Source organism: Arachis hypogaea, chromosome 10, assembly GCF_003086295.3.
Source record: "Arachis hypogaea cultivar Tifrunner chromosome 10, arahy.Tifrunner.gnm2.J5K5, whole genome shotgun sequence".
Classification (NCBI taxonomy): Eukaryota; Viridiplantae; Streptophyta; class Magnoliopsida; order Fabales; family Fabaceae; genus Arachis; species Arachis hypogaea.
In genome coordinates, this window is record NC_092045.1 from 2,998,852 (window position 1) to 3,067,360 (window position 68,509).

Here is a 68,509-nt window from a genome sequence, read left to right on the forward strand (position 1 = left end):
AAGAAGACGGCGCAGTGGCTCGCAGTCTTAACTCTTTTAACGGTTCATTTAACTAATCCGGTTGGATACTTTAAGCTTCAATTCACAGGCATCAGCCATTTTTATAGGCATATAACTTAGTTTGTGTAGTTGAACACTTGATTCATTCAATTTAAAGGAAAAGAAATCACATCTTTAGTTATATTCTTTTTTGGTGTTATGGTCCAGATTTTCCTGATACCCTCTTTGTATGTAATTATCATGTATTCAGCTTCATGTGTTATCAATATATAGATCAAAAGAAGGGAAGAAAAATGTTTGCCATCTTTTTGTAGTGGTTGACTTTGGTTCTGGCGATATAATGGTCATAATGAAATTAAATTGAGGCATTGAATTTGGTGTTTGCCTTGTTGAAAAGAGAAGGGACACATTTGCAATCGTCTAGAAGGACATGCAATGCATGAAGGGCGTAAAGGGCACGTTTGTGTGGCTGCCACGCGATAATGTTCATTCATTCATATTAAACTTCTGGTTCAACCATTAAACTTCTAAACCAAATCATTATCTAGCTTAATGTTAATGGATATTATATTTAATTGTTTCATAGTATAATGTTCAACCATATTTTGTATACTCTGAAGATTAATTACCAACTATTAGTATAAAATATATATTAAAATAAGAAATATATAATGAAAGTATGTGAGATAACCATGTATATATGCTGCTGTTTGTTTTTTATAATGTTCAATATTATGTTTGAATATATATAGATAAGACTAAAATATTATATGAAATAATTAAAATAGTCATGTGATTCTAAATTTTTTGTATTAATTATAAATTAATTTAATAAAGAATGAGAGATTACAAGAAGAATTGCTCTATGAACTAACAAAGTAAAAATGATATTGAAATAATATAAGAAGGAAGGAATTATCCAGTCAAGTAAGAAATTCTAGATGTAGAGAAGTTTAAATTAGAAAAAATAAAAAGAAATAATAGTAGGATAATAAAAAATATCTTTGGACAAAAGAAACAAAATTCATAAAAAAGTTTGTGACTACTTTTCTAAATTCGGTCTTTATTATTGTGCTTAGTATCAGAGTAGACACAAAAATATAAAAAACTGTCCTGGAGACAATGTGTTCAGTATTCATTTCTCTTCTCAAATTCTTTCTCTATCATTGTCCTTCATAAAAAAATAGATACAAAAATATAAAAAACTGTCCTGAAGACAATGTGTTAAGTGTTCATGTCTCTGCTTTCAAACACTCTTTAAACATTCGTTGTTCATGTCTTTGTCTATGGTCTCCAAAAACAAATGCTACTTATGTGTATATCTATTATGGTCAATTTTTTTTTGTGTAAATGACATAAAACTTTTGATAAGTTATAATTCAAATGACATAGTCTTTCTATGCTCGTCTAGAGATCTCAAATTCAAGTTTCACTTTTAATTTTAAAAGAAAAAAAAACATAAAACTCGTATACTTAGGTTTGACCAAAATATTCTGTTCATATTATACCTAACAATCTGCACCATAAAAAAATAAAATAAATATGCATGACAATGTTTTGAATTGAACAGTTGAAAAATTATGCAATTACATATTAGCATCCAATCAAATTGCAATTTGTGTATGTTTTAATTCTAACTTCATTGCGGAAAGTCAAATTTAGACTCTTGACCCTTTCTTTTTCTTCCATAAATTCTAGAACATTTGAAACGCTTAATGTCGCTGCCCAAAAAGCCATTTGAACTGTGCGAGTTTCAAATATTTGACAGTAAAATCAAGCCAAATCCTCATATTCAGAAAAGATAAAATGTGCAAATCTCGATTTCAATTTTCTAATATACTAGAAAATTGGAAAGTTCACTTTCTTTGTTCATAAATCTGTTATATAATTAATTAAAATCCTTAAAAATGCTTAAACTGAATGAATATCCATAATGAAAAACAGAAAAATGTAGTAGTAGTTGACCTGTAACGTGTTTATAACCAAAACAATTAATTCATAATAAAAAAAGACTAACCTAAAGTGAATTGATTATATATAAAAGATTTAAATGGTTTAATAAAACATTTTTTATTTTTTATTATTGAGATTGTGATGGTATTTTTAAATAATATGGAGAAGTGATGTGTTATTTTTTGTATAGATAATCACAAAATTGAAGCATAGTTTTGTGTATTTTAATTTTTTTTGTTATACTATAAATTTGAGGGTTAGATTTATGGTTTATCATTTTTTTTCCACAAAACTGACCCACTAATTTATTTATCTTTTAAAAAAATTTTCAGCTCACACAATTTTGAGGCTCAAATTTTTCTATTATCCTAAATTTGACCCTAAGTTTTGTTTCCAAAAACAAAACTGAGCCTTCGATTTGTGAGTTTCAATTTAAAAAAAATATCTCCATATCTATAAAAAATACACCATTTTTTTATAATTGAACATAACAAATTTTAAACTTCCATAGCTAAAATAATTAGCCTCAATAAAACCATGCTCTATTTTTATTATTTACACAAATCACACAAGATGCCAAATACATATGAACGATGAAATCAACAACTAATCCGTGTAATTAAATATTTTTTAAAAAACATATTTTTCTTTTCTATCTTTTTAATGACAACGAAGTTGAAAACAGAGTCTCTCTCTCTCTCTTCTCTCTGTTTCTCTTGGAAGCTGCGTACTACGCTGACCAAAGACCATTCCTTTGTCTAAGTTGCTGCCATTTACTTCTTCGGCCTTTTCAGCCATTCCCTTGCATAAGAAGTTTCAAATTTTCTAACACCACCCCCAAATTAAAAAAAATAAAAAAATCCATTTTTTTATAGCCCTATTGACTTTATTCTCTGTTTTAGATCTTTGCATTTCTGTAGTTCCAAATTCCAAAGCTAGTTTCTTGGTAGCACCCTCCTCAACCTCCTCTCACAATGGCTGGTCGCTATGACAGTAACCCTTTCGCCGAAGAAGAAACCGAAGTCAATCCCTTCTCAGTAAGTCCTTTTCTGAAATTTAGTTTCTTGTGACCTGGGTATGCAATTTTTTTTATTCTATTTTATATTATTTTTGTGAAATTTTACCTGTTTCAGTGATGTTTCACACTCAACAATTCATGTATAACCCTTCTGGGTTTTGGGGTTTTGGAAATTCTTGTGCTTGGTTGATTTGTCCGTTGACTTGTTTCATACGATTGTTGATCCTTTGTGTATATGTGTTAGGAAGTTCAGTTTTTATTTGGTTTCATAATAAATAATTCTGTGAAGGATCTCATGTTAATTGCATATGTTTTGACCTCATGTTAATCCCTTGAGCTCAAATTCTACGTGATAAATTCTAGGCAATCCTTAACATAAACAATAAGGTCAAACATTAATGGTATCTGTGAGACTATGGTAGTCAGATATTAACATTGATGATTTTCTAATTTAGCTGTTTGGTGCTTGGGATATCTTATTCCTAGCTGGAGTAGTTTTGTGTTTACTTTCTTCTTAAGTTTGCTCTTTTTCATGGAAAAGTTGACTTATGGCATATATATTTGCTCCATATGCTCCTGCTTGATCCTTCAAATTTGGTATACACTAACAGGATCCGGCTGTAAGGGGTAAAGCACCAAGCCCGTCGAGTTATAGCGGTGGCGCATTTTACACTACAGTATGTTAAAATGCATGATTTTAAAAGTTGTGATTCGTGACCATAGGTGATTGATTATTCATCAGGGAATAATCTTGTTTGTTCAATTTTAGTTGCCTTTTGATGGTAATATTGTTCAAAGACTAGGAGGATCATGGATTATTTTCTAGTAAATGTTGAATGTTTCCGGCACACTTATAAGGGAAATTAGCTTAAAGAAAAATAGTTATCTTGACTATTTTTCCGGCTAAACTTCAACTTGTTTCCTATACCTTCATCCTAATGATTTGAAGTTGCAGAATCCTGGAAGTGTTGCCCCTGCCACCAATTCAAGGCTCAAACCACTTAATCCTGAACCTGCTGATTATAATTATTTTGGTGCGACCGTCGATATACCTCTTGATGCATCAACAGTAAGTAATAAAATCGAGATGTTTGAAATCTCCAATAATCTTTTTCCTCATTTATAATTATATCTCATGTATGTTGAAACAAATTTAATGTTGGTTTTCTAATTATGTCTGTTCAACATTAGGACTTGAAAAAGAAGGAAAAGGAACTTCAAGCCAAAGAGGCTGAATTGAGAAGACGAGAACAGGTTTATTTTGAGAATCTCATATCTTTCTGTACATGTTATCCCTGAGAGTTCCCTTAATGATTATGTTGATATTTATTTTCAGTTAATTCTGACTATATGAAACATTGTCTATTAAATTGGTGATTTCTTACTAACTATGTGTGCCTCAAAGTTTGCCTGTAATTTAATTTATATTGTTCTGTCAAATGTAGGAAGTCAGACGGAAAGAGGAAGCTGCTGCACGAGGTATTTTGCATTTCTTATGAGGCTTTTTGCGTTTTTTTTTTTTGGGGGGAAGGAGATAAGTTTCCTTGTCCTTGTATCTGATTGTTGCAATGTTGCCACTTCAGAATTCTATGAAGCTTAAACTCATGTTTCTTGCTTGGGGAATAATCTTCCATTACATTTTGTTTTGCAGCTGGAATTGTAATTGAGGAGAAGAACTGGCCACCATTTTTCCCAATCATACATCATGATATTCCAAATGAAATTCCAGTTCATCTTCAACGAATGCAATATGTTGCATTTAGCTCATTGTTAGGTATGTTTGCCTATCTTTTGACGGTATTGCTTTAATTTGCATTATCATGTTGTTTTCAGGCTAGCAACTCTTGAGGCTTTTTTCCTTTTCATCTCTTTTATGGCAGCATTGCTTTATTACATTTTGACCTTAAATAAATGTATCTATAATGTGTATTCTGCATGTTATGTTTTAGCAAATAATGATGAAATATTATTGATGCGATACAGGTCTAGTGGCATGCCTTTCTTGGAATATTATAGCTGTCACTGCAGCTTGGATTAAGGGGGAAGGTCAGTTTAGATGGGAGCAATAACCTTTCCAGGTTAACGAATAAGCTTGTGTTACATATCTGACTCTGCAAATTCCATGTGCATGGAACTTGTTCTTGTTTCTTGTAGGTGTAAAAATATGGTTTCTTTCTCTTATCTACTTCATAGCAGGCGTTCCTGGAGCATATGTCCTATGGTACCGCCCACTATATCGCGCTTTCAGGTAATTATTTCCTATGCTTACATGCATTAGTTCCACGGTGTTCCCCATTCTGATAGATCCTTCTGTTTTGCTTATGCTCTTGATTTTGAATCTGCCTTGTTTCTACTTTTGCAGGAAAGATAGTGCTTTGAATTTCGGATGGTTCTTCATGTTTTACATAGTAAGTTCACTATTATGCATAATGGTTAATGCATGTAGAGCTATGCTTCCAACATGGGATGGATTTCAATATTACTATCATCTTTTTTTTTTCTGCAGATTCACATTGGATTCTGCATCTTAGCTGCAGTTGCTCCTCCTATAGTATTCAAAGGAAAATCCCTGACGTATGTTTATATGTGTATACACTTCATATAACATCACTATGCCTATATTGCATTTTTTCCATGTTTTCAAGAGCCTGGTGTTACTCTTATTGTTTTGGTCTAATGTTTCGCGCTGTTTACTTGTCGATGCAGTGGCATTCTGTCTGCCATAGATGTGATTGGTGATCATACTTTGATCGGAGTAAGTAACCATTTCTTTTTCCTGCATGCTGCTTAATTAATTGTCATCTGTTAAACATTGCCAACATCATGTTTGACACAAACCATGTCACGTTGTTAAAGCGCATGCTGCGAAATCCAACCGATCAAAATCGTGTCTGAATATTTGTTTTGATCCATTTGCTTGTAGATTTTCTACTTCATTGGATTCGGATTTTTCTGCCTTGAAACGTTGGTCAGCATCTGGGTTCTTCAGGTTTGTTTATGCTCTTCAAAATTTTGAATCTTTTTTTTTCTTCTTTTAGGGTGACTATGTTCTTAGCACATGCTCACTATATATACTCCTTTGGTTTGAATACACAGCAAGTGTATATGTACTTCCGCGGCAGCGGCCAAGCCGCCGAGATGAAGCGGGAGGCTGCAAGAGGAGCAGTCAGATCTGCATTCTAAACACACACACACAGAGATGATATAGGCCTTGTTTGCATTTGGATTCATATTGTAAATTACTTAGCTGCAGAAAATGATTTGTGTGTTTTTTTTACACGTTGATGATGATTGTTAATTTGTTAGTGTTGTACTTATATAGTGGAATAGAGCAAACAAACATAAAGCCATGGCTATAATTTATTTTGAGTGAATCCCATATGTATATGTAGTTTTGGTTTACCATCAATGGATTGGTCTGGGTCGTGCATTTTCTCCCTTGCACACCAACATTTACTTCTCCAGCTGTGTACTGAGGTGAAACTCAGGTACAATTAACTTCGTATGAAGTTGATAATCAAAAGTCGATAAATAACAATTTAGTCAAATTTATTAAATTATTTAACAATTTTCAACTATCAACTTCACATAAAACTAATCTTACCTAAGTTTTCACTTTTTCAATTACCTCCAAATATTTTCAACTCGTCTTTTTGTGAATAAATACAACTCTATCGATGACCATAGATATTGGTTAGAAAAATTATTACCGGCTAAAATGTCAGTATAAAATTCTTTAATCATACATAAAAATTAAAGAATAATATGATTATAGATTAATTATATTATATATATATTAAAATCAATTATTAATATAAAATATATATTAAAATATAAATATATATTAAAAATAAATTAAATCACAAGTATATTAGATACAAATAGTATTTTTTATTAGGTGAAAACTCAAGTGCAGTTGATTTCACATGAAGTTGATAACTGATTAAATTTTTATCTAACTGTTCTCAACTATCAACTGTAGTCAATTGCAGCTGAATTCCACCTTTTTATTATCGATAAAGGTGTAGTTGTAGATATTTTCTGCCGGAAAAATTTTAAAAAAGAAAAATGAAAAGAAACGCGGTCTCTCATTTAAAGCCCTTCATGCCTTTGGTTGGAGTAGATACGTATATTCAATTATTCACATCGTTCAATTATTGAAGAAGATAGTACTAGCAGTACTTACCATTAAATTCGCATTATGATATCTCTATTCCCCCAAAATCCATTTAACATTGAATTAAAAAAAAGAAGAAAATGAAAATGAACGTATTAATATTTCTATTTCTTAGTTTTTGATAGTAATATGAGTTTTAATATATTTGACCGGTCGTTAACGAACATGGTCTAGAAAGTTTTATTCCATTAATGGAAAGAAAGAAAAGATAAAACCTCAAACAAAACGTGCCGTTTGGGAATGAAGGTTCACATATCACATCTACGACCCAAAACCTTAGTCTCTCCTCACATGCAATTTACAATTAATTATGTTTTAAACAACCAACAATAATATCAACTGATATGTTATTTTTATTTTAGTAAATAAATATTAATTTTATTATATAATTAATTAATAAAATTTATTTAAATATTTAAATTAAAATAATAAAATAATATAAAAAATTATTTAAATTAAATCTATTTTAATAATTTTTTATCTAAAAATAATTTTGAGTAATATAATTCAAATAACATTTATTTTATTATAATTTATTTTAATATAAAGATTGTTATACATAAATCGTTTAACACAAATTTATTTTTTATCAAAATTAAATTTACAAAATTAATTTTATATAAACTTTTATTTATAAACGGTAATCCAAACACATACTTAGATGTTTAACACACAAATGGAAATTAAAAATGACCAAAGTTTACATAAAAAGGAAGAGCAAATCTACCTCTAATATATCTGTCATATATATATAGTAAGCAAAATTACAGTAGTGAACAACCATATATATAAAAATAAAATCTCCTCATCATCCACAATATATTCTTTTTCCAAACCTATATAAAGCTAGAAATATCCAAAAGGGCACTCCCAAAACAAATCCACCGGTACCATCATAATTCATACATATATGTTTATTTATCTAAAAAGGGACTATGCATGCAAGAAATAACCATATATATGTAATTAAGTTTCATACACGAGAATCATTTTAAGTGATCTTAATGTTTAAGATATTTTAATAAAATTACTAAAATACCCAAGACATTGAAACACTTGAAATGTTTCTAACAGTATTCATGTATGATATGACTCACTCAGCAATAAGCTATGCACTTCTTTTTGCAGTCAATGGTGCAACCGCCTCCGCCGCCGCCTCCGCCGTAGCCCTTGCCGGAGCGGCTGTAGGAGGTGAAGCACTTAGCAGGACAAGTGATCTTCTTCTGGAAGCAAGGGCCTTTGTCTTTGCAAACAACGGTGGGCCTGACAACACCACCTCTGGAGTAACCACCACTTGGTCCACCGTATCCACCGCCATAACCTCCTCCTATTCCATTCCCAAACCCGTTTCCAAATCCGGGTATGCTGAACCCACCTCCTGGCCCAAAGAAGGGCCCAACACCACCTCCATAGTTGGGGTCATCGCCGCCACCACTCTTGGAGTGCTTCTTCTGTTGATCATCACCGGAAGGTTTGGATCCGGGTCGGGTTGCCAAAGAGGGTGAAGCTATGAGGAGTATAGAGAGCAAGACCAAGATGACTTTAAGGGTATTCATTTTTAATTTTTGCATTGTTCATTGTGTGAAGGGACTTAAGTATTTAAAGAGAGAAAAATGATGTATTAGTAGAACCATAATACTAAGTGTATATTAAAATCACCTATTAAAATCAGATAAAAATTTAAGTGTAGTCAATTTCACATAAAATTAATAGTTAAGAATTTTTAAATAAAAATTTAGTCAAATCAATCAAATTATCTAATAACTTTCAATTATCAATTTCATATGATATCAACTATATCATAAAATATATATTAAAATATAAATATATATTAAAAATAAATTAAATTATATATATATTTATAAATAAATATATTAATAATTAATTTTAGTAACTAATTTTAATACACTAATAAAATTTTTTGCAAGGGCGAATTAGAAAACTATGCATTTATTGGGAGGGTGTGTTATGGGTGACAGGTGGGGATATTTATCATCTTTTGGTAGGTTGGTTGCAATTATTATTACTCTTTTTTCTCTTTCTCTCTCTTCCCTCTCTGCCGTTTTTGGTTTAAGGACAATTGAAATTTTAATGTTAATGAATGATGTATAACAAAACATGTGAAACCAATATTTAGTAGTGTGTCATCTTTCTACATATATACATACATCTCTTCATGGCGCTCAAATTAGTATACTAATAATTTACATTAATTGGAAATTAGGCAAATCTTTTTTCTCAAATTTAATTTGTTGGCTTAACTTTGAAATTTACTGCTAATTTATCATCCAAATAACTTATCTCATACAAGAGGAATAAATCATAGATGTGAATTCAAATTTTCTGAGTAAGATGGGAGAAGCGAAGTCATCGATGAAGCGTTAATTACTTCCCCACCAAGTTGTACTAGTACAGCTTATGTACAGAATAGTACTATAAATGGTCTTGCTAAAAAATATTGTAGATATTAAGGTATTTAACGGGAAAAAATATAATATAATATAGATGTATATGTTGGAAGTTTTTGAAGTCTTTGATGTTAAGAAAATGGTCCAATTAAGTACAAGGTTGCCATAACGTTAGGCATCTGAATTGTGAAGAGGGATGGATAGATATTTGCAGGGACCAAGGGCTTGAAGAATTTAATGGAATTAGGTAACAAGCCATTATTGATTCATCTTAATTATGCATTACTAGATCATGGTCATGATGATGATGATGTGATAGTCATGAGATGCGTTGGATAATTAAGTGCAACCCACATTTAGTGGTTGCTAGCTCGCCCAGCTGTGTAGCTGCTTCAATTCCTCATGAACCGCTTGCTTAACCGTACATACATATTTAATTAATTATAAGAGCATAAAATCTTTGACGAAACACCATATAAAAATCCACATTTGTGCCTCATATCTCAGAAGTAATTTGTCCTTAACTATTAAACATCATCTCATCACCTCTTCCGTGTTAATCATCGGCTTTCCATGATGTCAACCTTTGAGGCATCCCAAATCTCACCTGCCACCCAACATTTATATATTTTACTTAGGAAGATGTTTGTATAAAGACGTGTAAAATATCTTTTTGTAAAAGTATTTATGTATCGTATTATTATTGAATGTATTAATAAATTGATTATTTTTTAATTTTTTAATAAATTAAAATAAAATTAATTTTTTTATAATAATAACAATAAATCTAATTGTTATCAGATTCGATCGAACTGATTAATTTACATAATCTACTAAATTATAATTTTTTTTAAAATAAAAATAAAAAATATATATATAAATCAATCTCGTTAAATCATATCTAATAATTATAGTGCAAATAATTAAATTTATTATTGTTATAATAAATTAATTTTATTTTAATTTATTAAAAAATAAATTATTAATTAATTTAATAAAAATATCTAATAATATCATGAGACATTAAAAAAGTAATTAGAAGTGGTCTCTTTTTACATATAAAAATACATTTTTAATTTCTCGTCCACTGTTTTATTATTAGAGTAGAAGATATATATATGGTTAAATTATTCCTGTAGATATAATTTAATGACGCACATGGCACTGGGCGAAATAATACATGTCTCACATACCTATTTCACGCACAAATTAACGCGTTCCCAATATACGGTATATATTAAAATATAAAATAATATATTAAAAATATTAAAATTTATTTTTATTATTAATAATTAATTATCAATATTTAAAATATAAATTAAAAATAATTATTAAATTAATAATTATATTTTAATACTTTTTGAATATGTTTCATATTATAAATATATAATAATTAATTTTAATGTATAGATGGTAACTTTTGTAGTGATAATATTATAATAGTTTAAACAATAAAGATAGGGATGGTTGGGTTGTAATAATCCTAATCCTAATAGAAAAAAAGAGAAAACCGACTCTTCATCCTTAGCTTATTCATTCACACAACACGTATACAATTTTACGATACATACGTATTTTCAATTTGATGGTTTTGACATTGGTGCATCATCATGATTCATAAGTCATGAGTCAGAAAGTCGTAAACCATATGTACTATATATTACATGCATGAATAATATATATTATCAATTGAGAACAACTAACACTGTAGAGTTATTTTGGATTCAGCCTTAACTAAATACGTACCCTAGCTAACATAATTAGGTTTACAACCAAATGAAGAAAATGACTTTGGTTTGATTTAAGAGTACGATTACAAGCTAGGGTACTTTGACGTATGACTTCAAATCAATCAACTAATAACATCTTGTATCTTGTTAACAGCAAATTAAAGGCATTAATGACACAAATGGATCTTGAGGAATTAATTGCCTCCCATACTGTGGACAGATAATAATAGGACAGAACAAGATATTAATAGATGAAGACATAAAATTTTGTATTTTTGTATTTTGTTTGATGATAAATAAAAATAAATTATAAAAATTTAATTTATTTTATTTTTTTATTTAAAAAATTTGAGATAAAAATTATAACAATAAAAAATATAATTATAAAAAATTAACAAAAATAATGAAAGAAAAAATAAAAAATAAGTTGTATCCTTTGTTATTGTCGTTGTCCTTTCTGTCAAGATGGATACAAAATACAGTAAATCAGTGTCTCTAGACACATTGTCTCTGTTTATGTTTCCTCTGCCAAATACGATTTTTTGTTTCACTGTTCCTGTCTCAGTGTCTCTCTATAAACAAACGCAGCCATACTTACTTTCCATCAACTTTTTATTTTATTGTAACATCAGTTAAAATAATTAATTTTCTAAACTTAAAAATTATAAATTTAATTAAATGATTTTTCTAAATGAATAAACAGAACTTGAGGATGAAAAAGCAAATTGTTTGTGTCTGCTGCTTCTTTTCTTTAATTTTCACATAGGCAGAATCTATGGAGGTGGTTGTCCATGGAGTGCGGTAGAGTGTTCAAAAAGTCAAGAAATTCTCATGTGAGTGAGCTTTCCACCACTTAAAGTTGAAAGCTGTGAATCATTCTTGGTCGATCCTGTGCCAGACACTCCATCATGGGATGGGAATGGCATCCATATATACCTTAAAAAATTGCAAAAAATATTTCTAAACTTAAAGCTAAAATGAATTATTACAATAAAAGTTTTTAGTAGCTAAACCGTTAATTTATTTATTTAATACAACTGGAAAGTGAATAATTAATATCACAGCTTTGCAAAAGCCAGAGTCATGAATGAAGAAGCACATAGTATATATAAGATAAGTTTCATGGGAAATGAGGCTTTGTTTTTGTCAATTAGGCTCTCAAAAAGTCAAAAGAAGATAGAGTACGTGGTGTAGCAAAATCAACGGGATATTGAATGCATTGAATTGACTTGTGATGATGAAGAAAACAACCAATCTTCAAACACTGTGATGCACTTGCACCCTCTCATTAATACTCTTTAACTCTTCACATCCTTATCTTGCAACAAACATCTCATTTTCAATATTACCTCTTCTCTTTGCTCTGTACCCTATTTTCTATCAATTATCAATATCACTTTTTTTTTTCTTTTTAGTTACCTGCAGTATCTCCTATCTTGATAGGTCAATGACTAATTCGTCGCGAATTTGAACTTTATTTAAGAGTGAAAACTTAGGTGCAGTTGACTTCACGTGAAGTTGATAGTTGAGAACCGTTAGATGAAAATTTAGTCAAATTAGTCTAATTATCTAATGACTCTTAGTTATCAACTTCACGTGAAGTCGACTGAATTTTCACCTTATTTAAAGGCCTATCGCTGGCTAATGGATTGCTGCATGTATAAGGTAAAATTTTAACTCCTGACATTTACTTATGCGAACGAGTAAGCTGTTAGTTATCAATATCACTTTATTGTTATTGGGCCTCCAATCCTGTGACCTTTTCTGGCATAACATGGACCCAATTTTTAGTCTCCATATAAATGGCATCAACATCAGTACACAAAGAAATTATGACAACTTAGCATAATTAAAGGGTGTGGCATCAACACCACACAAGAAGAAGAATAAAGGTGAAAGAAAAAGCAGGGAGGGATTCTAAGAGAACAAATGATAATAGTATTATTCACATTATTATCTGATCTGTATGTATAGTAACAGTGTATGAGATTACTCACGTGAAAACTGTTAAATGATTTGACATATAACGAAGTTAGCTCAAAGGCTAGAAGAGCCCCAGCTAGCATCAACAGCTTCAATGATCTTTCCATGGAGTGTGGTTCCAGAACAAGCAACTATACCACGATCAAGCCCTTCTAAATATATACCTTTCGAGAAATCTAGCGGCCGTCCGCCGGCATCAGTCACCATGCCACCCGCCTCCTGTATGATGATAACACCTGCAGCATGGTCCCATATCTTCTCCTTGTAACCACTCCTTGCAAACTTCATGAATACTTCAGCATCTCCACGCGCTATTGCTGCATATTTCACCATGCTGTACACTCTCAATGGCTGTTTCCTGCATATATTTATATGTATGACACTTGAGAGGAATGTATGAATCATGATATTGGAATGAAAAAGTTAAGAAATGCACCTTAGACCAACACTATGAGCTAGTCCTGCAGTGAAAGAGTGGCTTGAATTGGCCTTCTCAACCGGTTCACAAAATGTAGCCAGTGCTGGATTGTCAATGGAAGACACACAAACTTGTTTTGCATTGTTTGGCCACAAGAACTTATTATTGCCATGAAGCAGAGGTTGCATCCATGCCTTGCCACTACCTTTTTTTGCATACAGCACACAACCTTTGTTCCAAGTTTCAGAATTTGGAGGAGTCAACTTAGATATGATCCTATGATAACGGTGCTGATAGCTTAACCACTCCTTTCTCATTGGATAGTTTGGACAACCAAGAACTCCAAGAACAACCTCTCCATCTTCTATCAGTGCTAGAGCTACAGCATACTGATCTCCTCTTACAAACCCCAATGTGCCATCAACAGGATCAAGCACCCAAAATCTTCCATTAGCACCGCCTCTCGAGTTGCAGCGACTAATTATTTCTAGAACTTCTGAAGTGCCAAGAGCTGACTTTGGCTTTTGAACTCCAAATTGGGATGCTTTGCTTAGACATTCATTCACAGTTTCAACCACAGCTTCTAACAGCTCTGATGCATTAGCCTTGGACAGAGTTTGAACGTCCTCTTCGGCTACAATTGAGATATTTTCGCTCCCCAAACACTCCGACAATATCCAGCTGACAATTGCTTGCACACTCCAATCTACATAACCAAGACTACAATTTAAATTTCATAGTAAGAATGAATGAGAATTCTTCATCTGCTAGGGATAAACTTATCAGTTATCACCCATTTTCAAAGTGCTGAATTCACAAATCTCAGATAAATATGCTTCAATCATCATGTGGCTAAAGTTGTAAAGAAGCATAATGTACACAACATAAGTTGATCATGGCTTTTTAGTGTAAGTCAGTGTAAGTTGAAACTTTTACATAGAAATAAGAGGATATGATATATAACCAAAATTTACCACAAAGATTGTAGTTAACTGGTTCTGATCACAGATTTACACCCAATTCAATTCAATGCTTAAATTGAGTACTTATCCCCCCCTACATTAGCAATCATTCTTTTGTTCTAATAGAATTTCTAGTTTTGTAGAAATTTATTTAGAAGAATAAGTTTTATATATCTTTTTTCCTTCTCTTGGAGGACAAATTAGGAGCAGAGAGTAACATATGAAAAGTCATATTTGTGAACATGAACTGATGCAACCAAAATTATGGCTGTGGTTAAACAATCCAGCTCAGTCAAAGATGGCTAGTTATTGAACAAGTTGAAGTCACTATTAGATATTTGGGAATATAAACCTAAAGTGAATGAGATGACTTACAACCTAAACTGGAAACAAGGTCCTATATAGGGAAATTTGTTATTGTAATGGACAATACCAATTACCACAGTAGAAAACCTTTAAGTCAAGCAGCTGAAGTGAGCAATATATGGACACCAGCAAAATCTCCTCATACTTATTCTAGATTTGTTGCCTCTTTAATGGAAAATGGAAAATATGGCATAAAAATTTGTAATACAAAGGTTTTATCCAGTTTTACACCCTTTTGATAGCAGTAAAGAATAGAAACGTGTACCAAAAGAGTATGAAAGCAGCTTGTTTATTTCCCCTCCATTAGAAACGTGTACTCTTGGAATTCCATGAAGCCTCCAAAATTTAATTGTCACCTTCCATGCTAAGTATGTTATCATTGACTTAATTAAAATGCATTGATTACATTGTGTCCTTGTGTATCAGACAAGGTTTTGCAATTGCATTGCTATCATTTTACTTTTATAATAAACAAGGAACAAGCCACTTGTCATAATTTGACAGGATATAATGCATCTTAGGGTGAATTTGTGTAATTTCACCAAACCTATTAAAGAGAGTTTTTGTATGTTGGCAAGGTCACAACATTCTCATGCACAAATTGCACAAATCCAAATAAACCCACTAATCTTGAAAAAGATACAGCAGAGAATTCAAACAATTTAACACAAAAAAACAGAAGCTTTACTGCTAAACAAAACTACCCAATTGAGGAAAAACAATGATTCACTGACCTGCAACAGTAACAGGAGAATTATCATCTTTGGAGTGGACCTGATGGTTGGTTCTAGAAATCAAAGTGTCTTGAACTGTCTGACAGAGTGAACATGCCATCTGCACTGCTCTCACAGCAACATCAAGTTCCTTGGAATATTCCTTCAGTTGTTCTTCTTGTTCATACAATAATCCCAAGTTGTTACTCTGATTCTCCTCCTCCATGACAGGAAAAGAACAAGTATGGTCGAATTTTGAGACACAGCCAATGTAATTATGGGGTTGTGCTTTATAGTGAAGTGAAGTTAAGGTAGAAGTAGAAGTAGAACCTACTCCTCCAACAACATAGGTGAGTGTGAAAGCAGAAAAAACATCATGGTATCTCTTCCTTGCTTGTCCCAAGATACGTGGGATAATGGTACCCAAGCTTGAACAATATAAAGACATGGCTGGTAGTGCTTATTTAATGTGACATTGAAAGGGGAAGAAGAAAAATTAGAATTGGATTATGGTAACAAACACATAGTAGTAGTAATAATAATAAAGGGTTCATTCATTCAGAAAATCATGTATGATTCATTCATAGAAGAAACAGAAGTAGAGAGTTGAGAATCAATTCAATTTGTAGGTCCATTGGGGCTGCTGCTTTTTCAATCTACTGTTGTCGTTTTTATTATCCCGTATCAAATTAAAGTGGATTTGTTTCTATTAATGTGGAACGTAAACTTAAAATATTATTCATAGATTCCTTACTTTATCGATAGATAGAATTGTATGCGTCTGCTGAATACTTTCTTATTACAATTCAATTAAGTATTCTTAAAAAATGGTATAATATTCAATTTTTTATTATAATAATTAAAAAAATAAATAAATATATCTAAAAATTATAAATAAATTTAGTATTTTTTTAAGTTAAATATATATTTAAAATACAAATCAAATAAAGTTAAAATTTAAAAATTTTAAATTTTTGTTTCAGATTTAATATATTTAATTATTAATACATTACAATTTAAATATATATCTAAAAATTAAATTAATTAAAATTTAAAATTTTAATTTTAAAATTTTAAAATAAATCTTAAACTATCTAATTATTAATTAATACCATACAAAATCTTGAAAGAAATAAAGCAGTCACCTATTATTATTTTTTTTATTATTCTTTATAATATTCTTTTTTTAATTAAAAATTGAATAAAATAACTTGAAGAGATTCTCATATATATTACAATGTTAAATTATTTTTGCATTCGAATACGCAATCTCTTAAGTGAGTATGAGAAGATTATACCATGTGAGCTATAACTTATTAGCATGCAAACTTGTGATTTGAGTTGTGTAAACCTATAATTTTGTATATATAATACTATAAATTTTGGATGTGTAATAAGAATGAATTTGAAGCATCATCTTCAAGTTCTTAGATGAAGTTATTACTACCACTACTAATAAAAAAAAGCACTCGATTCGATGGTCCAAAACGTTTGGACCATTAAATGGTCCATAATAAAACATATTTTTAAAGTTTTTTAATAACTGATAAATAGTTCTTATCTAATTTTAATTACAAATTAATCCCATATATTTTATTTAATCATAAAAACTATTTTTTATTTTATAAATTATTATTTTATCATTAATCTATTATGTTTATTAACAATAAAAAATAAAAACAATAACGAATTAGATCTTCCATTGATCGTAATAAACTTTTTGATTATTCCAATCGATTAAAAGATTATATTTGATCCGTGACGTTTGTCTAACCAAGTTGGGTTGGTCTAGTGGTTAGCTCACTAGTCCGCTTAAGCAAGTGTCGGGGGCTCAGTACCGCGACGGATTAGTCTTTGACTTGTCGGGTTGGGGGATACCGTGGGAAACCAAAAAATTCTATTTCTTTGAAAATCAATCGATTGGATTATCAAAACAATCCATTGAAAAATTTTAGCTTTTAAAATTTAAATTAATCTTAATTACCAATGTGTATCTAAAAAATAGAAATATATTTTAATTAAAAAATAATTAAATAATATTAAAAACTGGCCAAAAATTAAATTTTATTGTACAAATAGTATTTTTCTTGTTATTAATAATGGGATAAAGAGGAAAATTCCAAAGTCCACATAAAATTTCAATTAATATAAAGATAAGTAAGTTTAATAATAATAAAAAAATCTCTATAAGTTCTAAGTCAGTTTTTAAAGAATCTTTCAGTATATAGGTTTCGGAAAAATATTACCAACAAATCTTAAAATAAATAAAATTATGTTAACTGGGTCAAATATTAATGCATTTTGAAAATATATATTTATATTTGTATAGAGCGTAATGTTTTTTAAAAGAAAAGATATTAGATATATAAGTTATTCAATAAATTGCTGTATGTATAAGACGAAATTCCAATATTTATTTAAAAAGATTAATAAGCTAATTATTAGATCAACCCAATTTGATTAAAGAAAAATTAGAAGAAAAAATATAATAAACTTTGAAGTGGGAAGCCCACTAGATGAAGGATTATGGTTACATCATATGGTCCAACTCCAATCCAATTATGCTCAACTGTATTTAAATAATTAATTTATTGTGCTTAGGCTAAGTATATAGTATATATAGGCGTATTATGTACGTATCATATGGTTTTTATCCTTAAAACTCATCTTGAAGGTGCATGATGAACCATAAAAAACAGTGCATTGCAAGTAGTGACTATATTACTGGTAAAATAAATGCTTTGGTTTGGATTCAACTTGCTCCAGAAAGGTTCTTGTGCAGTGTAACATCTAATCTAAGACATACACCGTATAAACTACTGCAACTTCTACACTTCACACTTTCTTATCATAAGAATAAAGTTGTTTATGGACCACAACATGTGCCTTCTTGTGGTTGTCAACTCAAAAGAAAGAAAAGAGTGTGAAACTTGCAAGAATAGGTATCAAAATTAAACTTGGATAAGAAATAAAGTGATATTAATAATAATGATTTATCAGTTTGGTTTTCGTATTCCTAGTTTGTGGATGTTACTTCCTTGAACTATAATATTATAGATAATGAGGATCATGGATAATTGAATATATCCAAACATTTTTGAGGGAGTTAGTCAGAGAATCATGCATGCATTTTTTGATGAAATACAATCAAAACTGCTTTCATTAACGAAATTGAAAAACCATCAGCACAAACAGTTTTCACCTTGAACAGTGACCAGTGTTTCAGTTCTCTACAAATATGAACACAAGCACAACATAACATAACCTGAATAGAACAAGAGGAATAGTGAACTCCTAAGGTATTTTGTCTTGGGAACTTCTTCAGCAATCAGCAAAGTTTAGCTTTTGTCTCAACTTTAGGCACACAAGGATCTACTACCCTTTATTAAAGACATTTCCTTTTCCACATAGTTCTACTTCATCTCTCAGAATACAACAAGATTTTCCACTATAGGCTATAGATACTTTGTGGCAGGAAGCACTGATTACTTCTACCACTTAGGAAAGGAGAAATGATCATGTTTTCTTCTACTCACTCTAGACTTATTAATGATTCAACTGGGCTTGAAGAATTTCAACTTGAGACCATCATTGACCATGCTCCAAATACCTCCAATGGAAAAGGCCAAGCTGAAACCAACACCTAACCAACCAAGAATCCAGTTGAAGTACCAGTTGAAGCTGTACTTTGTTGGCTGCTTTATGAGAACCCACATGAAGCAAGGATATGCAAAAGTCACCGGAAGAGTTAGTCCTCCTAACAAACCGGCAAGGCTTGAGAGGAAGGGAAGTGCCACTCCTATGAAGAATGACACAAATCCATAGAATACTCGAAAACCTGACCTCACCCATATTGAGCATGGCCGGTTAGTCCTGCTCGTGTAACCGGCTTCAAAACTGTCGAAAGCAGGCATTGAGTATATCTGGAAACTGCTTAAACAGTTGAACACAACAAGGAGGAATGTCAATGCTAGAAGTCCTCTTGATATGTCATGACTGTGAAATCCATATAAAGCAGTGAGAATCCCTCCAGAAGGCATCTGTAATATGAAAACAGCAGAAAAGTTTTAAGGATGCTGCATGATAGCAATCATGAATTTCTTAATGGAAATGGATATGTCTTCTATGGACATTTTTACATCTCAGTTCACTTACTTGGTTTCCATAGGCCCAAAATCCTCCAATAGCAATAGGAAAGAGGCACAATGCAATGAAGAAATAAGCAACCTTGGCACCTTTCCACATTGGCACACGAGCCGGGTGCTTAAAAGTCGAAGGCATTGTAGCCTGAAAAAGAAGAAAAGCTCATATTTTCATTAACTAAAGAGAGAAAAATCAGTTTAATTAGACAAAGTTTATGGCAAGGCATTATTAGTACCTGAATCTCTAGTGCCAAATTGTGGCCTCTGAAAGAAAATGCTACGATTCCAAGAGCATTCAAGGCAAGAAACAAAGATGCAGAAGATGATGGCGATGACAAAGGTTCATAAGAGATGGAGGGTGGCCTTTGTTGGCTCACAGATAGAACCCAAACCATGGTGGAGTAAGTGATTGCTGTCACAGCACCTATGAGTGAGAGCCCTGCAATTGAATTGAGGTTTGGAAGCTGAGACAGGACAATGGATAGAGAAGTGAAAACCAGGTACCACTCCACTGTGGTTAAAGGATTTGAGGTACACGTTGGACCACAAACTATTTGGAAGAAGAGTTTCATGGTTTCCCCTCCTATAAGGATCAATGCAGTTGCAGTTCCTGCTGATAAATAAACAGTTGGGAAGAGAGCAAGCCACACCCCTAATCTTTCCCCTGAAAAAGCAAGGTTGAAACCTTTTCAAATCATGCAATGATAGTTTTAGGACTGTTACATGTGTATGAATCTTCAATTAAATTGGTTTGAGTACCCAGCATGGTTTTTAAGGATCAATTATATGTAAAGCATTCTTGCATTGTTAATTATGCAACTTTACATAACAATGTGATATAATAAATAAAGTATATCAAATAAACTCACCAAATGCTGCTTGAGCAAGCTCCACATATCTGTTGTACCTTTTCCCAGGAACAGCTTCATGCAGCTGAACCAAAAGCCATAAAGTGTACAGTTGCCAACAATATGCTATTGTTAAAGAAAGGATTCCCCAACTCCTGAAAAAAAAAAAAAATCAATGTTTTTGGATCAAACTATTCTAAGATATCTTTCATAATGACATTTTATATTCTAATCAGCTTATTCGGACTAAATCTGCATTATTCTATGTTATACTCCCACCCTTACTTTTTATCTATCATTTTTTACAGGAAGTGCTTCTGGAACAGTATTAGAAATTAATCAAATTATGATGAAAGGATGTAAGCATGATGGTCTGTTTTGTTTTTATTGTTTCTTTACCTTTCTATGTAGCGAGTACCAAAAGGAAACTTTCAAATGACCAACACAAGGCCCCCCCTAAATCACCCAAGAGTGAATATGGACATTTTGCAAGTGGTCCCTAGAACCTAGCAAAGGACACTACAAGCTGACAAGTTTTTTATTTCTAAAAGTGAAAGTAAAGTTTGAAAATATAGAGACTTCACATGCTTGTGCAATTACAAAGAAATGCATGAGATACCAATTCACATTGAAAATAATTGAATGAACTTTAGCTACAAATGAGTGCTGCAATTTTGCATTTAGCTGATTTTGGACACACTTAACAAGAAGGGGTCAGATATTATGATCAGGAATATAATGTTACACAAAAATTGTAAGGTAAACACACATACCAGCCAAGATAAGCAAAAGCAACAGGCAAAACAAGGGCCTGGAAACCAACACCAGCATTGAGGTTGTGGAATGCAGCATAGTGAGCATTTCCATTGCGAGATTCAGTGATGGGAAGCCAAGCATCTTGAGGATTGAGCTTAGTGAGATGGCCAACCTCCTCCAAGTAGCCCTTCATGTTTATGAGCACTCTCTTCATTGGGGTCCCTATTGGACTCAGAAACCTTGGTGATATGAAGGAGGTTGGTGTCCATGCATTTGATGATTTTGCTTCCTTTGAAGCTGGTCTTGGTGACCTCTGCCCGGACGGCGTCAGTATCTCCGGCGTTGACACCCTTGGCGTCGCCGGTATGGATATCAGTTCTGTCTCCGGTCTCTCGTCCATTGAATGAGTCAAACTAAATTATCTAACCATAGAAAAACAAATTTTAGGAACAGCATCATAAGTGACAGTATAGAACTGCATGAATTATGAATTTGATGTCTTACAATTGTACTACTAACTTCCTAGTTAAACCTCATAGACAAAAATGTAAATACTTGGTTACAGTCAAGTGTTGATTAAACTTTTTTAACGGTTGTGATTGCAATAAATGAAGGTGACAGTGACACAGACATTAACACAATATACAGAACTACAGTATCAGTGTTAAATGTTCAATTGACTCAGGCATGAAACAGAAATGGCATCTTGAAATTGATGATTGATGACAGTGATATAAAACTAGTCTTTGATAAACAGTTGGTTTGGTATTCCATAGTTATAACATAATCTGGAAAATGCTTAAACCAGATTAATCAATGATGATATTCAAAATTTATTTAAAATGTTTTGTCTAAGTTTAAAGTAAAAGTTGGAAACAGCATTACAATCAGCTTAATCATTCTTTTTTAACAGGTCAAAAAGGAATAGTGAAGCGTGCTACTTTTTGCTGATTAGAAAATTTCAAATACAGACAACATCTACTCCAAAAGGTGCACCAATCATATCTATCATCTTCCAGTAAATTGTAAATTAATCCACATAAACAACAACATTCAAAAGGGAATGCATACTTACAAGATTAATACAAACTAGCTGGAAATATTGGCAATGAGATTTTTCAACAACAGCTTCCCCAAAAAAAGTAGTCAAAGGGAAAAGCTCAAATGTCCTGAAACAGAACAAGTAAACATAAAAAAACAAATCATCATCATATCACATAACAGCTGAGATAACTTAAGTTTCATAGTTTGGAGCACACAAGTCAGAAATTTTAAGCATTTGAAGATTAACAAGCCTACAAACTTGGAATATACTTTGTGAAAGATTTGAGAATACTGGAGACAGATCAAATTGGACTCATCTGAAGTGAACTGTCAAGTTCTCTAAGTATATATCCAAAATCTAAAATAGACCCTTTGAGATACACAAAAAGCCATTCCAAAAAATACTTAATTGTAAAGCCTCTTTCTCATATACACTCGCATAATTTATGATGACTATTATGTAGACTAGCTAGGTTGGAAGATGAGACAACTCTTGTTTCATTAAATCTTGCTTGAACAAGGACAAGCTTGGATTTTTGCAGTGATTTATCAATCAAAAAATCACATGAGGGTACAAAATGCACTAGGGGCATAAACACTGTGTACAAATGTTAACAAACAACAGCAAAGCCTTATTACATAGACTAAACGACTTAAAATAAAACATATAATTATATAAAATAATGCTAACCACTTAACCAGAGTCTATAGTCTGCGAGTGTATGGCTCCAAAATCAGAAAGAAGAACATTTGAGTGAGAGCAAAAGCAAGGTAGTGAATGTAATAATGCAGGAGGAAGCTTAAAGAAAGAAGAAATGATGCAATGTAATCAATATTATGAAAGTTAGTACCTTGATATATGGGCACTCCACCAAGTATAAGGGTATGAGTAGTGCTACAAGTTCAGTCTTCAAAGAGAATCGAATCTCATGAATGCAGCCTTCTTCTTCTTCTTCTTATGCCGCTGCTGCTGCTGCTTCATTCACTGCACTGAGCAGACCAAAGTAGTAACAGTTATTGGAGTAGCTACTAATTTTTTAAAGCTCTTATTTATTTATTTATATATATTATTTTATTTGGGAACTTGGTATTGTGAGTCTCCAAGTGTGGTTATTTAAAATGATGTTGGTACGAGAAACCATGATGCTTTGGCTTTGTTACTTATTTATCACTTTTTCTTTCTTTGATGAGAATAATAAGAATAATGAAAAGGAAGAAAATGTGTTGGAAGAGTTGAATGAATGAATGTGTTGCAGAGACAGAGGCACAGTGAGTGTCGTGTGGTGGGTCTCCTCTCCATGGAACACACCAAAGTAGCCGAAAGAAACAACTGCCAATGTATGAAGAATCTGGCCGTTCATCAATCAACGGCATTCATGTCTGACTTTGAATTTGAGGTGACTTTGTTAATCCATCAAGTGCAAGTGCCCCACTCCTAATCATTTTGATTTTCACCATGCTTAATTAATACTTGCTTCATCCAACTAAACAAAGTATTAAATAAAATAAAACAACATGCTTATAAATCTAAGAAAAGCTCTGCAAGTGTAAGTTTTTAAAAAAAACTTTCCTAGAGAATTATAACTTTTTGAAAAAAAATAATAAGTAAATTTTAAAAATTTATAGAATTGTATTTATAAATCTATAAATGATAGTATGAAAACTGACAAAAAAGCTAGTTTGTTTACCGACACAAGACACAGAGACAACAACACAGAAACATAAAATCGTATTTGACAAACGAGACATGAATATAGATATTGTGTTTAGAAACACTAAATTAGCATATTTTGTGTTCATTTGATAAGAAAGACACAGAAACACTAAATTTGTCATTTTTTTATTATTTTTATTAATTTTTTATAATTATACTTTTTATTATCATATATTTTTTTTTCAAATTTTTTGAATGAAAAAAATAGAATAAATTATATTTTCGTAATTTGTTCTACTTTATTACCAAATAAAATATAAAAGTACTAAATTTTTATCTTTGTCTTTTATATTTTATTTTTAATGTCTTATCTTGTGTCGTTCTCAAAAATAAATACAACCAAAAAGAACATGTATATAAAATAATGTAACTTTTAAAAGTTTATAAATTTAAAATTATAATTTTTTAAAGACTAATTTGTATTTTTTTTTCTTTCATAATCTATAAATTTATCATAATTCTTTAAATTTATAGTATTACTCTAAAATTGGTGAGAGGAAGAAAAGATGCTTTAGTGTGGAATGTGTAATGATTACTCTTGAATGATGAATGATGAACAAGAATGATTTCAGGTGAAGTGGAGCGTAGCAATGAATAGAGTGTATAGTAGCTTTCAAGTCTCAATTCCACTCAAATACTTTCATACAGTAATAATACAAAGCACATACATACATAGAAAATAAGAACAGTTTAACTGTAAATTTCGATAAAGTGATATACTCCTTACTTAGGAGTATTAAAAATCATTGTATCTGATACAAGTGGCAGTAATTAATAAAGTGAAGTTGAAACTTGAGACTAAACATTGGAAAAGTGACAGTAAATTAAAGGTGGGAAAATTAAGAATTTTGTCGGAAATTACCAACCACGTGCTTGCCTGCTACTCTCTGCTGTTGACCCAACCACAAAAACAAATTGTCTTACTAGTTACTGCTAAATCATTTCACTTCTTTTCCTTTTTAAGCATGAAACTCACAACATCATTGTGTTCTTGTTTTCATAATTCTCGTTTAGGCCTATTTGAAAAGTTTTAAAAGTATCTTTTTTTAATTTTTGATTTATTAAAAATAATAGTATTAATTTCTGGTGTAACTTTTAAAATAAAATTACGGTTTTTGAAAAAACTATTTAGGAATTTATAGAGAAATTAAAAAATAACTTCTTTCATAATACTACTACTTTTTATCATATTTTTATAAAATAAACATTTTAAAATTAAAAATCAAAACACAAAATAACTTATTAACTTTTTTTGGTTTCTCACAGTATCGCCCAATCCGGCAGGTCAAGGACTAATCTGCCTCGATACTGAACTCCATTTAAGAGTTTGTCACTGGCCAATAGATTGCTGCATGCACAAGGCGGGATTCGAACCCCCAACACTTGCTTAAGCGGACTAATAAACTAACCACTAGACCAACCCAACTTAGTTTTTCAAAAGTAACTTAATTAAGTTGTTTTTTCAAACTGGGCTTACTCTAGTAAGAAAAAGGAGTTATGGGAGGAAACATTATTAATTAATTATTATTCCGTTCGTTTTAAATTAATTATTTAGTTTTAATTATATATAGTTACTAAAATTATTATTAAAAGTATACATAATTGATAGAAATATAAAAATATTTTTAATTTTTTTTATCTTTTTATTACTTTTTTAGTCTTTTGAATTTTTTTTCTTTCCATTTAATAGTAAAAGATATAATAAGTAAAATTTAATTAATTACTTCTTAAAATTAAAACTAAAACAGACAATTAATTTAGAACAAAAGGAGTAGTACTAACGTTGAAAGGTTACTTAGACAACTAGGGGCTATTAAAATGAAATTTGTAGGGGTTTGTGGTTTTTAGCTTGGACATGGCTATAATTCTCTTTTTTCTATTCGAGGGAAAACAACAAACAAAAACGCACTTGTACTGAATATTTTCTATATTAAAAAAGTAACGGAATTATGCTTTAAAAATAACAAAAAAAAATTATGCATAACTAAGGATATTTTAAAAAAGAGTAAACTTAACGTTTGGGATAAGTTCTAAAATTGTTTCTAATGTTTAAATCGTCATATTTAAATTGTTAATGTTTTAAAATTAACTTAATGTTATCCTACCATTAGGAATTTGTTAACAGAATTGACAACAAAACAAAATTGAAACAATTTTGAAATATTAGGAACTTAAATATGACGAAAAGGTTGGGAACAAAAATCATACATAAAAATAAATTTTAATTTTATCCTTTAATAACATCAATTTTTTTACTGTACATAAATTTTCAATTATTTTTTAATCACATATAAGTAAATTACACTTAATGACATTATTTTTATTCTAAATAAATTTATTTTTTATCATTTTACTCTTAAAAATTTTTATTCATCATAAAATATTTATAGAATGACTAGTACATCAACTTGTGAGAAAAAAAGATACATATACAATAAAGTAATCTGATTCTAGTCATTTTACAAACATTTTATGATGAGTAAAAATTTTTAAGAGTAAAATTATAAAAAAAATTATTTAGAATAAAACTAATGTGATTAAGTGTAATTTACTTAGATGTGATTAAAAAATAATTGAATAACTATATATCGTAAAAAATTGATATTATTAAAAGATAATATTAAAATTTATTTTTATGTATCGTTTTTGTCCCCTAACGTTTTTGTCCTATTTAAGTTTCCAACGTTTCAAAATTGTAGATCTGTTAATAGAATTGACAGTGGGATTGAAACGTTAGGACTTAAATAGGATGATTTAAATGTTAGGAACAATTTTAGAACTTATCTCAAACGTTGGGGACAAAAACAATACTTTATTCTTTAGAAAATTAAAATTTTTACACCAAAATTATCAAATGTTCATTATATATAGTAAATAATAGAAATTTAATTTTGACACACCGTCAATATAAAATAATTTTATATATGTATTTAATTATATGACACTATATTATAAAAAATAATTATTATTTTTATTAATTTCATGAATAATCACCAAAAAAATGTTGTGATTGCATGATTGTATATTTGTGTAAAATATTTTGGATTTTTTTTTTTTGCTTCGATGCTAAAAAACCTTTTTTTTGGTGATGCAACGATAAGAAACGTGATGATCGAACAACGAATTGGGCCTATATATAATATCAAGTTAATATGTTACCAAGTCCAAAGATAATAGGTGCTCATAGGTGCTCATATAAGAGAATGTAAGATGACAATATGTGCTTTCTTAGTCATGGGCCTATTCAAGGCCCATTTAGATGATAGAATAGATTAGAAGCCCAGAGTGAAGAACCGTGAGAGCGCCCACTACAACAAATATGAAAACCCTAACAACAGGTGAATAAATTGGAGAAAGAGAGAGAAAAGAAACCCTAGAATTTGAGAGAGAGAGAGAGAGAGAAGAGCAGCGAAGATGAAGTTCAACCCAAGAGTATCGAGCAGCCGCCGCAAGAGCCGCAAGGCGCACTTCACGGCCCCGTCCAGCGTGCGGCGCGTGATCATGAGCGCACCCGTCTCCACCGACCTCCGCGCCAAGTACAACGTGCGCTCCATGCCGGTCCGCAAGGAAGACGAGGTTCAGGTTGTTCGTGGCACCTACAAGGGCCGTGAGGGCAAGGTCACTCAGGTCTACCGCCGCAAATGGGTGATCCACATTGAGCGCATCACTCGAGAGAAGGTTAACGGCTCCACCGTCAACGTCGGAATCCACCCTTCCAAGGTTGTTATCACCAAGCTTCGCCTCGACAAGGACCGCAAGTCTCTCCTTGACCGTAAGGCTAAGGGACGCGCCGCCGCCGATAAGGAGAAGGGCACCAAGTTCGCTCCAGAAGATATCATGCAGACCGTCGATTAATTTAGTCTCTTTCTCACTCTCTCTCCCTTTTTGTTTGAAGTTATATTACTGATAGAAGTAAACAAAATTAGGTTTTGTAATTTTTGGATCTGAAACTGTTCAATCCGGTTAATTTTGTTATGCATTTAATTTTAAATCAAAATCTTATCTCAATGCTGCTGAGCTTATAGTTATTACTACCCTAGTTTCTGCTTTGCTGTGTTCTGATTATGGCATATATAATGTGGAAAGGAAAAGTCTAGGGGGCGAGCAGTTTTATTGAATTTTGGCCAGCATATAACCAGCAGAGGAAGGTGAGCCATTGGATGAAATCTTACACCAATTTCACACCATCAAATTATCATTGATGGCTAGTTGATGGTTAACAATCACAAAAATTGCTGGCCTCCTAGTATTGCTCATGTGGAAATGTGTATGGTGCTCTCGTTTTGTTTGCTTGGTTAGTTTTTGGGAACGACACTGTTGCTGTTGTATTTGCAATGTGGGTTTGCCATAATCGTAGATTTGATAGTGTAACAAGTCCTGCATGCTATTTCTGATTAAACAGTGCTATGAGTGATGAGATTACCAATTTTACAGTTATCCCTGGCTGATATAATATAGGGTGCTGAAATTTTGTAATCTGACATGCACTGTTTACTTCCAAATTTGTTTGTTAATGATGGTTCCCTTTGTCAGACTATGGGTTAGGAAGTTTATCAATGGCCCTTTGGTCTCTCTAAGGATATGATTAGATGCTTATTGAGAAGCGAGAGTTTGTTCTTAACTCTTCATTTGGATAGGAGTTCTACTCTGATCCGTTTTCCATCCTATACCATGTGTTATATATCACCATGCTATGTTTACCCCAAATTAGGATATGGAAATCAGTCAATTTTGTAGAATACAAATACAAAATATATATTAAAAATAAATGAAATTATACGTATATTTGTATGAATATATAGTAATTGATTTGGTGTGATTTTAATATACAAGAAACATTTTTAGTTATATATATATAGTGAATGGTTGGTGAATTGGCATATTATTTTTAGGCATTGTTTAATGGTTACATTATGCATTTTTAATCGAAAATTTTGTCCTTGAGCGAGCTATATGTTCCGAAATTGTAGGGGGGTATTTGATGATTTGCATTCAAAGGTTATGCAATATAAACTTGACGAGACATCATCCTTCGGCCAGGAGGTTATTCATGGTTCATGGTTATGAAGAAAGAAAAATAAAAGGGTTGTTCATTGTTAATGGTTATGAAGAAATAAAAACTAACTCGATCGCTTGGCTATTGTTGTTAAAAAATTGTTTTGAAAAGCAAAAGCTGGCAATTTTGTCCATAAAATTAAAGAAAGGATAATTATTGCTTTGCATGTCATATATACTCCTAGTAAGGCTTAGGCTTTTAACTATTGTTGAACTTAATTTGCTTTAGGTACCTAAGTTTTATGGAGGAAAAAACAAGCCAATAGAACATGTAATTATTTCTTATTTGATCACTGTTATCTCAGCCGACAACAGTTGAGCATTTTCTCTAACGATTATTACGGTAATAGAAGTAAGAAGTGATCGAATCTAGAGTTAACAATCAAATTGTTGAGTTGCAACTTGCAAGTTCCAACAGTTATGACTCATACTCGTGTACACTCAATACCGTGCCACGCAGCTATTTATCTGCACTCACATTTTCATAGCAAAGTCTCCATTTTGATCACTCCCCATCATCGTAGTCTTGGTTGTGTTGCGGTGGAAGCCATGAAGGCCGTGGTGATAACCACCCCCGGCGACCCAGAAGTGCTTCAGCTGCACGATGTTGACGATCCTCTCATCAACGACGGCGAGGTGCTCATAAAGGTCGCCGCCTCAGCTTTGAACCGTGCTGACACTTTTCAAAGGAAAGGCTTGTATGAGCTTCCAAGTGGTAAAACCCCTTATCTAGGTCACGAATGCTCTGGCACCATTTTAGCGGTTGGGAATAACGTCACCCGCTGGAAAATTGGTGACAAGGTACCCACTATTTTCGTCAACTTCAAAATGTTGTCTATAGAGAATTTATGGGTTTGTCTTGAATTTGATGCATATCAAATTTTTATGTTTTTGGCGAATTCATTGTCTGAAGGTGTGTGCTCTTCTCGACGGTGGAGGCTATGCTGAGAAGGTTGCTGTTACAGCTTCACAAGTTCTACCTATTCCACCTGGTGTCTCTCTTGAGGATGCTGCTAGTCTTCCTGAGGTGGCATGCACTGTTTGGTCAACTGTTTTTATGACAAGTAAACTCTCTGCTGCTGAAACTTTCTTGGTAAATAACTCACTCTACTTGATTACTTGTGCATAATTTTTTACATGCTTCGTGAATAACTAACTAGATCATATTTTGTTCAAGAGTTTGACATCGTTGTATAATGTTATTCTTAGATGATACCTCATTGCCTAATGATAAGTTGAACTTTTATCAATCATGAGTACTGAAATGAACAGGTTCATGGGGGTGCCAGTGGAATTGGCACATTTGCAATTCAAATGGCAAAATGCCAAGGAGCAAGAGTCTTCGCTACTGCAGGTCATAGTCCCATACTTCTTTGATTCTTGACTAGATTTATGGTAGGTATATTCAGTTTCCATGCATTTGTTCATTTTTAGTATTGAATTTCAGGAAGCGATGAAAAGCTAGCTGCCTGTAAGGATCTGGGAGCTGATGTTGTCATCAATTATAAGACAGAAGACTTTGTTGCAAGAGTGAAAGAGGAAACAGGAGGGAAAGGTATATCATTTTCCACCTTTTGAAATTGACTTGTGCAATAACTGAAGCTTCTATACCAGTTGCCTCTACCTATATTACTGCAGGTGTTGATGTCATTCTGGATCATATTGGAGGATCGTACCTTCAGCGAAACTTGGACAGCTTAAACATTGATGGGAGGCTATTCCTCATTAGCATAATGGGTGGAGCTATAGGAGAAGTAAATCTGAATGGTATGCTCACAAGGCGCCTCACAATTCATGGTATGACAAATTTTTCATTCATTATTGACATTATCTTAGCGAAGAGAATTTTTCACTATAGTGCGTGCTATACTGATCAACATTCTATTGATTCTTTTGTAACTTTCCATATGATTTATCATTGATTATTAGCATTATATTAGAGAAGAGATCATTAACTTGAATTTTGTAGTGACTCCATTATCTATGTACTAAAGAGTTCCATCCCATCTTTTGTTGTATGGAATGTTGAATGTGTTTCTTTGTATGCCCTTGATATGATGAATTTGGATGTAGCTGCTCGGTTGAGATTTAGAAGTGCAGAGAAGAAGGCAGAGATAATAAGAGAGGTGGAGAAGAATGTGTGGCCTGCAGTTGCTGCTGGGAAGGTGAAGCCTGTTGTCTATAAATATTTTCCATTATCAGAAGCCGCAGCAGCTCATAAACTCATGGAGAGTAGCATGCATATTGGCAAGATATTGCTTCGCCCACAATGTTGAAAAAGTCCTTAAATCCATGACTTTGTTGAATATTTCATTGTAACATAATGATATGCAGTGCTTGATGGAGTTGGCTTTTAATCGTGTTGGACACCACTTCTTGTAAATTGTAATCTTGTTTTCATGCTGGTTATGGATTTATTAGTAGCCATTTATTTTTCTGAATAATTAATCACTATTCATTATTTATATGATAAGGCTTTTTTTTCTCTCTCTTTTATTAGAGATAAGAACATATATCAATGTCACCAGTCCACCATCGAGCTTGAGTCATGTTTTATCTTGTTATGAAATTTTCTTATATATATTTTAGAGAAAAACTCTGCGTACAAGCGATTAGGGCTCGTAAGTATTACAAGTCAATTAAACTCTAATCCCCAAAATTCGCTGCAAGTGTTACATCCCTTACACGCGCTACATCCCTTATTCTTCTCCTTCTTTTTTTATCGTTCTTTTCTCCTCCTTTCTCACTGGTTTGTTCTTCGTCGTTGACGTTAGTTTCTCCACATACTGTTACGGCACGTTTTCATTGCACCTTCTTCTTCTTCTTGCTGCACGTTCTTCTTCCTCTTCCTCTTCTTCTTCTTCTTTTTCTTTTCTTTTGTTTTTTGCCTTCTCTTTCTCCTTCTTCATTTACGTGCTTTTCTCTCTGTTTTCTTTTTTCGTTATTCTCGATTTCTATTGTTTTTTGACATCAAGCTCTGAAATCGTTTTTGAAGAAGAAGAAGTAGCAAAAGATGAGGAGGAGAAAGAGAAAGAGTTCTGAATTATGCATGATTTTGGGTGTATTTCTTAAATCCTTTGGGTGTATTTTCTGTAATCTTTTGGGTGTATTTCTATAATCGTTTGGGTGAATTCCTGTAACTGTTTGGGTGTATTTCTGTAATCTCTTGGGTGTATTTTATGTAATCGTTTGGGTGTATTTCTGTAATGTCTGCCATTTTTTCTGAAATGAAAAATACACCCATAGATATTAGTAAGATACACCCATAGATATGAGTCAGATACACCCATAGATATCAGTCAGATATCACTCAAATACACCCAAATGATTACAGAAATACACCCAAAGTATTACAGAAAATACACCCAAACGGTTACAAGAATTCACCCAAACGATTATAGGAATACACCCAAAGGGTTACAGAAAATACACCCAAATGATTTAAGAAAATACACCCAAAATTCGTTGAAAAATCGAAAAAAAACGAGAAAACATAGAGAAAAGACGTAAATGAAGAAGAAGAAGAGGAGGAAAACGAGGAAGAAGAACGTGCAGAAACGAAAGAAAAGGAGAAGAAGAAGAGTAAGAGGAAGAGGAAGAGGAAGAGGAAGAAGAAGAGGAACCGTTTGAGTGGGGCGCGTGTAGTTACCTCCATTCAAAATGAGTTAATGGGCGTGTTAATGAAGTTTGAGCTGATAACTTGTAAAACTTGTACGGCCTTTTTATTTGTATGTGTAGCAGACCCCTATATTTTATTATTTTAAATATTACCAAAAATTTATTGAAAATTTTCTCCAAACCAAATATATGTATATATAGGACAATTAATTTATTTAATTATTTTCCTGTTTTTAATGATATATATTAATCTTAAATAAGTTATCATGTATTTATCCGTATATTTGAGTGTTGAAGTTAGGGGTGAGTACAGGGAACGGATACCTGATTACCGTCTAAATTAGAACCGAACCAATTAAATTGGTTTTGGAATCAATGGGTAATGGGATTCAATTCGAACCAAATCGATAGTCTTTGTTAGTTATTGGTTCAGGTATCGATTTTGGGGGTGCAGAATCCAAGCCAATTTACGAATCCGATCATATATTAATTAAATAAAAAAATAAAAAATATATATAACTTTTTTACTATTAATATATTTGGATTTTAATGAGTTTAGTTTTTAATGTATTTGGTATTTAATATATTTGGATTATTTCTATTAATGTTATATATTTATTGTACTTGTTAAATTTTTAAGATAAAAATTTGATTTTTTTTTATAAATTCAAAATCATCGAATACTTAATTACTCGAATCGAACCAATCTGTTCTTAATTGATTTAATTTGATTTGAATATATGTAAAAAAAACACAAATTCAAACCAAACTAAATTAATTACATTTTAATCAATTCAATTTTAATTGTACTATAAACTCGAACCAAACCGATCCGTACTCACCCCTAGTCGTCGGAGTAGTGTGATTCCACTAGGAAAGAGGAGAGCCGTGTCCTCAAGAAATTTCTACTGACTTTGATTGCTGTGAGTGGAACAAAGAAATGAAGGCTGTAGTGATAACCACTCCCGGTGGCCCTGAAGTGCTGCAGCTCCAAGAAGTGGAGGACCCTCATATCGGAGACGATGAAGTTCTAATTAGAGTTGAAGCCACTGCACTTAACAGAGCTGATACCGTACAGAGGATGGGTTCCTACCCTCCACCCAAAGGTGCCAGCCCTTACCCTGGACTTGAGTGTTCCGGAACCATCGAATCCATCGGCAAAAAGGTTTCCAGGTGGAAAGTCGGCGACCAGGTGATCAAATTTTATTCTTTTTGGTGGTTTGTGAAATGGGTTTGTGATAAAAGGCCCATCTTTAATTTTGGGTGTCTTCAAATTTTTAAGCTTTGTGTGTATGTGCCTAGAAGACCGAGGCTCATGATTGATTGGATTTTTGCTTCTTTATCTTTGTTTTCTTTTTGGGAAGAAACTTTGAATTGAATTCGGTTGAAGAACATTACTTGTGTTTTTGCTCTCTCATGGATGATGCATTTGTGGAAACTGGAAATTATAATCACTGGATGAGGTTCTCTTTTAGCATCTGCCATTGTGCTGTACAATGATTTATGAAGGAAAATTACCTCAACATGTGAGATGTGGTTCATAGGTTTGTGCTCTTCTTGCCGGAGGAGGATATGCTGAGAAAGTTGCCGTACCAGCTGGACAAGTTCTTCCGGTTCCTCCTGGGATTTCTCTAAAGGATGCTGCTAGTTTTCCTGAAGTGTCATGCACTGTGTGGTCAACTGTTTTTATGATGAGTCGATTGTCGAAAGGAGAAACTTTCTTGGTAAGAGACAACTGATAATTTCATGGAGGATAATCCATGATCTGAAAGTATGAGTGTTTTGTCAGTTTTTAAATGTCTATTGTATTGATTTCAGATTCATGGAGGTTCCAGTGGAATTGGCACATTTGCAATTCAGATAGCTAAATACCGAGGAGCAACAGTATTTGTCACTGCAGGTTGATTAAGTAGTGCTTTCATGTGACTGAACCATAGTCAAGTTGCATACATTTAGATACCGAAATAAGTTGTTGTCTTTTATATTTTCCAGTTGCATTGATGTCTTTTCAAGCTCTATTACCCCATCTTATTGATTGGAATTCCTAGCAATGTTCTCCAAATCTTATTCTAGATTTTGCTTAGCAGGTAGTGAGGAGAAACTAGCTTTCTGCAAGGATATCGGAGCTGATGTATGCATCAATTACAAAACGGAGGACTTTGTTGCAAGGGTAAAGGAAAAAACTGGTGGTCAAGGTATTAATAGGAAGCATGATGTATTTCTCAGCATTTCTGAGTGTTAAATAATCTGTGTAGTGTGTGCGTTGATGTAATGAATTTTTGGTGGCAGGTGTGGATGTTATTCTTGATTGTATGGGAGCATCCTACTATCAAAGAAATCTCGATAGCTTAAATTTTGATGGAAGGCTTTTCATCATTGGCTTTCAAGGAGGCACTTCAACACAAACAGATCTGCGCACTTTATTTGCTAAGCGTCTTACTGTACAAGGTGTTGCGAATTTCGGATTATAGCCTTTCCTTGTGGATGCTTTGCTTGCATGTTGGAAGATGTTGAAAATAGAAAATAGCTTAACACATCTTTCACACACACTCTGTTATCTGTTTTTGTTATCATGCTTCCTCTGCGTTTCCAAATTATTGTGCTTTCTTCCAAAGTCCAGATTGAAATTTTAAAAAATTTGAGATGTTTTTGTAGGAGTAAACAACCAATAACCAGAGTTTTGTTGAATTGAATGCAGGGGCCGGCTTGCGAAATAGAAGCGTTGAAAATAAAGCTGTGATTGTTAGTGAAGTGGAGAAGAATGTTTGGCCTGCAATTGCAGAAGGAAAGGTAAAGCCTGTGGTCTACAAACACTTCCCTCTCTCTGAGGCGGCGGAGGCACACCGCCTCATGGAAAGCAGCCAGCACGTTGGAAAGATATTGCTTGTTCCATGAACTTCTTTGTACTGTACTACTGAATCAATGTACATGACAACATGGCATGGATCATTTGACTTTGGTTGATCTTTATGTTATATGTATGATTATGAACTCAAGAACCTATAAAGCTGTGAATAAAGGGAAACCATGTTCTTAGTTGTGTACTAGGGGTTGCCAAAAGGCACCAAGAAAATGAATGTTTCATTGTAAGACTGAAGCCAATATCCAAGTTGAAGTCTTTGAGACTCGGAGCTACTCATTCTAATGTGGTTATATGTACAAGGTTATGCTATTTGATCTTTATACTTTAAGGTAGCGTTTGGAAGAGAACCGAGAGATTGAGACTGAGAGATTGAGACGGAGAGACAGAGATGTCTTAGTAAATTAATATAAAGTGGGAGATAAAGACCGAAATAAGAATGAAGTTCTAATTTAATTTGCACAAAAGATAGAGTTAGAATTAATTAATTGAAATGGAAATATTTTAGGTATAAAATGTTATTAAAGTTTTAGTTTTCATTTCAAAATTTCAGTTCTCTGTGTTCTTATTTTTTAGAGGTATTGAAATATTGAAATTTTAGAGATAGAAACTAAAATTTTAATACCAATTTTTGGGTAAACAAAAATGATACTAATTCTAATCTTTCAAGTTCTATCCTAATACCTCAAAACAAATACTATCTAAAAAAAATGAATCGGTGTTAATGTATATTCATAATTATTCTCTTGATTTTAAATTCTAACAAATTTATTTGTTTAATATTTTAAGCCCTAAACCCTGCTAATAAGACTGTTAATGGAGTAGTTCGGACTTTTCAGTTTACCTGTCCATTACCTATTTATTTTTTATATAGTATCCTTAATCAGGTAGTTGGAGTTGAATTTAGTTTTGAAATTGAAAATTCCATATATCATGTATAAATTCTGTTAAGTCTTTAAAATTGTTATTTGTACTACTAAAATTAGTTATTAATGTATTTATGTATAAATATATGTATGATTTAATCTATTTTTAATATATATTTATGTTTTAATATATATTTTATACTAATAATTAATTTTAATAGTTAATTTTAGTCTACCTCTAGGATGCTTACTAAGTCTTTTAAGTAATTCAGAGCGGGATGTTTTGCATAGAAAAATAAATGTGGGTTTTTTGAAGATTTTCTACTACTGGGTTTTTAAGAACTAGTAAAACTATCCAAAATATTAGTTAGACTTGTAGGTTTAAACTATTCATAAAATATTTATCTATTCATAAAAGTGACAAAATAAATTCTCTTTTAATGTCTTATTGTCACCTAAAAAAAGATTAATTTGAGGAAGAGGAAGAAAGTCCCCTAATCCCTAATTCGCAGATGGCGATGGCGATAGCGATGGCGTTCTCCCCAGCAATCATGGCTTCGAAGACTCACATGCTCTGCCTCACACACACACAACCCTCACTCTCTCTCACTCCGCTCCGCCGCAACTTCAATCCCCCAATTGTCGCCGCCGAGGGAGCACCGCACCTTCTGGAAGGCTCCACCCGCACACTCGCCAGCCTGTCCGGGATGGCCCTACTCTCCCTCAGAGCCTTCTGCCACAAGCTTCTTCCTCCGATGACGATGTCCATGTCCATGTCTTCGGTACGGCCTCTGTTCTTCGCGTCGCTGACGGACAGGCCGAGCGGGTACCTGAACACGCCGCTGACGGTGGTGGCTGCGGGGCTGGCGAAGTGGCTGGACATATACAGCGGCGTTCTGATGGTTAGGGTTCTGCTGAGTTGGTTCCCCAACATTCCGTGGGAGAAGCAGCCACTGTCTGCCATGAGAGACCTGTGCGATCCCTACCTGAACCTCTTCCGTAACATCATTCCCCCTGTGTTCGACACCCTCGACGTCAGCCCCCTCCTCGCCTTTGCCGTCTTGGGCACCCTCGGCTCCATTCTCAACACCACTGTCGCTTAGTTACAAATTCAGCACCATGCCTTATCCTGTATCTGCTTTTTTTGAGTATTCTGCTTATATTTACTGTTACCCTCATGATTCTGATGATGGTGCAAGTATGGGTGTGGAAGTGCCACTACATCATTTCCCTATAGTTACAGGTATTTTGGTCACTCAGTTTATGTTATGCTCTTTGCTACTGTTCTAGAGTCATTATTATTATTATTTATTACAAACAGTTAGTTTAATTTAACTTGATTTTGAAGTTAAGTGATTATGTTTGCCAGTTCCCACAGTCTTGTGAAGCTCTCCTTTTGCAATGCTCATATAATGCAACTTAGGGAAAGGGATTACACAATGAGGTTGATGCTGGGCTGATTGCCGCATGATGGGTGTTCAATTTATTTTGATTTTGCTAGCTTTTACATTTAATATGGAACTGCCTCTAACAAGAAAAAATGGAAAAAAGAAACTAAGCTAATACATATTTTCTGTTTGATAAAAAACTGTGTGAAGTCAACCCATTTATATGCTTTTGTTTGAGTTATGACATCTAAGTCGCGTTGTAAATCTGCAAATTCTTATCTAAGTTATGGTAGGAAGTCTTATGTTGGGGTAGTATAAACTGAGCAGAATCAGGGATTTTAATTCTTTTCTTTTACTTAGCCCACCTCTCCCATGGCTTTCTGGACCAACCCGGATCTGCCCATAAGATGATCTTACTCTGATCAGACCGAGGCAAAGACAGACAGAGAAGGTGGTTAAATGTGGTTTGAGAGTTGGATGATCCAAGAGATATATAGTATGAGAAAAAGAATTGGATCATCCTATTTTTTGGCTCTTACAAAACAATGGCTTGTAGACAAAAAGAATAGAAGGAGCCATTGCAATAATCTAGAACAGGCTGGAAAAGAAAGAAAGTGATTGTGATGAAATTGGTTGTATATAACCCAGTTGCTAATGCTTTTTTGGCCGGGGGATATATAACAAATTCACATGGTGCAGTGAAGTGCAATATGGGTGATATAATTGTAGAAAAAACAAAAGGTGATGCAGCACTTGTAGGATTAGAATTATCACTACAATTTATACTAGAGGAAGCGGAAATTAGCAAAGAGCTAAGCGTGATTGTTGATAATAAGAATGTTGTTGAATGGCTAATGGAAAGAAGGAAACATGTTGGGGGTTGAGGTTCTTGAGAAATAAGGCTAATAGCATGAAGCAAGGGTTCATAAACATCGACATTAGCTTCAAAGGAGAGAAGGAATTTAATTAAGAATGAATGGGAGCAAAAGGCGATGAGTGAAGAAAACAAATGTGTTCAATGGGTGTGAAAGAGGCTCAATGTGATCAAAGGTGCTGCCTTATGAGGTCTTGATGACAACCAATAACCAGAATTTTGTTGGATTGAATGCAGGGGAAGCTGTGATTGTTAGTGAAGGGGAGAAGAATGTTTGGCCAGCAATTGCAGAAGGAAAGGTAAAGCCTGTCGTGTACAAATACATCCCTCTCTCTGAGGCAGCAGGGCACACTGCATCATAGAAAGCAGCCAACATATTGAGAAGATATTGCTTGCTCCATGAATTTCTTTGTTTTGTAATACTGAACAATGTAAATGACAACATATTATAGATCTTCTGACTTTGTTAATCTTCATGTTATATATATAAACTCAAGAACCTATAAAGTTGTGATTTACAATAAGGGAAAACTGTTCTTATTTGTGTGCAAGGGGTTGGCAAAAGGCACAAAGAAAATGTTCGAAAAGCTTTAAAAAAGAAGACTATAATAAAGAGCATTAGATTGGACTATGTCTATTGTGGCCAAAAGTTGAAATAAAACAGTACTAAACTACTAATCATAGTGAGACTGAAGCTAATATCCAACTTAGTTTTGCCATCAATCAATATGCGTTAAACTGGTTAGAGATACTGAGCTACACTTTCTAATGTGGTTGCATGCATAAGGTTTCTGCTATTTTCTCCAAAAGAAAAATTAAAGAGCAGAGTCAATTTTCCTGTAGGATCTCAAATAGGAAGTTACGGGTTATATTCAGTGACCATTAATCGTAATTTGCCTTTAATCACACGTTTATGAATACATTTACAACTTCTTTACTAATTTTTTTTCCTCTGAAAGAAAATAATAAATAAATCTCATGTCAAAATGTTTAGGTGAAGTGATTTATTTTAATTTTGTAAATAAAAAATGTTATACGCACATAAAAAATCAATTACCAATTCAGTCATGATATATTTGTGTATAAAGGTGTATTGTTTAACTTATTATAATGTGTATTATATTTCAACGTTTATTTTATACTGATAATTAATTTAGTTACTGATTTTTTGTATATACGTATCATGATTATTTTTATATTGTGTCACACTATCACACGTCAACATTCAACTCAACACATTGAGTCAATGTCTATTGTTGCAAAACAGCAATACAGCATCAAGCATTCCATTTCTCTTTGGAGGTTCTAGCCGGTGTTAATTGAAGCTGAAGATCATCAATTCTTATCAGGTGAGCTCAACATTAAAAAACTTGTTTTAGACCCTTCTAAACTGATAATTGATTACTAGTTTTGTTCTTTTCTTTTTAACGTGTCTCTTATTTATATCTTTGTACTTTCATTCAAGATCCAGCTGCGACAGTTTGAACTCACAAGTGAGGCTTTTCCTGAAAGTGCAAGGTATGACAGATCCTTCTGAAATAAGTCTATATTCAAATTGTGTAAATGTGTAAAATAACTTCTAGATTTGTTCTTATCTTCTTAGACATATTGAGACTACATACTATATAATTAATCCAAACTGAAGAGCACCTCCTTGTGTCTTAACCAGATATATATTTGATTTTGAAATGGCTATTAACATCGTTGGTGCGATCACGGGCGTTATGAGCTGCCTCTGTACACAGAACTGTCTTCAAGAATCACTTGGTCATCATATTAGACACCTTAGAAGACCCAAAAGGAATTTGAACAAGCTCAAGTCATTGTTGGAGGAGCTAGATGCCCGGAAAGTCGACATGTGTGCCAAGCTAAATCAAATGTGGCTTCAAAAAGGGATGAATCCAAAGAAAGAAGTGGAATTGTGGCTGAAAAATGTTGATGAGATTGCAAATGAAGTAAATAAGATCATAAGGGAAGTTGAACAAGAAAGTGGAAGCACAAGTGTTCTCTCTCCATTTTATTATAGTTCAAGAATAAAGAGAGGAGAACTTATTGAGAAAAAAATGGAGGAGGTGAGAGAGCTTCTAGAGAAAGGTCGATTTGCAGATGATTCATTGGCTGAAACTTCGCCTCAAAAAGGGCAAACCCTTCCAACAACAAAGCTAATGGAACACGAAACAACAATGAAAAACTTGACCAAGATTTTGAACTTCATATTGGATGATAGAGTGAGAATTATTGGTGTTCATGGGATGGGCGGAGTGGGGAAAACAACTATTATGGCTGAAATTAACAATAGACTATTGAGGGAAAATAGACTATTTGACAGTGTTATTTGGGTTAGTTCCTCAAAGGACATGAAAACTGAGGAGTTACAAAAGGTTATTGCAGGGAAGTTTGATATAGACCTTTCAGGATTTCAGGATGAGACTTCAGGAGCTGCCACACTGTTTGAAGCTTTCCAAAGAAGGAAGAAGTTTGCCTTGATTCTGGATGATCTATGGGAGCCATTCTCTCTTGAAAGAGTTGGAATACCAATACCAACTGTGGAGAACGGTTGCAAACTGCTAATAACTACTCGAAGGGTAAGCGTTTGCCGAGGCATGGAAACAGATAGAGATGTCAAAGTAAAGGCTCTTACAGAAAATGAAGCATGGGATCTCTTCAGGGACAAAGTTGGGGATGAAGCATTGGCCTCTCCGGACATCAAACTGATTGCAAAAGATGTGGCAAAAGAATGCATGGGATTACCTCTTGGTATTGTTACCGTGGGGCGTGCCTTGAGAAATGCAACTGATATTTCAGAATGGCAGATTTCATTGATGGGGTTAAAAGCTTCAGCTCTCAACATAGAACAAATGGAAGAATCTGTTTTTTCTCGTTTGAAATTCAGCTTCACAAAATTGAAGGATGACACGAGTAGGTCCTGTTTTCTATATTGTGCTCTCTATCCTGAAGGTAATCATGTTGATGCAAATGAATTGATTGAGTATTGGATGTGGGAAGGTTTATTAGGTGCTGTGGATAGCATTTCAGCAAGCAAACAGAAGGGGAAAATCATATTGAATGAACTAAAATATGCATGCTTGTTGGAAAATGCTGCAGACAATGAGATGGAATGTGTCAAAATGCATGACTTAATACGAGATATGGCCTTGACAATCATGAAAACAGATCCTTGATGGCGCTGCATTGTCAAAGCTGGCAACAAATTGAAGAAACCTCCCCAAATTGATGAATGGACAGAAGATGCTCTAAGGGTGTCATTGATGAAAAATGATCTGAATAATATCTTTCTTGGCAATCCTCCATCATGTCCAGCTGTTACTTCCCTGTTATTGCAATACAACTCTTTCCCTCAAAACATACCTTATGACTTCTTTGATTTCATGCAAAGCCTAAAGGTTCTTGATCTCTCTTACACTGGGATCCATGTGCTGCCGGGTTCGGTTTCTAACTTAGAGAATCTATGTGCCTTATTATTGAGCAATTGCTGGAATTTGAAATTGATCCCTTCTGTGGCAAAACTCACTAAGTTGATGGTTCTCGACCTTTCGGGTTGCCAAAACATAAAGCAACTTCCCCATGGGACAGAACAGCTATGCAACCTGAGAAGGCTAAATATTTCCAATACCATGATTAACATCTTGCCATCTGGTTTTCTCTCAGCATTAACCCTTCTAGAGGAGTTATTAGCATCTAATGCTCTCGTCTTTCAAAAAACATTGCCACTCAGCGTTTCTGAAATCAGCATTGGTGAAATCATATCCTCCTCAAGATTATCATCTCTTGAAGTGGATTTCTGGCACTGTGATCTCTATAATCTGTATGCTTGCTCTGGTCACTGTGCTCAGCTAGAGAAGTTCAAGTTCAATGTTGGACCAGGAGAAATCCAAGAATTTTCGGAGAAATGGAGTGTGGCATTTCTCAGCATATCCATTGCCAAAGAGGAAATTTCAATCCCAGCAAATACTATCGAGTTGAAGTTTATTGACTGCTATGATATCACAGAGTTAACTACTTGCCTTTTGCATGTAGAGAAGCTCAAGAAATGCACAGTAGTTTGCTGTTACAGTGTAGAAAGAATTGTTGACACTGAGCAGATTGATTTATCTATGCTGGAGACTTTGGTGCTGAGATATTTGATCAATTTGCAGATGATATGTAGGGAAGTGATGACTTCATCTGCATTTATGAGATTAAAGATCATAAATGTAGAATTTTGTCCAAATTTGAAGAGCCTATTCTCAGGGAACCTTTTGCTTCAACTGTCAAATCTTGAAGAAATTAGAGTCGGCCACTGCAACAAGATGGAGGATTTGATGAGATGGGAAGGAGGAGGAAGAAACAGTAATGACATTCATGCTGCCAAAATTCACTTGCCTAGATTAAGGAAATTGAGGTTGGAGTTCATGCCAAATTTAAAAGGAATATATGATGGATTCATGAGTTATGGCTCTCCATGCTCTTTTCAAGTAGTTTCATGTGATGCACTGAAGAGATTACCCTTTGATCTTGATGAATTAGTAGGCCTTAACCAGCAACTATTGTCACCGCATGCTTTGGAAATCAAAGGAGCAAAGTGTTGGTGGGATTCACTTGAGTGGGATGAACCTGATGCCAAGCAAATAATGCAGACATATTTCATAGAGATGACAATGGTGTCAGATAATGTTGGTAGCAGCAGCCAAGTAGGAGCAATAGTTCCAAATAGATAGAGAAGTTTTAATCCCTTCTCTTATGGGATTGTTCCAATAATTATTATCTTTAAATCGTTACCTTTCAGATATGTACATTTGTTATTGTTTTCCCTTTCCTTTTTCATGTAAACAGCTTCATCATATATTGTATATCTAGACTTGGTGCCATGTTAGAGTCTTCAATTTGTCTAAGCTGGAGATACTGATTTTACATATTTAATTACTGTTTTTATGTTATCTGTGGGACTTTGCGGAAATATATTATTTGTTGGGTGATTACTAACACTATTCTCAGGCTAAACTTTTTTTTAATGAGGTTGACATGTGAGTTACGTTGAGTTATGAAATATTGAAGGGATATACACTGTTGTGACGGTATTTAATTTGTTGTTTTAGTAGGAAGAAATCGGATTGTTTGATTTCATTACAAAGAAAAAGAGATCCGATTTGTGTAAAGTACTGAAATCGGACCAGGGTTTTCTATACCGTCTACCACGTGGAGCAAGTACACAAATCGAATTCAAAATTTTCTGTATTCGGTCCATCCGATTACAATACTTCCAATCGAATGATCCGATTTGTCTTATACCATCTTCATACTCTGATGAAATATCATATACCTTCATAATCCTGATATACACCAACCCTCTGCTTACCACTCTTTCATGGGTCTGTCGAAGAATGTATAGAGGGGGTTAAAAAAAAAAGGTTGAGCGGAATTTATTTCTATGGTAATGTTGAACACATCAACACAACTTTTATTACATGACAAGAAAAAAAAATACATTTGAAGTACCAATTACCTAAATTATTCAAGATTTTGATATTAATATCTCTGTATGTATAAAATTAGTGAAATAAATAAACAAAATCCATTGGGCCATTCCATTCCACGCAAAGCACGCGAAGTTAGAACGGTGAATTCAACGTGTTTGGCCTTGAGATTTGTGAAGCAGGCTGGGTGAAGTGGCAAGATCTTATTGGTTCACGTGTGACCCAATCTTTACACCACGAAGCACAGCAACATTTGGCCAAGAGAGAAGTAGTTGTTGGACTGGGGAGCCTTTGAGGTCAGTCAAAGTTACAAACCAGTTCGATCATTCATCAGCTTCAGCTTCAGCTTCAACTTCAATCCAACTAAGGTATGCTTCCTTCTTTCACTTCTTCCCATGTTTCATCCAAACTCAATCATATTTTGCTTTCTAGTTCTTGTCATGCCGGATTTCGACATAAACTAGGTTGTTTTCAAAGAAACATGTCCATGAGTGTATGACTCTGTCCGTGTCTATCAGGTTCTAGGATTTCGTGAGTAGCGATGGATTTCAGAAACTTGAATCCTGCACAGATCACTATGATGGGATCTGGATTCTGTGTTATGCTTTCAATGCATTTCACGACGCAGTTACTGTCACAGCATCTCTTCTATTGGAAGAATCCAAAGGAGCAAAAGGCTATTATCATCATCATCCTCATGGCTCCCATCTATGCTGTTGTCTCCTTTGTGGGACTCTTGGATATTAGGGGAAGCAAGGAGTTCTTCACTTTCTTGGAGTCCATCAAGGAATGCTATGAAGCTCTTGTCATTGCCAAGTTCCTCTCTTTGATGTACAGTTACTTGAACATATCCATCAGCAGAAACATTGTGCCTGATGAGATCAAAGGCAGGGAAATTCACCACTCTTTTCCCATGACACTTTTCCAGGTACTACCTTACATTTCATTCAATTTATGTGTTAATTAGTTCACTCTATTTACATCACATGTTAGGTTTTGATTTCAGAGATGTTCTCTTAGATCTAACTGAGGAACAAGGAGTGTATGTTGTTTTGATGTCATGGTTTTCATGATAGTGTGAATTGATCTTGTGCAGCCTCATACTGTTCGACTGAACCACCATACACTAAAGCTTCTAAAGTACTGGACATGGCAGTTTGTTGTGATCCGACCAGTGTGTTCCGTGCTGATGATTTTGTTACAAGCAGTTGGGCTGTATCCAAATTGGTTGAGCTGGGGATTCACCATCATTCTCAACATTTCTGTTTCTTTGGCCTTGTATTCTCTGGTGGTCTTTTACCATGTGTTTGCAAAAGAATTGGAACCACACAAACCACTAGCAAAGTTCTTATGCATCAAAGGAATTGTTTTCTTCTGCTTTTGGCAGGTAATTTGTTCTCTTTTATCATCATCCGATGAGCTTTGTTCAATACCGCCTAAAGCAGACTAGTACAACAAACTAGTGGTGCTACTGAAGAAATAAAACTATTCTGCATGATATTGGGATTTTCTGTGACTAATGACACAGCATCTAAATCAAATTGAGTATTTCATTGAATCATGTGACTTGTTGATCTTCAAGTCTTCAACCTATTGATGTCTGCTATTTATGTGGTTATGCCTAGCAAAACTCAACTGCAACAGTTTTCTGATCTATATATTGTGATTTTCTTTAGAAGTAACTTCCCTTAAGCTATGCTTCAAATTAACTTTCCTAATTAATTGTTCTGAAGATGTTTTGTATATTCAAATTTACATCCTTCTTAATTTGTCTTATGATGGCAAGGTCTTCCTTTTCAAGAGTTCATAACTTTGTACTGCCTTAAATATCTTGCATCACCCATGTGCTCTCGAATTATTTTCCTTGTCCTACACTTTGAACGCTGTCTGGGAAAATGCATGCAGGGAATGTTGCTTGACATCTTAGGAGGAATGGGCGTACTCAAGCCGCGTCATTTGAAGTTAGACGTGGAGCATGTCGAGGAAGCGATGCAGAACATTTTGGTTTGTATAGAAATGGTTATCTTTTCTGTTCTTCAGCAGTATGCTTATCATGTTCATCCATATAGTGGACAGGTTGAGCAAATGCTGAAACAGAACAAGAAGAATGAGTGATGCTATGTGCACAAAGATAGAATGATATTGATGATGCAGATATGTGTTCTAGTTCTAGAATCTAGAGTTCCACAATAGAAACATAAAAAAAACATTGATGCTTAATGCAAGTGCATGTGCTCTTTTTGTGAAGAACATATGATGTATTGTTATCATGGTTGCATTAATTTATGGGATTACTAAGGAACTTTAATTTGCTCATATTATATCAATCACATCGGCTAATAATTGTTCCTCTTTCTAGTCCTTCTTGAGTTGTGGTTATGGATCTCAAACAGTTAAGGGATCTGTCCATGGTCAAGCGAAACATTGAATGCCAAAGGAACCATCTCTGCCGTTTACAATTTTTATATGCACCCTATCTAGTTTAGCTTGATTTCATAAGATATAATTAAGTTTGATTTGATTTTGGTTCAATTTAATTAATTTTCCTTATCTTGATTTTGATTTTATTGGTTTTATATTTTTATCACATTGTCTCCATTCTATGATAATAAATTAAGAATTTACATTTATAGTAAACAAAATAAATTACATAAAATTTCTACAAAGAATGTTAGAAGACTTACAAAATTTATTATTTTTTACCAGCAATATTTTATGTATAGATTAAAAATATATTGTTGAATTATTATACTAGAAAAACTAGATTGATGGCTAAAAATGCTTGACAAAAACAATAAATTTAGCTAGATTTTGAGTTTTTTCAATTTTCATTTTTGTTCATTTGATAAATTGCGATTCAATTTGACTATTGGACTTGGCTTTATTTATTTTACTTTGATTTAATGTACAATTTTACTTATTTAACATGAATTAGTTAATGTTTAAACATTTTTCTTTTTTGACTAAATATACCTTGTTACCATATAAAATTTTGTCTCTCCTTTTAAATAATAGTGGCACACTAATTGATGGTAATACGATAGTAAATTTTAGAGTAAATACCTTTTTGGTCCTGTCCTTTTTAAAAATTGATAAGCCGTTTCTCAACGTTTAAAAAGTAATAAATTGGTCACTGTCTATTTCTTCTGTTAGGCACATCGATCTTTTTGTTGGACAAATCGACCTTTATCTATTTCTTCCATTAGACACGTCAACTCTTGTCTATTGGCTATAGAAGGATTGATGTGTCTAACAGAAAAAATAGACATGGACCAATTTGTCATTTTTTAAAAATTAGAAAGCGGCTTGTCAATTTTTAAAAAGGGTAGAGACCGAAAAACGTATTTACTCTAGATTTTAAGATAATACAAAAAGAAAATAGTTTGATTTATATACATTGTCATTGTCGGATAAAATATTTTATGCAATCAGAGAAATTTGAATTGGCCAAAGAATTAAAAAAAAAATGAACTCGATGATTGTGTTTTCATACTTGATTTTTCCAATGTGTTGAATAAAAAAATATGTATTGTTCAAATTTTAATTTTGTTTAAAAGTAAAAGAGTAAAACATTATTGATAATTAGTGTTTTTACTTGTAATAATATTACGGGAATAAGATTTTTTTAAAATTATGTCATTTTTGTCATGGCATTATAAATTATAATACAAAAAATTTATAAAATTAAACTACTTTTATAAAAAGGTCGTAGGGGATAAAAGTCTCCGCTCGACTAAAAAGAATAGGATTTTCATAGAAAAAAAATTAAATAATAAATTTTTTAGTTAATATTTATGTAAAAGAATTTAAATTTTTACTAATAATTAATTTTAATACTCTTATACTCATTATGAAAGAATTTAATATATATATATATAGGGCAATTCACGTTAATAAATTGTTTCACCATCAAAATTACGCAAATGCATTGTTTCTAAAACTAAGACGCAAATGCATTGTTTCAAGTATCTATGGAAACCGCTACCGGCAGTAGCGGTTTACAAAAGCACAGAAACCGCTGCTGCTAGTCGCAAATTACGTTGATGTGTGAATGCATGGAAATCGATGTTGCATGCCGCAGTTTCTGCATGAATCTGTTTGGTCATAAACCGCTACTGCCAGTAGCGGTTTATGTGTGTTGTGGGTCGTGAGTAAACCGCTAGTGGCTATAGCGGTTTCCGTTAAGTATGTGTGAAAGGGGTTGCCTATATAAATTGTGGAGGGGCCAAATGTGGAGGAAGAGTGTTATTCACAAATGAAAGAGGAGGATAGTTTTGTAGCTCTGGTCCACTGCTCTGGAAAAATTCAAAAGAGCAAAAGGCATGGTGTGAAATTCAAAGATAGAGAACTACTTAGTATTTTTATCCGATCTTCGAGTATGTTGGCATAGATTAAGCTCAGCATATTACGGAAGCTCGGTGCGTATGGGACGAAGTGAGTAAAAAAGTTGTTTTACAAGATTTCCATTGCCGTTGTGTCAGCTGGTGTGAGATATGAGACCTTTGTGATAAGGTCGGATGAAGACCTGCAGGTCTTGTTTCACTGCAGGCGTAGTTTTTCGGAGGTGAGGATACCTGAGCTGTTTGCGAAGTTGAAAGATGGTGTCGACAGCTCTGGGGCATCGGCACCGAATCCTCAATCAACCACGGTCGGAGGTGCCTTGACATCGATGTCTGTGGTAGCAGTTGCAGTTCTGATTCCTGAGCCCAAACGTGCTGGGGCTGTTCATACTAGTGTGCCTCCTATTATGCCTGATTTTGAATTTGAGGCCGGACCGGATCGAGTTGAGAATGCGTTGCGTGACGATGATTCGGATGAGGAGCCGGTCGATATTGGTGGGGACAGTGATGATGATATTCCAAGAAGTACATGTACAGCACATGGAGGTTCTGGTTCTAGAACACAAAAGTACCCTCTGCACCTGTCGTCCTTGAACTTGGAAGCCATCGGCCAACACCAGAATGTAGAAGCAACCTTCGTGGGACAGGGTATGCATGATGCGAATCCTTTGACAGAATTCCAGATTGACCAATCGTTCCAGAGTAAGGAGGAAGCCGTGCTGAGTGTAAAAGATTACAGCATTCGGCGTGGAGTTGAGTATAGAGTTATGGAGTCAGACAATCTGAAATACCAGGGGAGATGCAAGGAGTTTGGTAACAGGTGCACGTGGTTGATTCGTATAGTCATGCGAAAGAGGAAGAGCACATGGGAAGTTAGGAGGTACAACGTGTATGGCCACATCGATATCGAGCAACCACAAGTAGCTTGATTATCATGTCATATGTGCGAGGATCTTTCCATTGGTTCGAGCTGATGCGTCAGTGTCGATTAAGGTGCTGCAAGAGGTAACGGAGGTGACATACGGTTTCAGGCCCAGTTATCAGAAGGTGTGGTTGGCGAAGCAGAAGGCAGTAGCACAGATCTATGGCGACTGGGAGGAGTCATATAGGGATCTGCCCTGCTGGATCCTTGGGATCAAACCCACCATGGATGGTTCCGTTGCTTTGCTGAACCTAAACCTCTCGTGGAACCATGTAAAGTATATCGTCATCTGCTTGACCTTATTCGGTGGTGGCAGCTCACTGAATAGGTCCTGAAACCACTCCCAAACTGGTCGGCCACCCTAAATAAATTTCTCAAACTCACAAAAGCAACTACTCACAGGCTCCCCATCGACGGGCAACCCTAGCTGAAAGGCCACGTCTTGCAATGTCACTGTGCACTCCCCGAAAGGCATGTGAAATGTGTGCCTCCAGGACGCCACCTCTCAACAAATGCACTAACCAACGGCTCATCCAACCAGAACCAGTGGTTGTTTAGCCTGGCCAATTGGTACAATCCTGCCCTCTCTAAATACGGGATGATCTGCTCATGCATGGGCATATTTTGTTGCCGTCTCACACTGTATATACACCTAGTTGGTTGCACAGAACATAAAAGATATACAGAAAATAATTAAATTCTACTATCCACAACAAATTTCCCTATCTAACAATAACAAATATCTTAAACCATCAACAAACAAGGAACCAATGAACAAATTAATCTATGAACCTATACTCAGTCGTCAAATAACCTTAAAGCTTCATATTATAAAAACTTATTAGGAAAAACAACCATATGTACCCATGAACTTTACGAACGCTGACAAAAGTACCCATTAAAAAAGGAAATTAATGTTGTATCCATCAAAGATGGATTCCGTACGACAAAAATACCCAAATCCTAAATTTATGTTGACTTTTTAATAAAATTCCAGAATTACCCCCACCATTATCTTTAACCCCTCATCTCTTTTTTCCCAAATCTCAAACACCTCCATTGCCTAAACACCCTAATCTCAATACCTAAAAATCCCAAATTACCATTTTTCTAATCCTAATCTCAATTCCCCTCTTAGTAAATTTCAACCCTCTCTTTATTCTTTTCATCAATTTTACCACCTCCTTCACCAACACCATCATCATCGCCACCGTCACCAACCGTCAGCCTCATCTTTCTCCTTCTCCACTGTCACAACAACAACAACTTTACTCTAACTTTTAATTTTACTTCTCATCATCACTTCTCCAATCTCAAATCCTATCAACACTGTATTACCGCCATTACCATCACCACCCTTCCTCCATCACTTTCAATACAATGTCAGAAGAAGAAGCACTTTGGATGCTAAAAATTGAAACTTTGGCAAGATCGCTTTGGTAGGGTCGCATGCGAGTAATATAGGAAACTTGCACACAAGGACGGATCCAGAAATGTTATTGTGGGGGGCCAATAACATATATAATATTAAAAAAAATATGTAAATAAATTATAATGTAAGATGCATTACAAAAATATAACGACAGAGACTATATATTTAAAGTACAAAAAAACATGTGTACTTGTTACTAACAAAGTGGTACACGTCGATTCTTCATATCATAAAATTCATCGATAATAGAATCAGTGTCAAATCTTTCAGCAATCTTCTTCTCAATATAAATCAAAAGACAATTAGCAAGAAATTCATCTTCCATTTTGTTTCTGAGTCTATTCTTCACAATATTCATAGCTGAAAAAGATCTCTCAGTTGTAGCAGTTGAAACAGGGAGAGTTAATACCAAGCGAATCAAACGATCAATCAAAGGATATGTTAAAGACTTTCCTGTCTTCGTTAATCCTTGACATAACTCCGAAATTGTGCACAAGTTAGTTAACTCAACATGATTAGGAACATCAAGTTCATAATGTTGAGCTTGCATTCTAATGTGAAATTTCTCTTGGTCAGTGAAGTCGTCTGGATAAAACCGTTCTACTAATTCACATACTTTGTTGACACTGAAGAGCTTATAATTTTCTCTGGGATCTAAAGTTGAACTTAAAGTAAGAAATTCTACCATATTATCATTGAATCTTCCATTAATCTCTTGCAACTGTGTATCAATTACAGCCAGAAATAAATTAACACGGTAATGATGCTCCACTGAAATTTGGTCAATAATTTTGCGAGTTCGGCCTCTTCTAGGAATATGCATTGCATTCAAATCAGGAACTTCAACTTCATGTTTCTCACAAAATAATATAACTTCTTTTATGAAAGCCTCCCAACTTGATTCTCTCATTCGTTGGATTAAAGTCTTGGTAGTAGAAACCAGAGTTAAAGCATTCAATATGTCTTGATTTTTTCGTTGCAAAGCTTGACAAAGATCATGACTAACTTCCAAAATATTTCTCATCAAATGCAAAACAAAGACAAATTCAAAGGATGTGATAGCATCATAAGCTGCACTAGCATCACCACGAGTGGAGAAATTACCTTCTTCAGTGCTTTTTTCAAGAACTTCACAAGTAGCATCAAACATGCATAGCAAGCTACGTACAGAATTCAAATGAGACCCCCATCTAGTATCTCCAGCTCTTTGCAAAGTACCAATTTGATTAAGTCCACTACCTGTCACAATTTGATCATTGGCAATTAAGTTTGCAACATTATTTGCTTAAGCAACCCTTAACTGATCATGACATTTAGGAGAAACAGTCACAACATTCACAATTAGGGTAAGTTTTGAAAAGAATTGATGAACATAACAAACTTCTTTGGCTGCAGAAACAAGTGCTAATTGTAATCGATGAGCAAGACAATGAATGTAATAAGCAAAAGGGCAATCTTTCAAAAATAGAGCTTGCAATCCATTCCATTCACCACGCATATTACTAGCTCCATCATACCCTTGTCCCCTAAGATTTTGAACATCAAGATTATGACGAGAAAGAACTGATGAAATTTCTGTTTTCAATGTCAAAGAACACGTATCAGAAACATGTATAAGATCAAAAAATCTTTCTTGAACACAACCGTGCTTGTCTACAAATCTCAAAATCACAGCCATTTGTTCTCGCTTTGACTCATCTCTGGCTTCATCAATAATTATACAAAATTTAGAATCACAAATTTCTTCTCGAATTGTTGCACGCACTTTTCTAGCAAAGATATGCAATATATCTTTTTGAACACCGGGAGATATATATTGAGCATTTCCAGGAGCATTTTCAAGGACAACATTATTAACATTCTGATTACATGAAGCTAAAAGTTTAATTAACTCAATAAAATTTCCCCTATTCAAAGATCCAGGACTTTCATCGTCGCCTCTAAATGCACATGCTTGAAATGCAAGCCATCGAATAGCATCAATAGATGTCTTCAACCTTAATCGGTTATTTGCAATAGTTTCATCACTATGCCTATCAAGAACTTTATCTATATGCTTAGAATGAGCCATTAAATCATCACAAGATTTCACACATAAATTATGAGGAGAATTAGGAATAGAATCCTCGTGACATACAAATGCACAATTCACTCCATTGTTTACTTTCTTCCAATTACTAAATCCTAACTCTGAAAATGCATTTTTTCCATCATTGCGAGCACCATAATGTTTACTAAACAAGTAGCAAGGCAAACAATAAGCAGCATCTTTTTCTGGTGAATATTCTAACCAACTTGGAAATTTCTTAAACCAAGAAGATTGAAAATATCGACGGTGATTGTTATTACCAGAAGCTGGATAGCTAATATTTGTTGGTGGTATGGCCCAGCTATTATGTATGCTCTACGAATCTTGTCACGTTCATTGACATTATACTGCCAAATTGGACGTCGCTTTCCTGGATCCCTTTCTAGTAAAGAGATATCAACATCTCTTTCTAATCTTGGAACTTTGTCTTCATGTTCATGTGTATTTTGAGTAAGATTAGAGAGTTCACTTACTTGAACTTCTTGTGAAATAAGATTAGAGGGTTGACTTGTTTGAACTCCAACATTATCAGCAGCTTTTCTCTTAAAAATTGCATCAATTTTACTTTGCTTTTTCATCATAAAATATTTTAATTTCTTTTTACCTGAAAAAAATCAAATAATTATATACTCACATGAATAAATAAAGTCTAAATATTTTTTATTAATTAAACATCAATAATAAATTAATAATATTTTTTTACTAAATTATTATCAATTTTACTAAAAATAAAAAATAAAAAAACCACTAGACAAATTAATAATATACACTAATACACAGTCACACAGTATACAGATATATCAACAAGAACAATAAAATCTGCATAATAATTGTTTAAGATATATAACAAGAAATTTAAAATTTAAAATATATAATAAAATGTACCTTGTCTTGTATGTAGTTGTACGTTGTGAGAGTAAGATAGTGGTCAATGATTAAGTGGAGTGGAGGGCATCGTGCGTCAGTGCGTGGCTATAAGCTATGGCTTCAATTTCAGAAGGAATCCTAAACGTCAAAGAAGAAAGGTAATCTAGTCACTAGTGTTTCTGTTAGCCAATTTAGGGATTTAAAAAATTTAAAAATTATTATATTTTATGGATTGGGCTTAAATTTTACTACTAATGTTTTTTTTTTAAAAGCTGGGAGGCCCAGGCCTCCACTTGTCCCCCCATGTATCTGTCCCTGCTTGCACATGATGATGGTGATTTGGGAGAGTGAGAAAGTTACGTTCAACTTCGTTAATTATATAATAAATTTGTAATTTGTACTGTTGTAAATATAGGACATTTTTCCATGGAGTCCATGAGCTTGAAGTGGACCTAGGAGGAGTTGAATCGCACCACAGGACCTTGCACGCTGGATCTCGGTTCAGTCTCACTTCCGGAGCTTCTCCATCTAGCATTGCATGGGAATGGATGGTTGCCTGGTTGTCTCGTTGTCATCTCGTCAGCGTAGAAAGATGGCAGCAGTGGTGGTTATTAGAGTAGTAAAGAATAGAAGGTGGTTAAGGTAGTGGCAATGAAGGTGTTTGAGATTTGGAAAAGAAGAGAGGAGGGGTTGAAGATAATGGTGGGATAATTCTGAAATTTTATTAAAAAGTCAACATAAATTTAAGATTTTGGTATTTTTGTCGTACGGAATTCATCTTTGATGGATACAACATTAGTTTCCTTCTTTAATGAGTACTTTTGTCAGCATTCATAAAATTCATGGGTACAAATGGTTATTTTTCCAAACTTATTACAATAATAAAGATAACAGAACACTAAATAGAATAAATCTACGACCACAATTATTAAAATAATATAAACCCGACTATAAAACTTCATAACATACAAATATATTAACCGAAATAAAATAAATAACAAGCACGACTGTCAAACTTTGGCAACTTAAAACAAAAATATGTTCAATAAAATAATTATAAAAAGTAAAAAAGGATCATAAAATAAACCAACAACATGTACAATAACATTCACCGAAGGGAACTATATTAAGATAACTAATAAAGTTTATAAACTAACGAAAAAAAACCAACCCAAATCGAGTAAACTAACATCCTAATATGCGAAGCCTAATTTTAAACTAGAGGGATTAATTTATAAATTCTAGTTTATCTACCTTACATACTATTTTTCTAATTAACAAATGCTAACGCTAAAAAAAATAAATTAACTTACCTCGTCACCAATGAAACCGACAATATGCACAACACCGTTCAGTCGGTACAAGCTCATTCCGTCTGCCATGATATCCCGCCGGAGGTCGCCACTCAGATAACTCGGACCCGCTCTCAAGTTCCTCTAACTTCTCTCTAGAATTTTCTCTCTCTAACCAACCCCACAAACACTTCAAATAAATAATTTGCGGCTACCTTCCACGGTTTATATAGGCAGCCACCCTTCATGTAAACCGCCATAGACTCTACTGGTTTACGCACAAATACCAACGCACATAAACCGCTACTGGCAGTAGCAGTTTATGAAGAAGCCAAGTCAAACAGAAACCGCGACAGACACTAGCAATTTCTGTAATGCCATGTTTGTTCGTAAACTGCAGCTGGCAGCAGCGGATTCTGTGTATTCATAAACCGCTACTGCCAATAGCGGTTTATATAGATACGTGAAACAATGCATTTGCGTCTTCATTTTGAAAATAATGTATTTGCATAATTTTAAAGCTGTAACAATTTGTTTATGTAAATTGCCCATATATATACATTTAATTAGGAGTTAAGTCAATTACATAAATAAAAATAATTATTTTTATATTTGTCATTTAAAAATAATATTTTTTTCTTTCTTTATATATAAATATAATTAAATATTAGTATAAAAAAATTTATATTGATAATTATAAAATTAACTTAAAATTAATTTTTTTTGAAACATTTTAAATCTTTATTCTAATTAATCACAATATTAGTATTCTCTATAAATTATATGTAATAAATATTTGAAAGAAGAAAATAAAAAATATCGATTAGAAAGATAAACAATAAAAATTTAAAACTAAGTAAAAAAATATGCATATGATAATAATATATATTTTTATGTGAATAATATTATGTGATTATTTTTAGTTATATTTAATTATAAATTTATTATATTTTTTATAGTTTTATAAATTTATTCGAATTATATTATTTTATTAATTTTATTTTTCTGGAGCACAGAGAGATAAAAAGAAATAAATATTGAAAAAAAAGAAAAAATTCAAGAAAAGAAGGAGGGAAGGAGTTTTTTAATTTTAAATAAAAATATTTTAATTATAATAAAAGAAATAATATATTTTAATTTATTAAATTAATAATATAAAATATAAAATATAAATTATCTATAGAGTGAGGGGGATAAAGAGAAATAGAGAAGGAAAGAGAAATAAATAAAAGAATAGAGAAAAAGAATTTATTAATTTTTTAAAAAAATATTTTATCTCAATTTTAATAAAAATATCATGTAGTACATCATTTTGATTGTTAAATAAATAATTAGTAATATAATAATATAGTTATATTTTAATTTTAATTTTAATTACAATTAGAAAATATTATGTTGTATATTTTAATTATTAAATTTGTAATTAATTATACTAATAACTATAGTTTAAATGGTATAATCTTTTTGTTAATAAGTTATATTTTAAATGATATACTCTCTTCATATTTATCTAAGAAATTGTAAGTTCGAATTTTTTTATCTTTTGGTAAAAAATAATATATTTTTTTTATATTTATCTAAAAGTTATATATTATAATAAAAGAATGATATATAATATATTTTAATTATAAAATTAGTAATATATAATAAATAAAGAAGTTGAGAGAAAGGCTTTATCGTTATGCTTGTTCCCCTATCCTTTTACTCGTTTTTGACCATATAATTACCTACCACACAACCACCGTGTAATTGTAATTATACTATTATAGTAATTAGTAGGAATCTAGGAACCTCTAACCTCAACAAATCAAACACTAATATTCAAACAATCTATAAATGTAGTCACCAAAAAAAAAAAGAAAAATAGTAGTCACAAAAAAAAATCTATAAATGTGTTTGGATTTGAGTTTGTAATGAGAGTTTATTTTTATTTAATTTTGTAGAATTATGTTTGGTTAAAATTGAATTGATATCAATATAATTTATATTTAATAATTTAATATTAAAATTGATTATAATAAAATAAATTTTGTTTAGATAATTTTTATTAAAATTATTTCTATGTGTAAAATTACTTAAAGGAACATAAAACTATATTTTCAATCATTATTCATCTATTTTAATATTTATACTTTTTTTACTAAAATTATGTTTTCTAAAGATAAATAAAAAAAATTCTTTCAAAACAACATTAAAATATATAAAAGAGAATGTTTGAGTTTTTTTTTTTTTTTTGTACAATTTGAAGAATAAAATAGGTGAAAGAAGAATTAACTACAACAATAAATATTTTTTGACAGATAACATAAGGACAATATTAGCAAAAAAAATCACAATCATAAATTTTCAACGAACTATTTTAAATGCAAAAATAAGTAATTCTTGTTTTTGGTCGAACATAGATTTTAAAAAAAAATTATTTACGTTCATTAAATATAAAAATATCAAATAAAACTTGCATAGCGTTCAAATTTCAAAACATTTCAAGCCACCTTTACACCGCATAACTTAAAAACACACTATATCGCTTTAGACGGTGTTTGGTAATAACTCTATCCATTTTGTAATAATGAAAGAGAACATTACTATTATTCTAGAAACGGTTTCCATAGGAAATCAATTAGGAGTGAAATCAATTTTAATTAATTAGTTAAAAAATAAGTATATTATAAAATAAAAAAGTAATTTTTTATTATCTTAATTTTTTAAATTTTAAAATAAAAAAAAATTGATTTATACTATAGTTAGCTTCCTAATTTTTTTCTTCTAAAAATTGTGATGTGAAAATCCAAATGTTATCAACCGCCACTTAACTACCAGCCAGTTTGTTGAGTTAATCAATAGCGGGTAGGCCCTACAGAAATTATCCATTAATACGGGTATAGTATGATATAGTAGTAATACTCCATACGTTTCCATTTCCACCCTTACTCAGCTAAACTCCACTAGTATTGAATTGAAACCTTGACTGCTGCTTCTTTTCTTATCTTTATCCCCTTAGCCTTTAGGTGTGGGTGTGGCTCAAACCTAATCTCACATAATAATTAGGCACGGAGTTCAATGCCTCTATCTGCTGCTGCGTAATTAAATTTAAAAAGTATTCACAGCTCGGATTAATTCGGATGTGATGGAAAATAAAAATCAAATGGATTAAATTTTAATTAATTTAAATTAGTTTAAATATATTTATAAAAATATTAAATTTAGATTGAATTGATTCGAATAATTAAATACCAATTAAAAATATTATAAATATGTAATAATAATAATATCACATCATTAATTTAAATTTAAATAATTATCATAGTCTAAAAAATTTTTAGGTTAAGAGATAAATATGTCTGTATATTATTAAATTTATTTATTTTTAATTAATATTAAATAGGTAAATCAATTATCTGTCTTTGTGGATATGATATTAATCTTTTTCATACCCACTAATTTGTGTACTTGAGGTGTATTTTTTATATGAATTGGATTAGGGGTCGGTCATCCTAAAATTATGATTATTTTTTGTCGTAAATATTTACTTGTGCAAAAAATTTAAAGAAATGCATCTCAAGATAAAAAAATTCGAAAAATTTTTTGAAAAATGAGAGATTTTTGGACAATATTAAAAGCTTATTTATTAGCACAATCAATTTCTACGAAAAATTAAAAAAAATTGTATAAAAAATACAAACATTAAAATAATATTCTGAATTAGGTGGATTCTATTCGCTAATAAAATATAAAATTTATATATAATATTAACTAAAATAATTTCAAATAGTTATAGTTTTTAATAAAATCAAAGAAACATAATTTTAGAATTATTTTTATTTAATAAATTTTTTAAATAAAAATAATTTTATTAAATAAAAATTTTTACTTATAATTTATATAAATCTATTTTAGAATTTATTTATTTTATCAGAAGAAAAAATATTTTAAATAGAATATTTGAATAAAATATTAAATTAGTGATTCAAAAAGAATAAATTTTTAAATTTATTTTTTCAATTACAAAAAAATATGCATCTCTTTGGATTTCATGTTTCGAGTTCTAAAATTTCAAAACTAATACTCAAATCAATTAAAATTGAATTTAATAATGTCTGATCCATTATAATAATTAATTAGCCATTAAATCCAAAATCAATATAATTACGACAGATTGTTTTGAATGGATAAATCATCCATATTTGCGAACATCTTAAGGCATACTGAATTTAAGATGAGTCATAACTAGATGGTTAATAATTATAATTAGTGACTAAGTATATATTTTAAGGATATTGGAATCAAATATTTAATAAATTTATAGTTAACATAAAAAAATAGTAAAAAAAAAGAACACTCTTTTTGTCTTTTTTTGTAAAAAAATAAAAGTAAAAATAAAACAAATTTTATATTAACTAAAATATTACTAATTATCTTGACTTTCTTTAGAATATATGTGGCAGTTGCAGGATACAGTTGAAAGTGCATATGGAGAGCGTTGTTTGCCGACACATACAACTTTATTTGGACTACGCTAATTTTCCACCAATTACAGTTCTTTTTTGTCTGTTTTGCTAAATCATGAATACTTTGTTTATTCGATGAGATATCTATTAGAGTATAAGGACGAAAACATATGAAGAAAAGCGAGCACTTTGAAATATAGAACTCTAATGTATCAACTAATTAAGACTCTAGTAGCTAGGTTCCTATGTATGAAATTAAATATTAAACTTTTTGTCAATTTTTTTGGAGATTTTTTCTTTTGTCATTTTCATGTTATATAATAATATTTTGTCAGTGTTTAAATTTTCAAATACAGTGTTGGAAGTTTACTAAACCAAAAAAAAAGTACCATTTTCATTGACCTATTAATAAAGAAAGTTAGCTACGATTACAGAGTCTTTGATTTGATTCTTGAAGAAAAACCTAACTGAAAATGAATCGGAATATATCCGAAGAGAATATCCTTAAAAACCTGTGACAAAGTTATATTGTTGCTAATTCACCGAGAATCATCATGAATGAATCAAGGAGAATCCAAAGAAATTACTATTTTCACACTTATACTTTGACTTACTACAATACTACCTCAATTAAATATCACTTATTATGATGTATTATACATTTATTATTTCTTATCTATTTTGCATTGGTCACTCGTCGGTGTTAATGTGCGATCAATTTAAAATGAAGACGACTGAAGATATTCATTCACACCTACGAATTAAAAATAATAAACAAAATAAATAATTGTTTAATCTATTCTTTTTTCAATTGCGCATAGCTATTTTTTTTATAAGATTGACTTGTGTACCTTATATATGCTCATTTATCATATCATATTAAATTGAAGGTGTGAATTAAAATAGCATTTGTTGTTTTTAGGATGAGGTCAGTAAATTTTATAATTTGTAGTTATTAATTAGTTATTATTAGTATTTTTAATTATATAAAATTATATTTAATAATATAAAATTATTTATTTTTTTTTGTTATTGTCAAATTTTAATAAAAGTGTTGACTCCTAATATTATATTTATTTAAGAAAAAATACTAAAAATCTTGTTGAAAGGTTCCTTTTAGCTTGGTGGATCACATATGTAGTTTTTGTCTGTACCTTTTGGTGCAATTGCATGGCGCTTTCGTCCTTGATACCAACACAAGAGGAGTCAATTTTCATGGGATCAATTTAAGAAAGTTCCGAAGCTCATTAACTTCTTTTTGTTTTTTTATCGAACCGACCATTTTATCTCTTCAGCAATGCAAGAGAATGAGACCAGCTGGTGTAGTTGAGATACGTGCCTTTTTACGCGGGTAATTTGGACCAAAATCAAATCAAAACCACTCATTTTGTGGTGTTTATATTCCCATCCAGAAACTCCTTAAGTTACGGTTTGAAAAGTCCAAACCAAGATTTTGGATTTAATTTGCGAGTGTCATTGTCAGTCAGTTAATGTAATTAACTATGTAATCCTTTCTTAATTCCTACACTATCTTTTCAGGGAATTTATGAGCTCATATCACTACTAGATCTTTCCTCCTTTTCCTTTAATTATGTTATTATCTTTTGTAACGTATCTTAATTAGACGGTCCACATTTGATGACACAGATGGATGGTCAGATAGTCATCATCAATGTGAAATATAATGCTACAGTAAATACGTGCCATATATGTCCGTACGTGTGCCCGAATGTGCATGCCTTGCTCCCCAACCAGATGTCAATATTATTATTCTTCCTCGTTCACTTTACTTTGCAATTTGCATGGACATTTATAATCACCTTCCACGTCTAACTTCGGTAGAAACTCCTACGGTTTAACGGTAGATATAATTAGATGATAATGTAACCAAAACATTATATAGATGCTATACATATAAGTTTTTTTTTGGTTTATAAGGTGGGTCAAATTCAACAGAAACTACGCTCACCCACAAAAAGTGTGTTAATACGCACATCACATTTTCAAAGCGCTCCCTCACCATTAATCATTTTTTCTTCGCGTTTTTCCTCCTCTTCCTCTTCTTCATTCTTATTCTTCTTTTTCTTTGTATTTTTCTTCAAGATAAAGAAGAACAATAGAAGATGAGGAGGAGGAAGATGAAGAATTCTAAATTATGCAGAATAAAAAATATACCAAAATATCTTCATTTTATACTTAAATATTTTTTTTATACACCTAAATTTACTACAAATACAAAAATGAATCATACTACATATACACTAAAATTAACCACCAAAATCAACCAATACTTATAAGCATTAATCGCTTAATCCTCCAAAATTATATAACATTATACAAAGCATGCGATTAACTTAAGAATATTATTTTCTACTTTTTTTTTTGAATTGATTATAAAAAAAAATAAAATTTTACATTAAGGTACATTTTAAAGAGAAAAAAAATTGAATTAGACATACGTAATAATCGGATAACAAATTACTATACGTGACAGTTTCTTATTGGTGAATAGAAGATAATTAGAGCCTTTGATTTGATCTTATTTTTTTGACGTACTTAGGCTAAGAGTGTGATTGAAGGAGTAGGACTTGTTAGGAGTGGGCCAACCCCAAAGACCTAAAATAGATTCCATATCCGTGCAATGAACGGCTGAGATTTCATCTGATTCCCTCCCCTTCTTCCCTTCCTTTATAAATTCCCCTTTGGATTCCAACGTAAGTACCCTCTATCATACACTCACTACTACTTGACCACTTATACACCCAATTCCATGCTTTCCCTCAAGGTGCTTGTGCTCTCCGCCGCCGTCGTCTTCACCGCGCTGGGAGTGAAGGCAACTGTTCCATTGCTCACTACTCACTTCCCAACACTCTGGAACCTCTGCCTCCTCTGCTTCAAGCCTCCATTCATCTATATTCTCCTCAACGCCATCATCATCTCCATCGTCGCCTCCTCCAAGTTCTTCCACCACAATCCCTTCGACACAACACTTCCCATTCCACAACCTCCTCCTCACCACGTCAACCCCCAAGAACAAGAAGAAGAGGTGGAAAAGACAATCGACTTAGGAGTGGTGGAGGAATCCGCATTGATTCCGCTCAAGAGCATCGACTCGGAGATTCCGCCGGGAAAACCTCTCGTTTCGGCAAGGTTCGGTCAACGTAGACCGCCCAAGTCCATTCCCGAAGGTATCAAATTAAATCTCGTTATCATTAACCGTTTTTTTCGTTTGATGTGGAAAGACGAGTTGAGATTAAAAGTGTGTGTTGTCGTTTTGCACGAAATTTTAGGTGGGAGTGGGACTGGAAAGTCGTTGAGGGTGGTGGCGAGGGCGAAACGACATGAAACTCTGGAGAACACGTGGAAGGCCATAACAGAAGGACGGGCGATACCGTTAAGCAGGCACGTGAGGAAGTGTGACACGTGGCAGAACCGCGGGCCCGGGAGTGTGGCTGAATTGAACAAGTCTGAGACATTCAAGGAGCAGGCGGTAGCGCTTAGGAGAGAGCCATCGCTGAGTCAAGACGAGTTGAATCGGCGCGTCGAAGCATTCATACGCAACTTCAACCACCAGATGCGCTTGCAGAGACAACAGTCCTTGGAGGAGCAATACAAACAGATGCTTAACTAAACACACACCAATACATCATGGATAATTAGTTCTTTTAATTAATTTATTTATTTATATACCAACATATGCAAAATAGCTTTTTTATTTCTGCATGTACACATATAACTTACATACAGAACAACACACAATATAATTTCTTACACGGACGGACTTTCCAATTTGATTGTGTCGTCTCACTATTAATAGCTTGAATGAAAATATTCTGATCTTAGTTAATTTGGTAAATTTCTTTTAGGTATTAATTAATTAACTGGCATTGTTTATATTGAGTGTAGAAATGAAACTGATGAGAAGGGTGAGTCTTAGCTATGTTTAAATTTCTGTTTTAGAGTTAGTTATAAACAGAGAGTTGGTTAGGAAGTCTGTTAAGTAGCAAAGTTGTGTAGCCTGTATCTCAAGTCATTGTAAACTTCTTCACAATCTAATATTGATGATTGTTACTTTTCTTCTCTGAGTATACTCTGCCTCTTTAACATTGTCTTTGACTCTACGTGGTTATTTCAGTCCTTGGTTCGTAGTATCAAGAGCCTTGTTGATTGAATATTCATGGTTTCAAGCGCTGCAAATTTAAAATCATCTCTTTTTTTTTAATCTTCTTTTTTTGCTGTTTTTAATCCACATTCTTTGGATCATTCAATTAGGGACAAACTCAATAAAAAAACATCACAAAATTTGATAGTAATAAGTATTAGTAATAATCTTTGAATAAAATATTTTAAGATCATCTCAATTCAATAAAATTTCATCACAGTTTTAAAATGATGAAGATTGTGCTGCTGGTGTTTTTTTACAACTTATAAGTGATGGAGACAGGAGGATTATCATCTCCTGGTTATTTATTTCAATGGATGAGTCTTTCAAGAATAAGATGGTTGATTGTACATATGCTCATGATGTGTGAAGCAAGATTGAAGATTATTTCTCCAAATCAACGAAATAGAATTTTTTTTTAAATAAAAAAGTAATTAATTCCAAAAATAAGATATTTATACTTTATTTTTTGGAATGCGATTTATTTATTTTTTTTTTGCATTAAGGGTAAGTTCGCTGCACTTTCGACGAACTCTATAATTTATATAGAGTTTGTCGTATCCTTGGCAAATTCTAGGTTGAGTTCGGCAGAGTATATAAACGTGGGGCCAAATTTGCTTTCCTTCCAAATTTTGACAAGCGAAAACCGACGAGTATGAAATCCATCGGACCGTAGCAGTGAAATATGGCAATAGACTCAGGATAACAGTAAGCTGACGCAACCACCTAAATTGTGCTGACCATGTTCCGTGGCACGACATATCTGGCGGTACAGCCATGCTAGCACAACCGAGTCTCATGATAACCCGCCACATGTGTCAAGGTCCTCTGGAAGGGAGAGCCACCTGATGTGCACCCGAGAGTCAGATGCATATGAAAATAGGATATCCCCGATCAACTGCATGATATATCCTCTCGTATACCTCAACAGGCGCTCCTCAGTAGCGTCCTGCTCCAGCTCTCTACATACGGTGTTGTGGAACCATGTGAGCTTCACAGTCCACTTGGTCTGTGACTGTCTGTCATCAGGGCCAGGAATAGCATCCAATAATTACTGGCAGTAGTTCTCAATGGACCGTCTCTGATGGTGCTGTTCCCAACCACCATGCATCCACTAACAGGATCACTGTCAATCTTGAGTCCCAACTGATAAGCCACATCCTGCATGGTGATAGTCATCTGCCCGCATGGTAGATGAATGTATGGGACTCAGGCCTCCACCTCTCTATCAACGCCAAGGCCAATGGCCAGTCATGCTCAAACTCAACCATATACGCCACATACTCAAATCCAGCTCATCTGAGATATGGCCAAATCTGCTCTGCCGACCGTCTCATCAAATTCCGTCTGGTGCGCAAGATTTGAGTCGCATACCAAACGGAAACAACAAATAAAAAAAAGACTGTGAACACATTAAATAACAAATTCACTTTTTATTAATTACAACAAAAGAAATAACAATGATAAAAATGTACCACTCGATCAAGTCTGGCAACAATATGCTCAGCATGATTCAATCTGTAAAGCGTATTTTCGTAACCCAATAACTGCTGCTTCATCTAACCACACTCTTGTAAAATAAAATAATATATACTGAACTGATGAGTTCCTCTCACATTAGCTAAATTCTTAAAAAACATACTTACACCTCCTACTTGTCTACCTTACTTCTTTATCCGTTTATAAACTTACTAATTAAAATTTAATCTAACTACATGAGGCCATCAACTAACACTCTAAACAACTTTAATCAATAACTAACTGAACCCTAAATTTTATTAATCACATTTCTTTTTAATTTAACCTAACCTAACTAATTATTCTGCTAATAATTATCTTCTTATTCACAACTTAAATTACCTATTTCGACTAAACTAACTAAGAATTGACTAATAACATATACTAATCAACATGTTATAAATAATAAACAGCAACTGTACTAAAAAATAATAACATAAAAAACTTAACTAACATGTTATATACTATAACTAACATGTCAACACTGCACAGTAACTCTAAATAACATTTAGATAGTAACTCTAACTAACTTGTAAACCATAAACAGTAACTCTAACTAACATATAAACAGTAAATCTGTAACTCTAACTAATATGTAACCACTAAACAGTAACTTTAATTAATGTGTAAATAATAACTCTAATTAACCTAAAAACAGTAACTCTAATTAACATATTATTTATTGACCTGAAATTAACGATGCCGTAGATAACGAGCCTCACAGACAAAGTGATTTTGGAAGAAAGATTTGGAAGAAAAACGACAAATGAATTTGACTCCACGTTTATATACTCTGCCGAATTCAACCTACAGTTCGCTGGGGTGCGGTGAACTTATCCTTAATGCAAAAGAAAAAAAAAAACTGCATTCCGAAAAATAAAATTCAAAGATCTTGTTTTAGAAATTAATTATTTTTTGTTTTATTTTAGAAAAAAATTCCAGCGAAATATCATATTTAACAATTGAAATCTCAATTGAAACTCACCCAAGAAAAAGGTAATTCTGCATTTGATTATGTTTTGAAGATAAAGAAGATTGTGAATTCTTTGGCAGCATTAAAAAATCCTCTTTCATCTGATGAACATATTGAGATTTTTTTAAAGGATCTTAATGAAAATGATCATACTCTTATTACTACTATTTCAACCAAGCCTAAATTGTATTCATTGCATGAAGTAGAAAACTCTATTCTCTCATCTGATAATATATGTTGAAAAAATTTCGTAAATCATATACTTTTCTTACTCCAGCTCATGTGACACAAGCTTCATTTCCTTCAACAAATTACTCTGGAAGAGGATTTGGTGATCGACGTGGATGTGGAGGAAGATTTTCACTCGGAGGCAGATTTTTCTTTGACAATCACGCCCTCAATGTCAGGTCTATTGTGGATGTTTAGGCCACATTGTATGGAGCTATTTTTAGCATTTGAATCAAGATCAACTCCCACATTCTCAAACTTCTCGTTATTCACCTTTTTCATTATTATATTTTTCTAGAGCATTATCATCAAATATATCTACAGTCAACATGCATGGCCATACTTTCATCTGTTTTTTATCTTTCGTGGACATTTCATCATGTCACTCTTTCTCAATCCAATCTTCTATCTTGCTCAGAATATTCTAGATCTGAGAAAATTCATGTAGGTAATAGAGCAGGTATGCAAATTAAACATTGGTCACTCTTTCTTGCAAGATATAACGACAAAACACTGGTTTAAATTACAATTTAAATACATCATAAATTACAAAAAAAATTAATTAGTGCGTCTAAATTTGCTGTAAATAATGTTGTATTCTTTGAGTGTCATGACTCTTTTTATTCTGTGAAATACAAATTCACTAAGAAGATCCTGCTCAAAGGTTTTCGTAGATTTGAATTTGTTCCTTCTCATCCAATTTTACTTTCTATTTCTATTAATAATTTTCAGACTTGGCATAAACGTTTAGACCATACTAGTTCAAAAATTGTCAAAATTGTCCTAAACAAATGTAACTTTTCTATTTCAGAATCTAATAATAACAACAGTCCTTCGATTTGTAATAATTGTGTTGTGCCAAAATGCACAAATTACCCTTTCATGATTCTAATACCAAATTACCATTGTAGCTAGTATACACTAATGTTTGGGAGTCATCTTCAATAATTTCTCATTTAGGCTATCGTTACTATGCTATGATGCACCAACACTGACACGGACACAGAACACGACACGACATGCGAATTTTAAAATCTTACATAACATGGGACACACATATATATAAAATATAAAGTATTTTTTAGATAAATCGTAATGATATTTTGATATTTTATTGATATTAAAATATAAATTAAATTTTTTAATTATTTTTAATGTCTTATTTTAATTATTTCAAGTATTTAAAATATTTTTTGTTTTAATAAAAAATAATATATATTATATCTAAATTTATTTTAAGAATATATGTTAAGAATAAGACTGGACACGTTGACATGTGATGATATTTAGGTGTGTCCAGGCGTGTCCGGAGAAGAATTTTTTATTTTTTATTAAGACACGGTTGGACACAGCAGACACGCGTGTCAAACGAGTGTCGGTGAGTGTCGTGTCCAAAATGTGGCCGATAAGCGAATACGGCAACTCAGCGAAGTGTTCGTTCTTCATAGTTACTATGTAATTTTTATTGATGCATATTCAAAATATACCTGACTTTTTTCTATTGGTTAATAAATTTCAGGTCTTTAATGCTTTTGTGGAATATAAAGCATACATTGAAAAATCTTTCCAAGACATTCTATGAAGTGTTTGCAATCTGATAATGGCAAAGAATGCTTGTCCACATTGCCTTTACTTTCTTATTGCAACAAAATGGTATTAAGCATAGATTTTCATGCACATATGTTCATAAATAGAATGGTTGAGCTGAGAGAAAATATCCTCATCTCACAGAAATGGCCATGTCCATACTCTTTACTGTTAAGATGTCTCTAACTTACTGGACGAGACTGTTTTAACTTCAGCATATCTCATTAACAGACTATCTATAATTATCTTAGATGACAAGTCACCTTTTGAAGTTTTGTTTAATC

At 32.8% G+C, this 68,509-nt stretch overlaps 14 protein-coding genes and 1 non-coding gene across 24 annotated transcripts in view; 11 read left to right on the forward strand and 4 right to left on the reverse strand.

The window, feature by feature from the left end:
• LOC112714641 (uncharacterized) overlaps positions 1-303 on the forward strand; it is a 5,899-nt gene extending 5,596 nt beyond the window's left edge. For all 6 annotated transcript variants that reach the window (XM_025766274.3, XM_025766275.3, XM_025766276.3 and 3 more), the window contains one exon: positions 1-303. This exon is cut by the window's left edge and continues 116 nt beyond it. In XM_025766274.3, the coding sequence (XP_025622059.1) occupies positions 1-31 (31 nt within the window). In that variant the 3' untranslated portion in view covers positions 32-303.
• Positions 304-2,442: 2,139 nt separating this feature from the next.
• LOC112714642 (secretory carrier-associated membrane protein) lies at positions 2,443-6,431 on the forward strand. Of its 2 annotated transcripts, XM_025766277.2 has the most exons (13): positions 2,642-2,990; positions 3,583-3,648; positions 3,927-4,040; positions 4,163-4,225; positions 4,417-4,450; positions 4,623-4,745; positions 4,955-5,017; positions 5,126-5,219; positions 5,334-5,379; positions 5,478-5,545; positions 5,678-5,726; positions 5,895-5,960; positions 6,068-6,431. In XM_025766277.2, the coding sequence occupies exons 1-13, from the start codon at positions 2,928-2,930 to the stop codon at positions 6,152-6,154; spliced, it is 936 nt and encodes a 311-aa protein (XP_025622062.1). In that variant the 5' UTR covers positions 2,642-2,927; the 3' UTR covers positions 6,155-6,431. The 2 variants fall into 2 exon arrangements, with proteins under 2 accessions (XP_025622063.1, XP_025622062.1); XM_025766278.2 differs by lacking the exon at positions 3,583-3,648 and having other exon boundaries at positions 2,443-2,990.
• A 1,441-nt stretch (positions 6,432-7,872) lies between these two features.
• Positions 7,873-8,734, reverse strand: LOC112714644 (uncharacterized). The gene has a single exon (XM_025766279.3). The coding sequence runs from the start codon at positions 8,717-8,719 to the stop codon at positions 8,246-8,248; it is 474 nt and encodes a 157-aa protein (XP_025622064.1). The 5' UTR covers positions 8,720-8,734; the 3' UTR covers positions 7,873-8,245.
• Positions 8,735-13,201: 4,467 nt separating this feature from the next.
• LOC112714645 (3',5'-bisphosphate nucleotidase AHL) lies at positions 13,202-16,524 on the reverse strand. Of its 2 annotated transcripts, none has more exons than XM_025766280.3 (3): positions 15,750-16,524; positions 13,706-14,393; positions 13,202-13,627 (listed from the first exon to the last, which is right to left on the reverse strand). In XM_025766280.3, exons 1-3 carry the CDS (start codon positions 16,174-16,176, stop codon positions 13,324-13,326), a joined length of 1,419 nt encoding a protein of 472 aa, XP_025622065.1. In that variant the 5' UTR covers positions 16,177-16,524; the 3' UTR covers positions 13,202-13,323. The 2 variants fall into 2 exon arrangements, with proteins under 2 accessions (XP_025622065.1, XP_025622066.1); XM_025766281.2 differs by having other exon boundaries at positions 15,281-16,322.
• A 2,310-nt stretch (positions 16,525-18,834) lies between these two features.
• Positions 18,835-23,955, reverse strand: LOC112714646 (lysine histidine transporter-like 8). The gene is made up of 7 exons (XM_025766282.3): positions 23,370-23,955; positions 22,550-22,643; positions 21,492-21,896; positions 20,740-20,873; positions 20,107-20,534; positions 19,884-20,015; positions 18,835-19,768 (listed from the first exon to the last, which is right to left on the reverse strand). Exons 3-7 carry the CDS (start codon positions 21,872-21,874, stop codon positions 19,283-19,285), a joined length of 1,563 nt encoding a protein of 520 aa, XP_025622067.1. The 5' UTR covers positions 21,875-21,896; positions 22,550-22,643; positions 23,370-23,955; the 3' UTR covers positions 18,835-19,282.
• A 3,577-nt stretch (positions 23,956-27,532) lies between these two features.
• Positions 27,533-28,240, forward strand: LOC112714649 (large ribosomal subunit protein uL24z). Its single transcript, XM_025766287.2, has one exon. It carries the CDS (start codon positions 27,647-27,649, stop codon positions 28,085-28,087), a length of 441 nt encoding a protein of 146 aa, XP_025622072.1. The 5' UTR covers positions 27,533-27,646; the 3' UTR covers positions 28,088-28,240.
• A 203-nt stretch (positions 28,241-28,443) lies between these two features.
• LOC112714647 (uncharacterized) lies at positions 28,444-31,772 on the forward strand. The gene is made up of 6 exons (XM_025766286.2): positions 28,444-30,088; positions 30,201-30,380; positions 30,560-30,641; positions 30,735-30,842; positions 30,926-31,084; positions 31,361-31,772. Exons 1-6 carry the CDS (start codon positions 29,708-29,710, stop codon positions 31,561-31,563), a joined length of 1,113 nt encoding a protein of 370 aa, XP_025622071.1. The 5' UTR covers positions 28,444-29,707; the 3' UTR covers positions 31,564-31,772.
• LOC112719068 (small nucleolar RNA R38) lies at positions 28,634-28,720 on the forward strand. The gene has a single exon (XR_003161387.1). It is a non-coding gene; the product is annotated as a small nucleolar RNA R38 (small nucleolar RNA).
• Positions 31,773-33,542: 1,770 nt separating the features above from the next.
• On the forward strand, positions 33,543-36,077 carry LOC112714650 (uncharacterized). Its single transcript, XM_025766288.2, has 6 exons — positions 33,543-34,097; positions 34,450-34,629; positions 34,724-34,805; positions 34,993-35,100; positions 35,195-35,353; positions 35,604-36,077. Exons 1-6 carry the CDS (start codon positions 33,846-33,848, stop codon positions 35,798-35,800), a joined length of 978 nt encoding a protein of 325 aa, XP_025622073.1. The 5' UTR covers positions 33,543-33,845; the 3' UTR covers positions 35,801-36,077.
• Positions 36,078-37,053: 976 nt separating this feature from the next.
• LOC112714652 (ylmG homolog protein 1-1, chloroplastic) lies at positions 37,054-39,363 on the forward strand. Of its 3 annotated transcripts, none has more exons than XM_025766290.3 (2): positions 37,054-37,874; positions 39,131-39,363. In XM_025766290.3, the coding sequence occupies exon 1, from the start codon at positions 37,144-37,146 to the stop codon at positions 37,732-37,734; it is 591 nt and encodes a 196-aa protein (XP_025622075.1). In that variant the 5' UTR covers positions 37,054-37,143; the 3' UTR covers positions 37,735-37,874; positions 39,131-39,363. The 3 variants fall into 3 exon arrangements, with proteins under 3 accessions (XP_025622075.1, XP_025622076.1, XP_025622077.1); XM_025766291.3 differs by having other exon boundaries at positions 37,071-37,874; positions 38,001-39,363; XM_025766292.3 differs by having other exon boundaries at positions 37,071-37,874; positions 38,380-39,363.
• A 748-nt stretch (positions 39,364-40,111) lies between these two features.
• On the forward strand, positions 40,112-43,873 carry LOC112714653 (probable disease resistance protein At1g15890). The gene is made up of 3 exons (XM_029289549.2): positions 40,112-40,242; positions 40,359-40,411; positions 40,563-43,873. Exon 3 carries the CDS (start codon positions 40,582-40,584, stop codon positions 42,073-42,075), a length of 1,494 nt encoding a protein of 497 aa, XP_029145382.1. The 5' UTR covers positions 40,112-40,242; positions 40,359-40,411; positions 40,563-40,581; the 3' UTR covers positions 42,076-43,873.
• Positions 42,163-43,611, forward strand: LOC114924594 (disease resistance protein At4g27190-like). Its single transcript, XM_029289477.1, has one exon. The coding sequence runs from the start codon at positions 42,163-42,165 to the stop codon at positions 43,609-43,611; it is 1,449 nt and encodes a 482-aa protein (XP_029145310.1).
• Positions 43,874-44,260: 387 nt separating the features above from the next.
• LOC112714651 (uncharacterized) lies at positions 44,261-46,683 on the forward strand. The gene is made up of 4 exons (XM_025766289.3): positions 44,261-44,735; positions 44,886-45,295; positions 45,464-45,754; positions 46,273-46,683. Exons 2-4 carry the CDS (start codon positions 44,909-44,911, stop codon positions 46,480-46,482), a joined length of 888 nt encoding a protein of 295 aa, XP_025622074.1. The 5' UTR covers positions 44,261-44,735; positions 44,886-44,908; the 3' UTR covers positions 46,483-46,683.
• Positions 46,684-50,763: 4,080 nt separating this feature from the next.
• On the reverse strand, positions 50,764-53,132 carry LOC112718446 (uncharacterized). Its single transcript, XM_025770203.1, has 3 exons — positions 52,439-53,132; positions 51,471-52,300; positions 50,764-50,877 (listed from the first exon to the last, which is right to left on the reverse strand). The coding sequence occupies exons 1-3, from the start codon at positions 53,130-53,132 to the stop codon at positions 50,764-50,766; spliced, it is 1,638 nt and encodes a 545-aa protein (XP_025625988.1).
• Positions 53,133-62,306: 9,174 nt separating this feature from the next.
• LOC112714655 (uncharacterized) lies at positions 62,307-63,833 on the forward strand. Its single transcript, XM_025766293.3, has 2 exons — positions 62,307-62,945; positions 63,048-63,833. The coding sequence occupies exons 1-2, from the start codon at positions 62,528-62,530 to the stop codon at positions 63,386-63,388; spliced, it is 759 nt and encodes a 252-aa protein (XP_025622078.1). The 5' UTR covers positions 62,307-62,527; the 3' UTR covers positions 63,389-63,833.
• Positions 63,834-68,509: the final 4,676 nt, after the last annotated feature.

Excerpts from the sequence above, each read along its gene's own strand:
- LOC112714644 (XM_025766279.3), bottom strand. The coding sequence starts at position 8,719 with ATGCAAAAATTAAAAATGAATACCCTTAAAGTCATCTTGGTCTTGCTC.
- LOC112714646 (XM_025766282.3), bottom strand. The coding sequence starts at position 21,874 with ATGGACGAGAGACCGGAGACAGAACTGATATCCATACCGGCGACGCCA. Across the intron at positions 20,874-21,491 it reads GCTTTTGCTTATCTTGGCTG|GAGTTGGGGAATCCTTTCTT; the intron begins GTATGTGTGTTT and ends TTTTTTTTTCAG. Across the intron at positions 20,535-20,739 it reads GCTTGCTCAAGCAGCATTTG|GGGAAAGATTAGGGGTGTGG; the intron begins GTGAGTTTATTT and ends TTGCTTTTTCAG.
- LOC112718446 (XM_025770203.1), bottom strand. The coding sequence starts at position 53,132 with ATGGCTCATTCTAAGCATATAGATAAAGTTCTTGATAGGCATAGTGAT. Across the intron at positions 52,301-52,438 it reads TTCTGCAGCCAAAGAAGTTT|GTAGTGGACTTAATCAAATT; the intron begins GTTATGTTCATC and ends AAATTGTGACAG. Across the intron at positions 50,878-51,470 it reads TTGATCGTTTGATTCGCTTG|TGGAGAAGGAGAAAGATGAG; the intron begins GTATTAACTCTC and ends TTGTTGTGACAG.
- LOC112714647 (XM_025766286.2), top strand. The coding sequence starts at position 29,708 with ATGACTCATACTCGTGTACACTCAATACCGTGCCACGCAGCTATTTAT. Across the intron at positions 30,642-30,734 it reads AAGAGTCTTCGCTACTGCAG|GAAGCGATGAAAAGCTAGCT; the intron begins GTCATAGTCCCA and ends ATTGAATTTCAG. Across the intron at positions 31,085-31,360 it reads AAGGCGCCTCACAATTCATG|CTGCTCGGTTGAGATTTAGA; the intron begins GTATGACAAATT and ends ATTTGGATGTAG.
- LOC112714650 (XM_025766288.2), top strand. The coding sequence starts at position 33,846 with ATGAAGGCTGTAGTGATAACCACTCCCGGTGGCCCTGAAGTGCTGCAG. Across the intron at positions 34,098-34,449 it reads GGTGGAAAGTCGGCGACCAG|GTTTGTGCTCTTCTTGCCGG; the intron begins GTGATCAAATTT and ends TGTGGTTCATAG. Across the intron at positions 34,630-34,723 it reads CGAAAGGAGAAACTTTCTTG|ATTCATGGAGGTTCCAGTGG; the intron begins GTAAGAGACAAC and ends TATTGATTTCAG.
- LOC112714649 (XM_025766287.2), top strand. The coding sequence starts at position 27,647 with ATGAAGTTCAACCCAAGAGTATCGAGCAGCCGCCGCAAGAGCCGCAAG.
- LOC112714645 (XM_025766280.3), bottom strand. The coding sequence starts at position 16,176 with ATGTCTTTATATTGTTCAAGCTTGGGTACCATTATCCCACGTATCTTG. Across the intron at positions 14,394-15,749 it reads TTCTCCTGTTACTGTTGCAG|ATTGGAGTGTGCAAGCAATT; the intron begins GTCAGTGAATCA and ends TTGGTTATGTAG. Across the intron at positions 13,628-13,705 it reads GCTCATAGTGTTGGTCTAAG|GAAACAGCCATTGAGAGTGT; the intron begins GTGCATTTCTTA and ends AAATATATGCAG.
- LOC114924594 (XM_029289477.1), top strand. The coding sequence starts at position 42,163 with ATGAAAAATGATCTGAATAATATCTTTCTTGGCAATCCTCCATCATGT.
- LOC112714652 (XM_025766290.3), top strand. The coding sequence starts at position 37,144 with ATGGCGATGGCGATAGCGATGGCGTTCTCCCCAGCAATCATGGCTTCG.
- LOC112714655 (XM_025766293.3), top strand. The coding sequence starts at position 62,528 with ATGCTTTCCCTCAAGGTGCTTGTGCTCTCCGCCGCCGTCGTCTTCACC. Across the intron at positions 62,946-63,047 it reads GCCCAAGTCCATTCCCGAAG|GTGGGAGTGGGACTGGAAAG; the intron begins GTATCAAATTAA and ends ACGAAATTTTAG.
- LOC112714651 (XM_025766289.3), top strand. The coding sequence starts at position 44,909 with ATGGATTTCAGAAACTTGAATCCTGCACAGATCACTATGATGGGATCT. Across the intron at positions 45,296-45,463 it reads TTCCCATGACACTTTTCCAG|CCTCATACTGTTCGACTGAA; the intron begins GTACTACCTTAC and ends GATCTTGTGCAG. Across the intron at positions 45,755-46,272 it reads TTTTCTTCTGCTTTTGGCAG|GGAATGTTGCTTGACATCTT; the intron begins GTAATTTGTTCT and ends AAATGCATGCAG.
- LOC112714653 (XM_029289549.2), top strand. The coding sequence starts at position 40,582 with ATGGCTATTAACATCGTTGGTGCGATCACGGGCGTTATGAGCTGCCTC.
- LOC112714642 (XM_025766277.2), top strand. The coding sequence starts at position 2,928 with ATGGCTGGTCGCTATGACAGTAACCCTTTCGCCGAAGAAGAAACCGAA. Across the intron at positions 2,991-3,582 it reads CCGAAGTCAATCCCTTCTCA|GATCCGGCTGTAAGGGGTAA; the intron begins GTAAGTCCTTTT and ends ATACACTAACAG. Across the intron at positions 3,649-3,926 it reads GTGGCGCATTTTACACTACA|AATCCTGGAAGTGTTGCCCC; the intron begins GTATGTTAAAAT and ends TTGAAGTTGCAG.